At 38.1% G+C, this 61,817-nt stretch overlaps 3 protein-coding genes, 2 long non-coding RNA genes, 1 other non-coding gene and 2 pseudogenes across 6 annotated transcripts; 2 read left to right on the top strand and 6 right to left on the bottom strand.

Moving 5' to 3' along the window:
* Positions 1-18,141: 18,141 nt before the first annotated feature.
* LOC131177436 (pentatricopeptide repeat-containing protein DOT4, chloroplastic-like) lies at positions 18,142-21,467 on the top strand (annotated as a pseudogene).
* Positions 21,468-22,930: 1,463 nt separating this feature from the next.
* LOC131177434 (receptor-like protein 51) lies at positions 22,931-24,816 on the bottom strand (annotated as a pseudogene).
* A 1,221-nt stretch (positions 24,817-26,037) lies between these two features.
* Positions 26,038-32,964, bottom strand: LOC131177433 (cellulose synthase A catalytic subunit 8 [UDP-forming]-like). Its single transcript, XM_058142393.1, has 13 exons — positions 32,425-32,964; positions 31,749-31,825; positions 31,498-31,549; positions 31,258-31,402; positions 30,374-30,640; positions 29,600-29,945; positions 29,368-29,505; positions 28,900-29,025; positions 28,605-28,817; positions 27,899-28,151; positions 27,624-27,823; positions 27,164-27,517; positions 26,038-26,966 (listed from the first exon to the last, which is right to left on the bottom strand). The coding sequence occupies exons 1-13, from the start codon at positions 32,600-32,602 to the stop codon at positions 26,379-26,381; spliced, it is 2,937 nt and encodes a 978-aa protein (XP_057998376.1). The 5' UTR covers positions 32,603-32,964; the 3' UTR covers positions 26,038-26,378.
* A 1,402-nt stretch (positions 32,965-34,366) lies between these two features.
* LOC131177435 (uncharacterized) lies at positions 34,367-40,977 on the bottom strand. The gene is made up of 10 exons (XM_058142394.1): positions 40,461-40,977; positions 40,182-40,278; positions 39,691-39,770; positions 39,345-39,389; positions 38,886-38,945; positions 36,452-36,508; positions 36,231-36,273; positions 35,541-35,618; positions 34,907-35,370; positions 34,367-34,804 (listed from the first exon to the last, which is right to left on the bottom strand). Exons 1-10 carry the CDS (start codon positions 40,554-40,556, stop codon positions 34,715-34,717), a joined length of 1,110 nt encoding a protein of 369 aa, XP_057998377.1. The 5' UTR covers positions 40,557-40,977; the 3' UTR covers positions 34,367-34,714.
* A 199-nt stretch (positions 40,978-41,176) lies between these two features.
* On the top strand, positions 41,177-42,088 carry LOC110649684 (uncharacterized). The gene is made up of 2 exons (XR_002493814.2): positions 41,177-41,321; positions 41,460-42,088. It is a non-coding gene; the product is annotated as an uncharacterized LOC110649684 (long non-coding RNA).
* A 3,319-nt stretch (positions 42,089-45,407) lies between these two features.
* On the bottom strand, positions 45,408-45,489 carry TRNAS-GCU (transfer RNA serine (anticodon GCU)). Its single transcript has one exon. It is a non-coding gene; the product is annotated as a tRNA-Ser (tRNA).
* Positions 45,490-48,331: 2,842 nt separating this feature from the next.
* LOC110649668 (uncharacterized) lies at positions 48,332-49,353 on the bottom strand. Its single transcript, XM_021804341.2, has one exon. The coding sequence runs from the start codon at positions 49,291-49,293 to the stop codon at positions 48,550-48,552; it is 744 nt and encodes a 247-aa protein (XP_021660033.2). The 5' UTR covers positions 49,294-49,353; the 3' UTR covers positions 48,332-48,549.
* A 9,536-nt stretch (positions 49,354-58,889) lies between these two features.
* Positions 58,890-60,072, bottom strand: LOC131177437 (uncharacterized). Its single transcript, XR_009146916.1, has 3 exons — positions 59,985-60,072; positions 59,479-59,537; positions 58,890-58,914 (listed from the first exon to the last, which is right to left on the bottom strand). It is a non-coding gene; the product is annotated as an uncharacterized LOC131177437 (long non-coding RNA).
* Between the last annotated feature and the right edge of the window lie 1,745 nt (positions 60,073-61,817).

The following is a 61,817-nucleotide window of genomic DNA, read 5'->3' as shown; positions in this document are numbered from 1 at the left end:
TACACCTTTAAATTCACCAAGTTCATGCATACACATCCTCAAACCCTAGTTGACTAAAATTTAGGTTTGGTCCTTCAACAATTTATTTCATTGTATTTTTCCACAATTTCTAGTGTAATTCAACTACTTAATTATGAATTTAAACATAATATTAAAACTAACCACTAACCTCTTTTGTTGAATTTCTCCTTTTCAAATCTTCTTTCTTTCCTCCTCTTTTTGTTGTCAAGATGCTTGTCAAAGTCCAAGAACAAGACTTACTTAAAGGAGTTAGGAGTTTATAAAATAAAATCAAGCTTTTGAAAGCTTGAAATGGGTGTTAATGGTGGAAAGGAAATGAGAGAAATGAGGAGAAAGAGTGAGAATGAAGTAATCAAAAAATTTTTTTTCTTTTCTTTTATCTATTTTGCTTATGGAAGACCCTTAAATCCAAATTAATTAATTCAATTTATTAATTCTTTTATGACATCACCTTTAACTTTTCTAACTTCTTTCCTTTTCTTTTTTTCTATTTATTTTCTATTAGTTCTTTAATTCTATTGTCGATTCCAAAATTTTCTTTTCTCCGATTTTATTTGTGATTATGTCGTGAGTCGACTCTCGGGTCAATTGACCAAATTGCCCCTCGCAGTTCATCGGTTTGCAAATAATCCAATATTTCTTCCGCTCCACGACCTAATTATTTGACCGACTTAACAGTTCTTTTTCGTGATTTTCTCTTTTCCACTTGTGTTCATAAGGGTCCTAAGGACATGACGTCACTTTTACGTTCGAAATTTGAGTTTAAAATGACTTCTCAGTCGTTCCCGAGGAGGTCACTCATCGTTGTGACTCTCGGCTCGTTTAACATCTTATGTTATGTTTTTCTTATTTATAGTTAACTAATTAAACATTACTAATTATTTGTGTTTATGGCTTCTCAAATTGTCTTATGTGTGGCCCTAATCCCATTATTTGTCCTGACACAGGTCACGACGATGAAATATACCAGCTATACCAATAGGGTGTTATAATTCTCCAACTCTTAAAATAAATTTAGTCTCTAAATTTTACAGTATCAATCTACGAGCATTTGTGGATGTTGTATCCTCATGTCCTCCTATCGTTCACTATTAGCTTGTTGGCATGTATTATGGTTCCACAGCACTTTTACCAATGTTATCTGTTTATTCCTTAGGTTCTTCACCTCATAAGACAGAATCTTTATGGGTTCTTTTTGATTTGTGAGGTGTGGATTTACTTCTATTTCTTCTACTGGTAGTACATGAGATGGGTCTGATCGGTACCTCCTCAACATAGACACATGGAAGACATTATGTATCTTCTCCAACTCTGGAGGTAGTGCCAACCGATATGCCAAAGGACCCACTCTTTCCAGAACCTCATATGGCCCGATAAAACGAGGACTCAGTTTCCCCTTTCTACCGAATCTCATAATTCTCTTCCAAGGAGAAACCTTGAGGAAAACTTTCTCACCAACTGCATACTCAATATCCCTTCTTTTCAGATCAATGTAGGACTTCTGACGGTCTGATGCAGTATTAAGTCGATCTCGGATCACCCTGATTTTCTCTTCATTCTGTTGAACAATTTCGGGTCCAATCATTTTCTTTCACCCACATCATCCCAACACAAGGTTCTACATTTCTGCCATACAAAGCTTCATATGGAGGCATCCCAATGCTTGATTGATAGCTGTTGTTATAAGCAAACTCAATCAAAGGCAAGTGTGTATCCCAACTACCCTCAAACTCAATCACACAAGCCCGTAGCATGTCCTCCAAGATCTGAATTACCCTCTCAGACTGGCCATCTGTCTGTGGGTGGAATGCGATCTTGAAGTTTAATCTAGTTCCTAGGGCTCTCTCAAGACTACCCGAATCTAGAAGTGAACCTAGGATCTCTGCGACCACGATGGATACTAGCACTCCATGTAGTCTCACAATCTCATCAATGTACAACCTAGCCAATCTTTCTAAAATGTAGTCCATCCGAATCGCGAGAAAATGAGTAGATTTAGTCGATCTGTCAACAATGACCCAAAGCGCATCATGACTCTTACGTGTCCTCGGAAGTCCCATCACAAAATCCATCGTTATTCTCTCCCATTTCCACTGCATGCGGTAGTGGATGTAACAACCAGTGGGTACTTGATGCTCTGCCTTTACTTGGCGACAAGTTAGGCATTTGGACACAAACTCGCCATCTCTCTTCATACCCATCCACCAAGAATGCTCCTTTAGCCCCTATACATTTTTGTGCCACTGGGTGCATGGCAAAGGAGACTCATGTGCTTCCTTCAAAATGATACGCCTCAAATCAACATCATTAGGAACACACATTCGCCTCAGTGTAGCGATGACAATCATCTCTAATTGAGAATTCTAGTTTCTTGCCTGCTGGACTTCTTCCATCGACCCGATACTTGATCATTCTGCAGCCATTCTAATCGATCAACCAACACCGGTTGTACATGCCATGCAATTCTGTTTGCCCATCATCATTAATCTCTAAAGCGGCATGTAATGATCTCAACTCATGTACCAAAGACAAAGGAGTAACTTGTAGATTTGCCATAGTCTTACGACTTAAGGCGTCGCCACAACATTAGCTTTCCTGGTGATAGTCTATCGGACAATCATAGTCTTTATCAACTCTAACCATCTCCTCTGTCTCAAATTCAACTCTTTCGGTGCCCAAATACTTCAAACTCTTATGATCATGTAGATATAACAATTCTCCCAATACAAATAATGACTCAAGATCATAAGAGCAAACACAATAGCTGCAAGCTCCAAGTCATGTGTTGGATAATTCCTCTCATGCGGTTTTAGTGGCGTGATGCATAGGCAATGACATTTCGATCTTGCATCAACACCTGACCTAACCCATTGTGAGAAGCATCACTATAAATCTGTATATTCTTTACCCGGTAGGTAAAGTTAGAATCGAGCTTTCAAACATCTCTTCAATTCATCAAAACTCTGCTGTAATTTATCCTTCAACTTAAATTTTACATCATTTCTAAGTAGATTGTTAAATGGATATGCAAAAATGGAGAATCCCTTCACAAATCGACGGTAGTATCCAGCTAAACCCAGAAAACTGCGAATCTACGTGACATTTCGGTGGCCTCCAATTAAGGCGACTTCAATCTTACTTGGATCTACCTTAATGCCCTCTTACGATACTACATGCCCCAAGAAAGATATTTCTTTCAGCCAAAATTCACACTTGACAATTTGGCATATAGTCGCTTTCTCAAAGTCTCAGATAATCCGCAGATGTCTATCATGCTCTTCTGCATTCCTCGAATAGACCAATATATCATCTATGAATACCACAACAAAGCGATCGAGGTATGGTCTAAAAATAGTGTTCATCGGATCCATAAAAGCAATGAGCATTAGTTAACCGAATGGCATGACCAAGAACTCATAATGGCCATAGCGGGTTACTCAAGGCGATTTAGAAATACTTTGCTCTTGTACTTTGGTGATAATAACTGATCTCGAGTCAATTTTGGAGAACATTTGCACCCCTCAACCGATCAAACAAGTCATCAATGCGGGTAATGGATATCTATTCTTTATTGTCACCTTATTCAATGCGATAATCAATGCATAACCGAGAGTTCCATCCTTCTTCTTTACAAACAATACCGCGCTCCCAAGGTGACACACTAAAGGCGGATAAAGCCCTTGTCAAGCAACTCTTGCAGCGCACTTTCAACTCTTTCAATGCGGGTGCCATTCTATATGGCGTTATGGAGATTGGGTCCACACCGCATAACATCAATTTCAAACTGCACCTCTCTTTCTGGAGGTAATCCTGGCAATTCATCAGGAAATACATCCGGAAAGTCACATACCGTAGGGATGTCCCTTAGTGCTGGACTCCCCACCTGGGTGTCTATCACATGTGCCAAGTATGCTTCACACCCCTTTTTAATCATCCTTCTGGCTAGTGCAACCGAAATGATGTTTGATGGCAGTAAATGCCTCTCCCCGTGTATTACCACATCACCATACAAAGGGAGACCAAAAGTGACTGTCTTCAGTCTACAGTCAATCGGGGTTTACAAAGGCTTGATCCAGGATTCTCTGCAAGGCTTGTCGGTGGACTTCCGAGCTCAGGATCAGTGATAATAGTGAAACTCGGGCAGGTGTCTTCCTCAACTGCTCCACTACATCATACTCACTCTGTTTCATTATTTGGAGCAGCAGTTCTTCCTCTTCTTTATGCTCAGCAGGCTCTACTTCCCCTGCCTTCTCAACCGCATCTTCTGCATTCTTTGATGACTCTCCCATCTTTACTTTCCCTTTTCTTTTTTCTTTTTCTTCGTTCACGTAACACCTCCCACTTCGAGTTATGAACTCGACTTCTTGCTCATGCGAGGAGGATTTTGTGGTAGCGACAGGTTGAGGATTATTCTGGGGAGTAGCACTGGTGGTAGGTCCGGCATAAGTCATCTGAAAGTGTTCATGAGGGGTGAAACATGGCTTAGGAGGTGTCGGGGGTGAAGCAAGGCTAGGAGCCGGTGTACTGCTTAACGCTCCTTGGGTGAAGACTTGGAAATTGTAGTTCCAAGGTATGGCATGGGTGTTAGTAATAGGGAGCTGAGATGGGGCTCGGATAACCATTACTGGTGGCAAGGCTACTAGGGGTGAAAAGGTGATTCTGGGTTTGGAGATAGAAGCATTCTGGCTGTATCTAGTGGTGTTCACTCCCTCCTCCATCTTCGACCTTGTCTGGCATCTCAGAACCTTGAGAGACAACAAGTTCAGGACCTCTTGTTTGAATCCCTCACAATCCATGACTCATGATCGGTTGCCTCCATGATAAGGACACCCGTACATTCTTTTACTCCCGTTACCTGAGGGCAAAGGTAGCCTTCCCTCATTGCCACAGCAAAAATTTCTTTAAAGTAAGCAACCAGCTTGTCTACTTCCGGTGTTGATCCTTCTCTATCAGACTCTATCATATTTACACCACCGCCCGCATTATGGTTAGGCAGTGGGTTTGAGGTAACATTGGGGAGGAACCATTTCCCTCGATTTTGACCACCGTTTCGGATTAAAGGGTGCACTCTCCCCCTGAGTGCACCGTAGTTGTCAGTTGAATGCCCTTGTGCCCCTCCATGGTACTCACAACGGGCAGTGGCATCATACCACCTAGGGTATGGCGGTTGGATCGGGTCTAGAGGCTGAGTGCGATTTGGTTTATCTGAAGCGAGGTATCGGTATATTTCACTGAGTGGGAGGGGAAGAGGTGGATCAGGGTTTCTTAGGGGTCTTGGGTTGTTTTGTGGTGGTCTTGGTTGAGCAGGAGGAGGAGGTGGTATTGGTTGGTAATTTGTAGGTGAAGGGTATTGTGGGCGTGGGTGTGGATAATTAGGAAAGGAGGTGGGATGTTGGCATTGTTTGGCCATGAGGGGAGGATATGGCCGATAATTGTTTTGAGGAATGGGAATAATTGTTTTGTGGTGTGGAATGCACATCACCATCCTTCTTCTTGCCAAAGCTGGCAGTCTTTTTCGCAGGGTTCTCAGCCAACTCCTGCAACCGTCCCATTCTTAGATTGGCCTCAATTCTTTCGCTGGCCTGTATGATGTCAGAGAAGCTGTTGGAAGTGTTCCCAATCATCAAGTTGAAGTAGGGAGCCTTCAAAATCTCGATAAATAGAGAGCATAGCTCATTATCGGTCACCGGGGCATGTACTTCTGCCGCCTTTTCTCTCCATCTCTGGGCATACTCCTTGAAGCTTTCCCTATCTTTCTGCACCAAATTTTGAAGATCCCTCCTTGTGGGGGCCACATCGATTAAATTTGTCTTTGCTTCAAAAGGCCTCGGCTAAATCCTTCTAGGGCGTGATGCACTCTGTCTAGCTGACGCACCACCTCGAGTGCTCTCGGAGAGGCTCTCATGAAAGAAGTGGATTAACGATCTGTCATCATCATGTCATAGAGGACATCTTGGCAATATAGGTGGCCAAATGAATTCTGTGGTCCGAATTCCCAGTATACTTGTCAAAATCGGGGACCTTGAATTTGGGCGGCACCACCACATCCGGTACTAATCTTAGTGATGCCACGTCAACTGAGCCATACATATTCAGGCCCTCTATAGCTCTCAATCTCTCTTCCAGAGCGGACAGCTTCTCATTTTCTTTCATCTTACTTTCTCCTCCTATTGTGTGAGGTACTCCCCCGACTGGGAAATGAGGGGCAGAATGAATTGGAGGGTTCGGGACCGAAAGGGATGGTTCGGCATTCGGGATGGTTGGGTAATAAGAGAAAGGAGGTTCATTATTTAGTGGAACCGGATTGACAGTGACCGTCGGATCCTGGATTGATGGCTGGAAAGTGAAAGAGGTTGAAGCGTAGTGAGAATCAACGGTTGTAGGAGGTGGGGAGGTAATGGTAGGTTAAGGTGCAAGTGGCTTATTTTGGGACATCTCCCTCATCAGCTTCATAAGTTCTGAAACCTGGTCTTTTAGTTCAGACACTTGCCCCTGTAGGTTCTGTACTTGTTCCTGGTCTTCCATTAGTTTTCTTGTTCGAGATCTTGTTAAGTACACTCGCTGGGGTTGAATCGCGTGCTTGGTCAGACTTGCCTTGTTGAAGCAATCTTTGTTGTTTTTCTGTAGGGAGGTAAAAAAAGAAATTTTTAGTGAATTTTGATCAAAATTAAATAGGGTCCTGATGTGGACGAAGGATACGGTAGCATTTGAGAGCCAGAAATGAAATCTGTTGAAGGATAACTGCATCACTTTTATCATGGCATCGTTCAATAGTCTGACTGTGAATGACAGGGTTGAATGCGTATTTATGATACCTGTCCATATGGCGCATTCAATTTTTCATATAACCCTAGCGAGGGAGTTCCTACGGGAGTCATATTATTCATTCACAAATTTGCTAAACAGTGGCCCAAAAATCATTTCATTAACTGAATAATTTGTACATCGTATTCCTTACATTGGCCTAGGCTCAGGGAGGTTCTTTATAATGAGATGACATTTTCTGAGATACTCATATAACCTTTCTTCTTGTTTGACAGGATCGAAAACTTTCAGAGCATATTCGGATTCGGGTAGGAGTTCTTGCTTTCCCTGTGCTATTGTTCTTTCCAGCTGGTCCACATTCTCTTTCAGTCCTTGATAGAGAGCAGCTTGTTTTTCTTTCTCCTTCCTTTCCTTGGCACACTCTTTCAAGATATCGTTGATGAGTAGCGCCTGTTCTTTTAATTCGAGCTTCTTCTTTTTGTTTTCCTGTTTATACTCTTCAACGAGTACCTCTTGGTATTTCATCTTTTCCTGAAGCTCACTATTCTGTGCTTCTACCTCTTTCATTACAGCGTGGAGAGAGTTTTTTTCCTTTTCCCACCATATCCCTTGCTCTTCGAACCCCATCCTTTCTGCCCTTGCCTCTTCCTTGAGTCTTCTCACTTTTCTTTTAAGTTTCTGCTGTTGGTCCTCCAACTGCTTTATTTGCTCTTGCAGTTGTGAGTTTTCGGTATTTGCCTTTTGTAATGAGTCATCCATCGTTGCCGGCTTCTTCTAATAGGTCATCTCGGCGGGTCTGTCTTGAATTCTGATTGAGTGTTCTCGGTCCCTGTTAGCCTTCCATTCAAGATAATCTCGTGTGGCACTTGGACCTTTAGGCGACCTTTCCATCAGAGAGATGTTTTCCCAGGATCTGCGAGCCATTTTCAACCCTTCCTCTTCTTTGAGCTCATGGTAGAAATGACCTTGGTGGTATTCTTTCTTGTCGATTAGTGCGTGTCGAGCCAAACTGCCTCATTACCAACGCCGGAGTGTAACTTGTGTACCCGGTTACTCCGATTAAGGATACCGATTGATTACCTCCCGTACCTATCAAAACGGGTTGGCCTGACGTCCACAGCTTCCTCCAACAGTATTCATGGCTATTGAAACTCAAAATCCGTTCCCGCCACTGCTGTTCATTCTTCGGACTGATTACTAACCGGGTCATCTTCTCGATGGGAGGCTGGTCAAGGTACCAGGTCAATCCTTTGGTCTCCACAGGACACATGTGGCTGATAATCCAGAGGTATAACAATTGAGAACAACACTTGGTCTCCACAGGACACATGGACCCTTTACCCTGTTGTCTGCAGTAGGTAAGGGTTAATAAGGTCTCCGCAAGAATTGCCGGTATCGGATTGACCTCCTGCCTTTCTACCGCCCAGAATACTTCCACCGTGCTGCAGGTTATGATTCCTAATGGTCCCGGGAACAAAATCAAGCCGTAGATTCCCAATGCGAGTGCTACTGAAGCTTGATCCCACTGTTTCTCTTGGAGGAATTGATCTAACCGCTTCTCGAGGTAGGTCCAATACCATCCATGCGTGTTCCCTTTGACAGTTTCTTTTGACTTTGCTTCCTCCGAAGGAATACCCAACAAATGTGTTAATCGTTTCCAGGTCTGCCTATGCTCAAGGTGTAGGTAGATCCGATTCTGTGTTGAGTAAGGAATCCCTAATAATGCCTGATATTTTTCCATGGTGGGAACCGTATCAATATCATTGAAAGAGAATACCCCGTACTTTGGATTCCAAACTGACAGCATGGCCTTTAATGCCGGGATTTGGACCTTGACTCACATTAGGGTTGCAATTTTCCCGTATTTCCTTTCAAATCGTGCCTTGACCTGATCGGGAAACGACCTCCATCCATTAGACAGACACTCGAGGTCATTTCATTCGACCTCAATTTTATTCAGATCCCATGAGGGTAGTAAGCTAGCATGTGCCTTGGAAACATTATTTTGCGAGGGTACTGGAGAATGAGTTGATTCAGACCAAAGTTTAGCATTCTGAACTTCTTCTGCCGACTGACTCGAGGATGCCATGATAAAAATGATGCCTTATCTTTTTCACAGACTCTTGGTTTGCTGATGCCTGCGGAAAAACTCGTTAGCAAGATAAATTTGGGTAATTTTGAATCATACTGTTGGCAGGGTGACACATACACATTTATCAAAGTAGGAAAATGTGTAGGTGTTTCAGTAGAATTCAAGATTACCCTCACAAAAACGAACAAAAGGAGATTAAAGCAGAACAGGGTAAGAGTAAGTATGCCCCTTTTGTCCTAACATAGGGAGACTCCTGATATCGGATGAGTGCTACCTAATTGGACAGTTCTATCTTATAAGGTAGCTTACTACGGCTTTCAGCTATTGTGATAGTTTAGCTCAAGGTCTAACTTTCTAAAAGCCACAGGTTCCCAAATTGCCCCTACTGTAACAGTAGAGCCCCGTTCTATAACCATGATATTATCGGGAAAATTCCACGAGTATCACAGTGGATAGAACGAGTTTCAATCTGAGCAGAAGCCTTCACGGATACTAACGGGGTAAAACCCACGGGTACCGCTACATGACCCCCTCCTACTTTCCTAATAGGGTAAGAAAGCCCGGGTATAGGACCGAAGTGTGTGAGGACATCGTGTGAGTGTTCAGTGTGTGAAGGGACACCTTTACCTCTTCCCAATTCAGGGGGATTTTATTCTTTCGATTTTTCCTTTTTCCTTTTTTTTCGAAATGAAGAGCACTGTAGGGGATAAAATAAGTAAAACAAGCAAAACAAGCGGAATAGTCAGTAGGAATAAACAAAAATTAACACGTAAAGTATCGCCAGGTGAGCCCACCTAACTATAATTTGATTGGAAAATTAAATCTACTTTTAGACCTCTAGACCGGGGTTAAAATTTCCCCAGCGGAGTCGCCAAGCTGTCATGAGGATTTTTGCGATGCTTTGAAACGAACCCTCACCGAAGTGGGAAAGAGTAAGGAGTCGCCACTTTAATTTTGAGGGAAACTAAAGAAAACCATTTGTGAAGATAAATTGAAATAAAACCACTTCAAAACAGAGATTCTAGGTTCGGGGTCCGTAGACGGGTGGGGAAGGTGTTAGGCACCCCACCTCGTCCCTTAATAAGGGTAAGTAGATTTAACTTTGTATTAGTTAGGAGGGCTTAAATGGACATGTTAATCCTTTTGTCAAAAGGAGATTTTAATTTTTCACTAAATTCGGATCACCCAGATACATAAGTAAATGAGACAACCTTAGTGAATTGACGTCGCATATCATTTTTGGTTTTGGGTTTGTTTTGCATGTAGGTTAAAATTAGGTGTGAGAATCGGATAAGAACTCTCCTCCGATTTCTCTTAAATTCTGAGGGGAGATCGGATAAGAATCCTCCTCCGGTCTCTTTTGGGGTATTTAAAATTTAGGATTGAGGATCGGATAAGAACTTTCATCCGATCTCTTTTAAGTATTCATTAAAATTTTAGCTCAGGGATCGAATAAGAACTCTCCTCCGACCTCCTTTTTAGTTTGAGAACCGGATAAGAACTCTCCTCCGATCTCCTTTGAGTATTTATTTTAAATTTTAGATTGAGAACCGGATAAGAATTTTCCTCCAATTTCTATTTAATGTTTATTAAAATTTTGAGTTGAGACCGGATAAGAACTCTCCTTCGATCTCTATTTAATGTTTATTAAAATTTTGAGTTGAGACCGGATAAGAACTCTCCTCCGATCTCTATTTAATATTTATTAAAATTTTGAGTTGAGACCGGATAAGAACTCTCCTCCGATCTCTTCGAAATTTGATCGCAGCTGTATATCTTAAAAGCCTAAGTTTAAGAGTTCCGGTATTTAAAGGTGCCAAAGGTCGAAATAAGACTTCTTTTAACTCGTTGGCGTTTTGTGACTAAATAAGGGGCGTCATGCGGGATTTTGCTGATCTCCCCTAAGGTCACTTTATCAGTATCCTATCTGTACCCTTTTTCTTACCTGAGTTTTGATTTTCATTCCGCCTTATGGCATTATGCCGGATCGCCTTCTACGTCAGCCTAGTGATTCAATTTTGCTATTTCCCTGACGTGTTATTTAAACCTTCTTTTTTCAAAGACATTTTAAACACAGTTACCTACATTTTGTCTAAATTTGTTTCTCGTAACTCGGGACTAGATGACTTACGTTCAGAAATAATAAAGATTAACGGAAGTGTGGGTTAACCAGCACGGGAGTAAACTTAGAACATATCTTTTCTTTGTTTTTTTTTTAGCATGACATAAACTTAAAGAAAACAACAGGCATAAGAAAGAGAACAAAGGAAATACGTGAAACGAGAGCTAGACTTAATAAAATGGCGATATTAACACTGACCTGTAGGGAGTCGAGTCTATTGAACTAACTACAGAATCGCAGAAAGTGGCAAGATTGCAGGTTGGCAGCCGGAGGACTGTGGTTTGCCTCGAAATGAAGTATTCTTTGTTAAAATGTAAACAGGTCAAAATAACCAAGCTTGAGTGGAGTAGAGCTTAGATAATATGAATGGAAATAGAGGATAACAGAGACAGAAAGTGGGAGTGCCACAGGATAATGAATGAACTGAAAATGAAAAGTTTCAATACTCCAGAATCCCTTTTGCAAGAAAACACTTCAGAAAACTAGTTTCAAAAGTTTTTTTCTACGAAAACTCAAAATAGCAGAGTAACAAACTGAATTAAGTTTCAGAGTTATTCCACTATAGTCATCGCCTCTTGCCTATATTTTCCGTCCCTTGAGCAGTTTTTCATGCGGTATTTATAGGAATCAGTGCTCCCCATGAAGGGTCGGGATTTATTTTGAGGAGATGGAGGGTCGGATTTTGAAGGACATGATCGGATGCTTGAGAATTAAAGAGAAACAAAATGAGCAGTGAGATTATTCTTCGTAATATTCGTCCTTTTCTTCTTTCAATCTGACGGTCTCAAATCCTCTTGTCTGGAGCAATCTGAGGGCTAAGAGTAAAAGACGCTGGTTTTGTCGTCTTCTCTCTTGATCCAAGGGTTCCGGGTTCGTCCTTACAAGTGAGATCAACGGTGGAGATTGGGATGTACAGGACTGTCATGACATACCCTGGCACCTGTCAGCATTGTGGGCGATTCTTAGGCGTGCGGTGGAGATCTCGTCTGCCACGCTTTAACTACCTCGGCTCTGATTCTGACGACGGTTATTTGGGATTTGTCTTATTCTTTTTGTCTTCCGATCCCTCCCCCTTTTCGATCTTCTTGACATGTTCCTATTCCGATCTCTCATGCTGATCTCCCATCTTCCGATCTCTATTCTTCAGATCCCTTAATCAGCCCTGGTCCGGTCGAAGCATTAATTCCTCTCGATTCCCGAAGCGTCCGCTTCGTTTTCTGCTTAGCAATAAATGCCCGATTTTCCCCTATATATACCCCTGACAGAAGGAACCCCCCTCATTCGATTTTCCTTTCTTGCTTTTTCTTTCTTGTTTTAACTGTTCCGGCAGTAATTCCGGCTACGACTGTGGCTTTTGATCCTCTTCCGATGGACTTCTTTACCCACCGACTGAAAATTTACGATCCCGGTGATCGAATAATCGTGAAAACCTTAACTGATGATGGTGAGAGAACTGAATCGATTGACCGATCTGGGTTGCGGACTTCGATCGTGCCGATCTCGAGTCGCTCAACTGGAATAATCAGCGAACCGATTTCGGCTGAGCAGATTGCTAATGTTCGGCCGATCCCTGGCGATCGCTCTTCCGAGCTTATTCGGCTCCTCACCACATTGGGTGTTCCGACAGCGGTTTCCCTCCACATTGGGTGTTCCGACAGCGGGTTAAGCTCCGATCGGCGACACCCTGTGGATCAGTCACAATGTTGGCTATTGACATAGGCTTCTTTAGATAGGATGTTCCGATCTTTGAAGAGGCCTTTTGATGTAATCAGATGTAATCCGATCTTGAGATCGCCCAAATGATGTAATCTGATTTTTGGAAATGTACTCCGATCTCTTGAGATCGCCCAAATGATGTAATCCGATCTTTTGGAAATAAAGATTTTATTTTGTCAATTATTATCTTATTAATTATTTTCCGAGCTCTAATATGATTATCCGATCTGTAATTCGAAACACCTGGATCTACCGCTCTATAATTAACCGATCTCTTTATGGAATCTTGGGAATATTCGTGAGACGTGTCGAGCAGTGCGAAGTCTCGCTAACCGATCTGTTGCACGGAACCTCGTGAGCATTAAATGCTCGGACGAGTATAAATAGGGGTGGGGTTAGCCATTTGCTCTGTATGTCATTTTCAATCTCGCTCACAACCTCAAAGTTCTCTCGTTTAATCAAGTTCTTCCGACGCCGATCGGACTCTGTAAGGGCTTTGATCTTCTTTTAGTTTAAGTTCTTTATTTCCTTTGAAAATGAGCGGTGCAGGGTCGAGAGCGGCGAGCCCTCCTTCCATTCATTCTCATGGTCGTCGACGAAGAAGAGGTGGTCGGGCCAGCGCACAACCGTAACCTCCTAGGGTTTCCGTTCGGCTCGAGGCGGTCGCACCATCAAGGCATGCACCTCCTTCGGGAGGGAGAATCTTCCTATGGACGGTGTCGTCGATCTTGCAAGAAACCGATCTGCGATCGTTTAGCAAGGAGTACAACATAGAGCCCGATTCATATGAACTTATCCGGTGCCACGGCGATCACCGAGCCGATCACTCCTTTGAAGAGAATGACATGGTGATGGTATACGAGGAACAGTTAAAGGCCGGTCTTCGGTTCCCTCCGACGACTTCTTCAAGGAGGTCCTAAAATTCCACCGAGTGTGCATCGCCCAAATTCACCCTAACTCGTGGCGGATCTTGGTAGCCTTCGAGGCCCGTGTCGAGCTAAGGGAATCGGACCTACGGCTAAGGTGTTCGCCGAATCGCAGAGCTAACTTCGTAGAAAGACGACGAGCATTGGTTCTTTCAGTGAAGCCTTATTACGGGCTCTTCACCGATCGCCTCCTCCCTTAAGAATTGGAAGAACCGCTTCTTCATTACGAGGAGCAAAAATCCGTCTGCTTGAGGACTTTCCTCAGTGGTGGCACGGGGCCCTTGATTCCGGCGCATTACCCCGAACAAAGAGGAAAGCCTAATAGTCGGAGTGAAGAATCAAGCCGCCACTCAAAAGTACTCCTGTTTAGATGCGGTGATCGCCGTTTGCATCATTGGGCGATGGAGTTGATCACGGTAGCGCGGGCTTCACTCTGATCTTGGCATCGGTATTTTCTATTTCTCAGATCTTTGGACCTTATCGATCTCACTGACCTCTTGTTTGTGTAGGTATGGCGGGCGGTGAAGGTTCGAAGCGGAAGAAGGAGAGAGAGATTTCGGAAAATAAAGGAGATGAAGCGTTCGGCCCTACTTCAAACTCCCGGCCATGAACCAGGGGAGACGCAAGGAGGCCCGTCCCGACCTTCGGGGCCGCCGATCACTGAAGCTGTCCGATCTCCTCCTCAACAGGAAGAGCCGCCTCCACCTCCTTCAGCTGTTCCAAGCACGGAAGGGGGTCGTTCTCGACCTTCTTCGAAGCCCTCTTCTCGTGGCGCTCAAGTGCTGATCGCTTCTCTGGAGAACAATCGGACTGTTCGGGAGAACCCTGATTTTGCCAAAGTCTTGGGGTCTTCTATCTGCCTTCGGGAGGATCAGGACAGACTGTCTCCGGACAACCTTGACGATATCCTGACTCGATCCATGAGCCTGAATGTGGAGTGTCTGGTGAACCAGCACATAGTTCGGGAAAAGGCTCATCGCCTGGGTAAGGAGATCGAGAAGAAGAATCAGGAAGTGGCTTCTCTCCGATCCCAACTCCTATCCACTCAGGATTACATATCTCAAGTTGAGGGGCAGGCAAAGTTCTATGAAGACAAGCTGGCCGAACAGTCTCATGTTCCGCCGAAAGGGATTGTGCTCGGGAAGTCCAGCGCCTGGCCAACGAAGCTTCTCAGGTCGCTCAACTTATCGAGGAGCTTAAGGCGAAAGACGAAGAAATGGTGACAGGAATAGCAGGTGCTTATGTGAATGCTCACCAGGACCTCTTAGCCGAACTCCAGAAGCGTTACCCAGAGGAGGACTTCTCTTGGATGGTTGACCTGGCTCCCGGGGGCGAGGGTGAGGATAGTGAGGAGGAGGGAGAGGGTGAGCGAAATGTAGATCAGGCTAGGGGTGATCCCCCAGCCGAATAACTTGTACAAATTCTGAAATGAAATGAAATGAAATGACTCTTTTGTTCAATGAATGGTTGTGATCGGAAAATTTCTAAACACTTGATTGTCTGAGTATATTGAAATAACTGAAAAAGATTATTAACCTAAGTGCGAGAGATCGGAAAACATAATGAGCATGAGATCGATAGGGAATCAACATTAATCGGGACTTGATTAAAATTGGAAATTTGACTTGAACACTTAAGATCGAAATCCTCATTAAACCGGACCAAAACCTTAACTCTATTATTCCTAAACTTTTAAAAGGGAGGTCGACCATGAATACCGCAAATAGGCTCTAGTGTTAATTCAATCTCGTCTGACAAGAGAGATCGGGAATATAATTAACTGGTTAGGATATTTGACAATTGGCTTGAGAGATCGGTGAGCGACATAGCAAGACTTTAGATGATACGAGGGCTTAGCATTGATTCAATTTTCTGTGAAGAGAGATCGGTAATATGGCAAAGAGAGGTCGGAAATGTAGTTGGCTGGCAAAGGAAAATTTAGTGCTAGGGATCGGTTTCAATGTTTATTGATTCTGGGGATCGGCCAAAATATGGTGTCGACAAACTTGTCCGGGATGGTTTGCCACTTCTACTTCCATTAGAGTTCGTGTTTGAAACCTTAACTGAAGCACATCCTTTTGTAAGGCAAAAGCTAAAGGCCTATCTGCAATCTCAGCCACATTTAACATGCTGCATAAAAAATTGAGCTCTCAGTTGAAGTTCACAACATTTCATACAAAGCATCCTCACGTCAATATATTGACATCCAACCTTCATGACAAGTATATGAAAGGTTTTATATAGAGTTAAATTTAAATTAAATTTATTTACTTTGCCAAGTTTGAATATATTTAATTGTCTATAACTACTGATTTCAGGGGATAAATAGGCCTTTAATCCTCCAGTATGATAGCTACTTCATTTTTTATAGTTTATTCACTCATAAAAGGGAACCAGTGAGTCACTCTCCATTTCCTTCCAAGGTCAGACAAATTCTGAAAATTTACTAGTACCCATTACCCAATGAACGATAAAAAGTTGGGAAATGCCATTATTATTGGCCTGGCCTTTATCCATCAATAATCATTTTGACGATCATTAAGGATCAAATCATACATAATCATTAATAATGAAGCTAAAATTTTGACACTGCATCACTTATAAAGTTCAGCAACTGACTCTTCTAAGCAATTTCATGAATAGTTCAATACGGCAATCAAAATCTGATGCAACAATTGTAAATAAACTGTGGATCTGTGGTTTGGTGGTGAAGATTCGTAGGTTCACTGAAACACTTCAGTTTCATTGCATGCCCCACATATATGACTATAGAGATGGATATATGATGAAAACGAGAGATTCTAATTTTCAAAATCAGAGAAGTTATATCGTCTTTAGATGCTTAAGATACAAAACAAAAGCAGTCAGCAGATCTTTCTCTACAAAGAATCAACTACTTGATCACGCAGTAACACCTTTACAGTTTCCATTTAAAATTCATGGAGATCAAATTCTAGGAGGGCTGCGAGATATATACCTTATATAGCGTAAATGGGTTGGAATTTCCCACCTTGAGCTGCCTGCTTGCTGAAAGAAAAACAGGAAGGTTGAAGACTGGCTGAGAATTGGAAAACAACTGCATTCATATTTTCAAGGAAATCTTTTAGATTAGATGGAATATGCAATTGTTAGAATTACATATCAGTTTTATTAAACTCGGGTCAAATCAACTTATTAGATCATTAAATTAAACTCTAAATCAAACTTAATTTATAGTTGAATCAGATAAAAATTTAATTCATTTTAACCATGTTGAACGAGTTGATCAAATCAATGAACTAATATAACTCAAACAATTCAATCAGTTTATAGGATCAAAATTTCTTTTCGTATTGCTAAAGAGAATTAAACTATAAACCCCATAAAAAATTTTTAAAGTTAGCTAGCTTGTTAATCTAAAAACATATGTATCTTTTATTTTATGATAAGATAATAAATATTTAATAAATATCGAAAGTCTTATTTTAAATTATTAAAATTTAATTAATTATATTTATTTATATTAATTTTTAATTATTATATATATTTAATTTATTATTAGTGATTAACCGATTGACAGCCCCTTTCACCCAATTCTTTGAAATTTAGGGGGTGTTTGGTTTACCTGTTAGTGGTGATACCGATAGACATCCAAACAGTAAATTGTAGTGTTTAACTTAAAAATAGAGGTGATAATGAGCAAATCATGTAATAGTCATCATTTGCGGTTTGTATCACTTCTATTTTTAGAATTTTTCTCATCACCGATAAATGATTTTATTTTTTATTTTGATCATATTATCCTTTTTTATTTAACTTGAAAATTAATATATTAATATTTTTATTTTTTTATTTATAATTTTAATTAACGTATTTCAACTTTGTTAAAATATTTTTTATTAATAACATAAAATATAAAATATTTATTTATATCCCAAAACTTAAAATTAATTATAAATTTTTCTATTAACAATAATAATTATTTTATTATTTTATCTATATTTTAAAAATTATTTAATTATCTTAAAAGAATAATTATTTTTTTATTTTAATACTAAAATAAATTATATAATATAAAATATTAATAATTATATATTTATTTAATAATATAATATATTAATTTAATAATTATATATTTAATTTAATAATAAAATAAATAATATAATATAATAAATTTATAATTTTATATTTATTTAAATAATAAAATAAATTATATAATATATACCTTTATTAGTTATTTCATATATTAACAGCAACAACTAAATATAATTTTATCAAACACTTAATATAAAATAGCTATCATCAGCTATCAATTATCAGCTTATTAGTCATTTTACATATTAATAGTAATAATTAAATATAATTTTATCAAACACTTAATATAAAATAATTATCATAAGCTATCAATTAACTGCAACAGTTATCAGCTAATAGCTATAAGTTGCATTCAGGTAATTCAAATAGGCCCTTGATAACACGGTTACGGTAACCCTTTATATGAGATATTGTTAGCGCATGTGAGCCACATGGCCAGTTTATGTACGTAAGCACACGACTTCTTTTTCTCTTTTAAAAAATGAATTCTCCTCGACAGCTGCAATTTCCATTCGTTAGTTGATCTTTTTAAAAGCTTGTTTTCCCGCATTTTTTTTTTCTCTATTCAATGTTGATTTCCATGGCCAAAACCGCACCACCAAAGATCTCTGTTTCTCCACAGAACAAAAATCACAGAGACAGCTCTATCAAATCTCGAAATGCCTTCTTTTTTGGTAAACCATATCCAAAGTCCACTCTTTTTTCATCCCATTTACACAGTTCTTATACCACATTGTCCATCTCTTCCTCGGTTATTGAGGCAGAAGAATACAAAATCTCTGATTGCAACAGAAAAATCTGTGAATTATGTGAAGTGGGTAATCTTAGAAAAGCCATAGAATTGCTTCACATGTCTCCAAAAACCAAAATTGAATCAAGTACTTACTGTTCAGTATTGCAGCTTTGTGCTGACACTAACTCTTTACAAGATGGCAAACAAGTTCATTCGATTATTTGCTCTAATGGGGTTTCAATCGATGGGGTTTTGGGAACAAAACTTGTATTTATGTACGTAAGTTGTGGGGATATAAGAGAAGGGAGATTAATTTTTGATAAGATTGCAAATCGGAAAGTTTTTCTTTGGAATCTAATGTTAACTGGGTATGCATGGATCGGTGATTTTGAGGAAAGTGTACATATATTCAGGAAGATGTTGGATTTGGGGGTTGAAGTGAACTCTCATACGTTTTCCAGCATTTTGAAGTGTTTTGCAGCATTAGGAAGTCGTAAGGAAGGTGAATGGGCTCACGGGTATTTGTTGAAATTGGGTTATGGCTCCCATAATATTGTTGTTAATTCTCTAATATCTTTTTACTTCAACATTAGGAAAGTTGAGAGTGCACGTAAGTTGTTCGATGAATTGAGTGACCGAGATATTATCTCATGGAATTCTATGGTAAGTGGTTATGTGGCAAATGATCTTCCAGAGGAAGGACTGCTGGTTTTCAAAGAGCTGCTATATTTGGGAGTTAACTTGGATTTGTCTACAGTGATCAGTGTCCTTGCAGCTTGTGTAAATTGTGACAATGTTCTGTTGGGTAGAGCAGTTCATGCTTTAGCAATAAAGGCCTGTTTTGATAGGAGAATAACCTTTGCTAATACTTTACTGGACATGTATTCTAAATGTGGTGACTTGCATGATGCAATTCTAGTTTTTGAGAAGATGGGTGAAAGAAGTGTTGTATCTTGGACTTCCTTGATTGCAGGTTATGCTCGAGAAGGTTTGTCTGAAGGGGCTATTAGATTGTTCCAAAAAATGAAAAGTGAAGGTGTTAGACCAGATATTTTTACCATTTCTACAATTCTTCATGCTTGTGCTTGTAATGGGTCACTGGAAGATGGCAAGGATGTGCATAATTACATCAAGGGAAATGATATCCAATCAAATCTTTTTGTATGTAATTCTCTCATGGATATGTATGCAAAATGTGGAAGCATGGAAGAAGCTAACTCAGTGTTTCTGAAGATGCCTATGAAAGACATTATCTCATGGAATACTATGATTGGAGGGTATTCAAAAAATGGTCATCCCAATGAAGCTCTTGGTCTGTTTGTTGCAATGTTACAAGAATTAAAACCTGATGGTAGAACAATCGCTTGTATTCTTCCAGCTTGTGCTAGCCTAGCTGCTCTAGATAGAGGTAGAGAGATCCATGGCTTCATATTGAGAAATGATTGTTTTTCTGATCAACATGTTGCCAATGCACTTGTTGACTTGTATGTGAAGTGCGGGGCATTAGCTCTTGCACGGTTACTATTTGATATGATTCTCACTAAGGATCTGATCTCATGGACAGTGATGATTGCTGGGTATGGAATGCATGGATTTGGGAAAGAAGCTATTGCTGCCTTCAATGAGATGAGGCAAGCAGGGATTGAGCCTGATGAAGTTTCCTTTATTTCTATACTGTATGCTTGCAGCCATTCTGGGTTACTAAATGAAGGATGGATATTATTTAACATTATGCAACATGAATGCAGTATTGCTCCAAAATTGGAGCACTATGCTTGTATAGTGGATCTTCTTGCCCGCACTGGGAAACTATCAATGGCATATCAATTCATAAAATCAATGCCAATTGAACCCGATGCCACAATATGGGGTGCTTTGCTCTGTGGGTGCAGGATTCACCATGATGTTAAATTAGCAGAAAAAGTAGCAGAACATGTCTTTGAACTAGAACCTGAGAACACAGGATACTACGTACTTTTAGCAAATATCTATTCTGAGGCTGAAAAGTGGGAATAAGTGAAAAACTAAGAGAGAGGATTGGTGGGCGGGGTTTAAAGAAAAATCCTGGCTGCAGTTGGATAGAGGTCAAGGGCAAAGTTCATATATTTGTTTCTGGAGACGGTTCACACCTACAATCCCAGAAGATCAAGTCTTTATTGAATGAGTTAAGATCAAAGATGAAGGAGGAAGGTTACTTTCCTAAAATGGAATATTCACTGATTAATGCAGATGACCTGGAGAAGGAAATGACTCTTTGTGGGCATAGTGAAAAATTGGCCATGGCTTTTGGAATATTGAACTTACCACCCGGCAAAACGATACGGGTAACCAAAAATTTAAGAGTCTGTGGGGACTGTCATGAAATGGCCAAGTTCATGTCTAAGATAACGAGGAGGAGATCGTAATGAGAGATTCTAATCGTTTTCATCATTTTAAGGATGGTACTTGTTCTTGCAGAGGTTTCTGGTAAATCATGCGATGTTAGGAGTTTGAATGTAATAGAGCTTATCATAGCTATTTGGAGGTTGAGTCCTATTTATTGGTCAGAAAATTATTGTGAATACTGGTCAAGACAAGCATTTTGCAGATTAGGAATTCAAGTCAGGGTCCCTGTTGTATACCTAGGTCAAACTGATTATCAGTTCAAATTATGTATTCCAAACTACTGAGAAACGGAAAGCTACCCTTTTCTCATTTGTGAACGAGGGAGAGATCATGAATGGAGATCACAAAAATGGCATTGTTGTATTGTGTTTCATCGCTGTTGGATTATTACTTGTTTGTATTATAAGAGGCATTCTTCACCAACCCACCCACCAACCACCACCGCCGCCGCACCCACCCACCACCAACACCCACGCACACCCCCAACCCCCCACCACCCCCCGCCCAACAACAACCTTCCCCCGCTATTCTTTTTTTTCAATCTTTTAGCCATTGCCCTCTTACGGTGTTTGCCTCAAATTCTTTATTGTTCTTGAAAGGGTTAATGATTAAAAGGGAATCTCCAAGATAGAATGAATTGGTTTTCATGGAAAGGCAGGGCGTAAATGGTCAGAAAAAGAGGTTAGTTTTACATTCTTTTCAAGATGGCACATGGGAATAATTCCATGGCCAGCAGTCCAAATCTTTAACTGAATTGAAAATGCATATAACAGATTGAAACTATTATGATAATAATGACCTTTTCTCCCTTTCCACAAGAATTTGGAATTCTAATTCTATGCAGGTGCAATTAGCCATCTAATGCCTATTGATGAAGTTTAATTTAATTATACTGAAATTATTTTCAGGATTTTAAATTTTTAAATTCGAGTTTCAGAAAAGTTAAATACCAAAAAAGTAAATAAAACCGTCTAAATAGTTGAGAAAGTTTAAAAGACGACCCTTGTAAGTGTCACAATGTGTTATATTTCCATGACTGATTTAACCATGAAATGCTAGTTAGAAATCATGTGAATGTAATTCTAAAACTGTCCACTTAGAAAATTGTGGAAGTGAAGCATGATAAGATGATAATAGCTGTAGGATTAATATTATGCCCTTACTTAGCATCTGCAATTTTGTATTTGCTTTGCTTTCTATGATAAATCCTTTCTCACATCTTAGAAGCTTAATTCCCAGGCTGTGTTGTTCTTTGATCTGTGGGTGTGGGCAGGATGATTGAAATTGCCATGGTAGGGAATAAATCCAACATGGCATTCAGCGAAAAAGGAGATGGCAATCAATATCTTCACTCTGTTAACCATATATTTTAGGCCTCTTTTTCCCTTTCATGATCATGGTTCCAATGGCAAAAAAGTGTACAACTTTTATAATGTCTTTCTGCCTGACCTGTGTCAAGTACGGTATACCTCAACCATTCACATGAATATTTTACTTTGCCCACTAATTGTTCATTGCACCATTTTTTTTTTTTATAACTATTTAGCCTAATTGATTCTTGTTCAATAAAAAAACGGTGCACCAGATTGATTAGGATTCACCTACCATCATTGGAGAGGATGATGCTATAGAAACTTGTCTGCAAACTGCAACGGGCAAACTCTCATTCAGCCCCAACTTATTACGATTGATTGTTCTTTCTACATTAATTTTTCATCAACTGTCACCTACTAGACTCCTGTCCCCTTCTTTATCTGAGCCCATGGCTTCCTAAATAATTATTGAGGAATAATGTCACCTGAAACAAACGCCAATTCCGCAGACTGTGGGGATGGGATGGAGGCATATATTTAGCATTGACATGCAAATAATTTTTTTAGCCACAACAGGCAAAAGACATCTCATGGAGAAACCAATGCTGGAGATTGAGATGGAATCATGGAAATAAGATTTTATTTGAAAAAAAAAAAGGCATTGGCCAAAGAAAAGCAACAATCCTTTTGCCAGTGTACAAAATGTTAAGTAATAGGAAGAATGTGGGTATGACTTTAAAATACTTCAGCAAATAGTAAACCAAACAAAACCAAATGGCACAATTCAGGACCAAACATAGGCTGGAATTTATAAAAATGAGATCAACTAATGTTTTTAGCTCAACAAAAGTACATAATTCGTGATACAACATAAATATCAACCTGCTTTCCCTATGTAACATTCAATTATCCACCACGAGGTGGTCAAATTCACGAAAGAAAATAATAGCAAGAAGCAACCATTGCTGTTCTCTTCATCCAAATTACTAAAGCAGAAGAAAAAAAAAAAATAAAGCTGCAAAAGATAACACACCAAAACAATAATTCCTCCCTCTCCTTTTTTTTTCCCCCTTTTTTGGTACACTTCTGCTCTACAGCCGCTCTTCTCCATAATCAATTGTATAATAAATTAAACAATAAAAATGATTTCTAATTAGCAAATTTTCTCTAATCTCTACTCTTGAGGAAGAAATTTTACCTTCCAATCAACCACACCTTTTTGAGAGAAGAATAAGGAAAACGATGAGGAAGACTATTGAAGATAGCCCAATTGCCACACCAAGAACAACCTTATTAGGCCCATGATGCTTCCCTCCCTTGTTGCTAGAATCATCCTCTGAACTATCACCATAATCTGATGAATCACTTTCACTATCACCTCCTGATGAATCTTTAGCTGGTGGCGGTGACATTGGCAGTCCATGTTTATCGCAAGGAGCAATCCCAAGCTTCAATTTTGATGACAAAATTGTATGGTTATAACACAAATTGCTATTCGCACCAACCTTGAACACATCCAACCTCTTCAAAAAGGTAACGTTGAAAGGCAAAACACCATGGAACTCATTGTTTGCAAGATTCAAGTACCTCAAATGCTTCATTTCTGAAAAAAATCTTGGTATTGTCCCATTTAACTGGTTTGAACTCAGATCAACATGTACTAAACCTGGAATTGCTGACATAGAATCTGGGATCGACCCAGATAACGAATTAGACCCCAAAGAAACATTCTTCAATGAAATCAAGTCACCGAAATTAGTGGGTATTTCACCAGTAAGAGCATTGGAGGAAAGATTAAGCATTTCAAGTTTTTCCAGAATTGAAATAGAACTGGGTATTCTTCCTTTGAGCTTATTACCCGACAAATCCACATGGGTAAGATTGAAATGCAGATGTTTTGGTATGGAGCCCGTGACATTAGCATTGGAGATAGTAAGATACTTAAGCTTGCGCATATTACCAAGAATCACATAAAGACCACTAGTATTGACAGGTACATTACTTACAGTGAGATCGGTGAGATTGACAAAGTGAGAAAGCCAGACACCAGTGAGGCGTTTAAGAGAGTGAATGCAAGTGAAGGAGTGAAGAGAGAGGCAAGATCTGAAGGGAAGCGAATGGGTGTGATGGGACAGTTGGTGAAAGTGAGAGATTGCAGAGTGGAAAGGGATTTTAAGGCAGTGTAGGAGAAAGAAACGTCAGAGTAGCAGTTGGAGAGGTGGAGAGAGATGAGGTGGCGGAAGGGAGAGGCAGAATCACAGATGGTGGAGTTGTGAGGAGAGGGCTGTATGCAAGGGTCCTTGGAAGTGGGGATGTCTAGAGATTGGAGGGCTCTGAGTTGTTTAGGGTCTAAGGTGGAGTGGGTCGAAGGAGAGGGCGTGGTGGGGGCGGAGCTCGGAGAAGGAGTGGTGGAACTTGGAGTGGAGAGGAGATAGGAGAGGAGCGGTGGAACGCGGAGTGGGAGGAGATAGGGGAGGGAGTGGGTGAGACAACAGTGGTGGTTGTGGTTTTGTTGGCGGCTTCAGCGGAGGTGGAAAGGAGAAGGAGGAGGAAGAAGAGGAGGGAGAGAGAGAAGAAAAATGGTGGCTTCGGTGGTGGTGGTGGGGGTAACATTGCGGAGAGAAAAGCGAACTTAGGGGAGTTTGAGCCGGCGAGGTATGCGAGTGTCGTCCGTTGTTGTTTGCAAGGGGCAGTGTACAAGATTAGATTTGCAGGGTGCATACTGCATAGTTAGAGTACTTTCATGCCCTTGGGTCTGTCATCATTTTGCAACAATGCAATTAAACATTGCGTTGTGCCAAGACAAATGCTGGGACTAAAATTGTAAATAGTGGATAATCACATGGGTATCATGGTCAGTAAGTATACAAAAATAACCATCTTTTAAACAGGATTCAGTTTGGAAAAGGAAGATTGTCAAACCAAGTGTCCGTTACAAGAGTCAAGCAGTCAACATGCAAAGGCCCAGCTTACTCTGGTCATAATGAGTAATAAAAGAATAAGCGAAGGGCAATTAAGCATTATCAATTTGAAGATAGCTCATGGGCTGGAGCTGGGTGGTCTCCAGCTCTTTCCTTCATTTTTTTTTCTTTTATTTTTATTTCTTTATGAGACGACACTTGTATATGCACTATACTTTTCTTGTGAAAATATTGATTTACTAGGGCAACAAAACTTTCTTAATTCTTCCTTTTCTTTTCAATGATCAAACTCCATTACTTGTCTCCAGATCCCTAATACAAGAATTGATTTCACCACTCATGATTATACATAGCATATGCATGAAACTTTCATAGCAAGCATGTGCTTTTTTCTTGATTTTAATAGTGAGCAACAGGTTTTGAGGATTCTTTTTGGTTTCCTTGCTCTTACGTTTCTCTCAGCATTTATTGCCGCAAAGGAAACGAAAAAAGTGTGTAAGAATAACTTTCGCGAGTGCAAAGAAACCATTGAATCCTCGAAGGAATAAAAAAGAATTAGAGAAATTGTAGAAAAGTTGAGACCCTAAAAATTTTTCTTTCAGAAGATGAATACAAACCCCCACCAAGTAAAAAGAACAGGATTATGCAAGTAGTAGGCAAAAACTTTCCATGTATTCAGGATAAAATGGTCATATTGAGTGACCGTTGGAGACCAAAGAAGCGGTATCTAGCGGCTAGCTACATCTTTTATTGTCCTTAAAACAATTATGGCCCCTTGGTCCTTGTCAGAAAGTAATACTAAGAAAGTGATATGTTAACCAAAAGGAAGGAACTAATTATTGAGGTTAGACTTAGTATGATGTGGAACCCATTACATTGTGACAGAAGCAGAATAAACTACTTTCTTTTTTTAACAGAAGTCAAGTTTAACACGCTGAATAAACTTTCTGTATAACAAGCTTGAGGAAGTTGATTCAGAGTATACTAGATAATTCACAATATTAACTAATAAGAGTACACTATCCAAATTGATAGTACATAAAACATGAGAATGTCAATTCATTCTTCTGTTTTGTTTTTCTAAATTCTTGAAAAGTAACTCATCTCTACATGTGTATTTTTTTTTCCATTTAATATTGCTCACTTGTTACTTAAACCTCATGACAAAAGCCAAAAAAAAATGAATACAAACCGTTCAAAACTTGCTAGAAAATTATATTGCAGTGCGGTTCAGTAGAGAACTGACCGCATATTCACAATCATATCCCAGCTCCCAATGGTCTAAAGCCAGCAAATTTCTTGATGGAAACTCAGCAATCTATGGAAATGCAGGTTTGAGCAATGGCTGAGCTATCTACATTGCTAACGAATGGATTAATCTTAACCCAAACGAGTGAGAAGACAGAGGCCAAAAGCACTGACCAGAGAACAACAATGGTTGGTGTTCTGTTTTGGCGGCCCATGAGACCTTTGAGGAATGGATAGAGATGGAGAATCACCCAGAAGGCAAAAAACACCTTGCCAAAGAGAGGTCCCCATGCTTCATATCCTTTGTTGAGTGCATCTGAGAATCCAGCAACAACACCAACCATATTGAGAATGATAAGGGTTGTTGGAGGGATCAAAAGTGTTGTCCACTTGACCATGTAGAGTTCTCCAAATTCTGTATCATCTGCTGCTTTTGCAGTGACAGTGAAGTTGGTATCAATGCCAGCCAACATTTTCAATAACCCTTGGAACACGGCAAAAAGATGGGCTGAAACACCTCCAATCACCCAGAACTGCTCATTACGCCACAAATCTTCGATGCTAACACCACTCCATCGTAGCTCAAGCACAGCTGTTACAATAATGGAGATGAAGAGGCCAAGAAAGAGCATGCTTGCCAGGTTTGAGAGCTAGATCAGTAATAAGATATGTGATCCCAAGTTAGCGCTTTAAACAAATAATTTCTGAAAATTATTTTGGCTGATGAGATTTGTAAGACAGATATTTTATCATAAGCAGAAAATTATTAACTAAGTTCTATCTAGTGATGTCACGCATAACTATGATCTGAATTGAAAAATGAAGAAAAGAAAGCCATAGAAAATACCGTTGGTATGATGAATTTTCCTGTGAGAAGACAAATTGCAGGGAGTGTACAATAGGCAATGAGAGGGAGAGATGTAAAAGGATAAACGATGGTGTTAATGTATGCTAGCCTTTGAAGCCATTTAAGACGGCCTCCTCCAAACCCATACCAGAGGGGACAGTGTCTGCTCAAGAAAATTTCCACAGACCCAAGGGCCCACCGAAGAACCTGGTGCAGACGATCAGACAGATTTATGGGTGCAGACCCTTTGAAGCATGGCCTTAAAGGCATGCAGTAAATTGATCTCCATCCTCGGCAGTGCATCTTAAAGCCAGTTAAGATATCCTCAGTAATTGACCCATATATCCAACCAATCTGAGTAGACACATACAGAGTTTGATATCTTCAATAAATTACCCATTTCCTCATTGTGTAGTAGAATTTCAAGAATAAAACTAAAATATTGTATTGGAATTTTCACCTCTTTTCCCCATTCAGTCTTCTCTTCATAGCCGCAGCTAATAACATGTATTGCTTCTTTGATGAGTATCGAAGGGTTAACAGATTCAGGTACTCCTCCATTTGGCATTAGTGTAGACTCGATGAAGACAGATGATAAGCCAAAAGTTTTCTCGAAGCTCATCTGGGAGATCAGCATTGATCTCTCATACTCATCATAATCTGCAGAAGTTTAAACCGTCTTGAAAAACTCTATTATCATCTAAATACAAATGTCTTATGAAAAATAAAACTTACTGCCAATCTCTGTAAGATTGAAGATGGCAGCATTCAGGTCCTCTCGTTTTGCATCTCGATAAACCTCAGCCGGATCTTTTGCAGGCTTCTTCTTAGAAAGGCAGCAACAAGAGAAGCATGACGAGGATGGGGAACTCTTGGGTAAGCTAGGCATAGAAGGAGGCCCATAGCCATAAAGTGCTTGCCTATTGAAAACACAACCTGTTCCCACATATACTGGTCCTTGAATGCCATCAAGTCCTTTCATGTTAACCTGAAAAAGAATAGGAAGAAATTTAAAAACTAAAAAATGCTATAATCCATTCATGTATACATGGACCAAGATAATTTGGATTATATTTATAGTTTTACGTTTATAAAGTGTTGCCTAACTCCTTTTTTGCATTTCTAAACTTTTAGACCTGTAAAATCCAAATTTTTATCGACAAGTTCAATTTGGGAAGTATTGCATCTATCTGAACTTTGATATGAGTAGAATCCAAATAAGTATCAACATCCAGTATTGTGTCATCTAGGATCTAGAAGAAGTTCCTGAAAACAAACATGTTCACATGATATGAAGACTATACTTTATCATCCATATTCTGAACTACTTTGTTCAAGTTAATGTAAACATGAAATGTTTGAGCTTCAGAAATATAAATCTCTCTATGTTGCATGACCAAGTATTGAAATTAAAGGAGAGATTAAACTGGCTTAATCTTACATCAAAGAAAACCACATTTCTGTTGGCATATCGATCACTCTTATCTATGCCATCAAATCTCTGAGGGAACTGCACGAAGCATACATCTCGACCAACTTGTGGGTCCATGAGGATGCACATTGCCTCTCTAACTGCCTTGCTATTGTTAACATAGTGGTCACAATCGAGATTGAGGATGTAAGGAGCATTTGTGAGAACTGCTGACACTCTTACCTATATTAAGCATTCATTCTTGTATTAATACACCATTTAATTCTTTTGGACACACTGCTGATCTTAAACTATCTACACTCACCAATGCATTTTCAGCACCGGCCTTTTTGTGGTGCTGGTAGCCAGGTCTCTTCTCTCTGGAGACATAAACCAGTCGGGGAAGTTCATTTCCCTCCACATCACAAGCTCCAGTGTTTCCAAGGAAGACCTATAAAATGCCTTATGAGTAAATTGAGTCTTCATAAAATATTTAGTGCTCTCTCAGGCATTTTTTTATAAATATATTTTATCATTTATGGGCAGTTGGCTAATGAATAATAAAGTTATCTAATGAAATCAATCCCCAGAAAAGGAAAGAAATAATCATGCCATGCTTTTTTTTTCAGCTCGTCCTAGCTCCTTGTAGAAGCAAGAGATATTAAAGATGCCATGTGCATCTTATGCCTTTTAAAGGTTAAAATAGCCTAATTGATTAATTGATGCAATGTAAAGATACTCTTTTTAACGAGTCAAAAGGTTTAGTAATACATAATACTGCATAAAAATTAACCTGAATCATGCCAGGGTGATCACGTGGGTTATTTCCAGGCCAAGGTGTTCCATCCTGCATAGTCCACCCTTCCTCAGGCATTTTCTGAGCCTTTGCTACTAAGGCATTAATTCGAACTTTGTATTCTTCATAATCTCTCTGAAACCAAATAAAAGCATTGATGAAATGGCCTCTACTTTATAATACAAAATTTAATCCCTACATCAAAATGGCACAAGTCTTAGGTGCTCACTTTCATTGCTCTACGTTCCTTCACAAAAGAAGGCTGCACCTTATCTTTCAAGTAATCAATCTTCTGTGAGAAGTAAAACTCAGGAGCCCTTGGTTCAATTGAGAATTTTTTACAGAATGGAACCCACTTCCTCGCAAAGTCAGCTGTCTCTACTAAGGATTCAAATGTAAGCATGGAAGCACCATCATCAGATACATAGCAGGAGACTTTATCCATGGGGTAGTCCAAAGCAAGAATGGAAAGAACTGTATTGGCAGTGATTAATGGAGGTTCTTTCAATGGATCAACTGTACTCACAAAGAAGTCCACCGCAGCAAGTTGATTAGGCTCACCCTCCCTTTCATACCTAGCACAACATAGCGTGAAACCATAAAATTACTATTACAAATATGTATGTGGTCGTATTCTTTATATTTGGGTCATTTGTAACTCTTCCATAGTGATTTGTACCATTCATGCATAAAATATCTCATTATTTCACATTCTCTTTTACGCTATAATGTCTAGGAAACTCAGCCTACTTCTTTAGAAAGGAAAATGTTGGATAAAGGTCAAAAGCTTTTATTTTATTAGAGCCAAAAGTTGTCTGCCAATGTCTGTAAACCAGGTTTGGCAAAAATATCTTCCATTACCCCCACAAAAGAATGGGGCTTTCACATATCATAAGGAATATACTAAAACTAGTGATTTCTGATATCGTAGTGAGCTTGGATAAAATATATTCTCCAACTTTAAATTTTTCAAGTAGAATGTTGAAAGTTTTGCAATGTGTACCTTGCAGAGAGCCTGTCAATGTATGTTTCCCTATTGACAGGACACCACTTTGGGAACTGATCCAACACCCAGGAAAATGCAAACCAAATCTCACATATGACAGAAGTAATCCAAAGACCAAAAGCACTATCTACAGGATTTGTTATTCTGTAATGGAAGAAAAGCCCAAGAATGATCAACCGCATAATTATCACAGTTCGGTATGGTGTGAGTTTGTTCCGTGGAAGTGGAAAGACAATTGAAAGTGGCTCCGCAGCATCCGCAGACCTAAACAAGACATCCTTATATATGTAACATCATCGTTCATAAAAGGACATGGCAAGTGAAATTGAATCATCAAATAAAGACATTTGAACCCATCAAGATTCACAAATATATGGAGCTGTTCAAATTTTCTATGGAAATTCAATGGACTAATAACTGCTCTGTGTGTACAACTCTCCTAAAAAATCTCCACGTGTGGTGACAAAATGAAAGAAATTCAAAATTAAATGAGCATATATATCTAAAACATGCAGGAAAGTGATTTTTCCCCCTTTTGCTTTTCTTAGATGATGTTGTTGGGATATCAGAATCGATCTAGTAAAAATTTGACGCATCGAGAATCATCAAGTCTTCAATGCTTTGGTAATGAGTTCATCACTTTTGATTTACACATTAATCTAGTTAAATGTCCAACAAAACATCAACGTTCAGCCATTGAGAAAGTGACTGACAATACTTTCAACAAGATTAAAGTGAAATTTGTCCTTGAATAATCCTCTTGATATTGGTTAAAAATATTCACTGTGTTTCTTTCTATACACTCTATCAAATCATCTAAGGTTGTGTTTGGTCGGAATTTGAAATATGATGATTTGGATTTGGCTTTTCTTTGTACTTACAGTTTCTCCTCCATCTGCTGCTCAGTTGGAATTTCAGCTGGCTCCTTTTCAGGCTTAGGAGCATTTTTTTTCTTCTTGTTCTTTTTATCTTTCCAACTCTCCACTCGATTTTTCCAAATTGGATTCCCCGATTCATCATTCAATTCTTCATGAAAACAGCAGAGGAGATGATCAACGACAAGTTTCTAAGGGCTGAAATAAGCAATAAACAATATTTAAAAGAAAATCAGTATCACTTACCACTATCCACTGTAGACACACTACTGATATGTCTTGCATGAATACCTACATCCTGTGCAAGCCAAGTAGCGTTAGATACAACTGTTTGATACTTTGATTCCCAATATTCAGAACTTCATACCCAAACAGGTAGAATGTTCGATTAATATGTCAGGACAAAAATGGAAAGAATTTCATCATATTTTTTAGAACTTATTTATGTTCATCCCAAAGTTGATTATGCAACAGAATTTTGTTTTCAATAATCGTACCTGAGAATTGTTGAGGTGAGATGCCATTGTGGATTGATTACCCGGTGCCTTTGCTTCACCATCATCCAGCAAGTTCTCTGGAAATATCAGTCATGAAATCAGCATGATATATTATGGAGGATCACAAGATTGAAACAGAATAAACATCTGATAGGAAGACACTGATCAATCAAGATCCAAGATTTTTAAATTCTTTCCAAGATTAACTTATTGCAGCTTATTGGCCGTGATTCAATTCCCCAATAAAAAAGAAAATGATTGAAATGTTCAAGGAAAAAAGGCCGGAATTTCCTTCTCTGTCACATCCAATACAAAACAGTATATACATCAGGGTATCCAAAGAAAATTGACAAGTGAAAGGTGCAGTTATGATGTTCACTATGTGTTTGAGATTCCACTGAACACTAATGAATCAAGAACAGTATTATCTTGTGAAACTTGATTTAGATCAATTGTTCAATTATAAAATTTTCATTTTTTGCAATATGAATATGAGAATGTGTCAATCCAACCCTATATATATATATATAATGACTTAAAATTGCAACTCTAACAATTAGATAACACAGAGAGCTAGCCGGGAAAAAAAGAATGGGGGAAAACCATAATTAAACTAGAGACTAAAAATGCAAAAATCTGAATCTTAGCAAAAGAAAAAGTGCAAGATAAGTTGTACCATTATAGGGGGAGCCACACCGCAAGCAAACTTTCCGACCTTCCTTGATCTCGTGCTCGAAACAAGACTTGCACATGGGAAAGTTACACTCATGGCAAGCCACAAAAAGCTCACCATTTGCATTTTGCCCCACCTGTTCACCGCAGGTGTGGCATACTGGAACCCCAGAATCCATCATCTTGCTGATCAGTTACACCTGTCCTCAGGAACCCAAAATCCTTTCAAGGGATATCTCCCAACTCTCAATCTTCCCCTGTCTTGGCCTTGGCCTTGTTTTTTATATGACTCTAAACAAAGCTAGGGTATTTTGGTATCTTAGAGAAGGTGTTGCTGGCATTTTTGTAATGGTGAAAGAGAGGTGAGACTGGTGGTTGGTGGGGTAAGGACGTTGGGGTGTTGGTGTCGTCTGTTTTGCAGAGAGAGATGAGAAGCAATGTCATTTTTTTTTCTTTCTGCGATGTAACTGTCTACGGAAAAAGATTTGAAATTTTTGCGGGAAGTTGAAGGAAGGCTTCGGTTGGGCGGGCCACATCTTCAACTGACAATCTTTGAAATCAAGTCCTCTCTTCAGAAATCCATATATACGCATATCGGCATATGGGTCTAGGGTCTGAGGGCTGGAGCTGGCAAAATGAACCCAAAACTCAAAACTGTATGACCCAAATAATCCAGGGTCGCCCATGCCTCAGATTGCCAGCAATAATCATATTCGGATGAGCTTGTCAGAGCAACTCTTTGTGGTTAGGTGCAGCCACCAGAGAGTGAAATAGGGTTACTTATTTTGGGAAATTCTGAAATATTTTTTTCCTGTTGCTGTCCTGCTGTATAGCGATCCATGCACCCTGTGGGTTCCATTTGTTTTACAGGACTATAATTTAGTAGCTATACCATTTTGCAACTCTAATCAGACTAAGTCTGCACATAGCAAAACTACATTTTAGAAAAGAAAGGGAAAAAAAAATATATCATCCGTTTGTTACATCTGCGCGGTGCATTACCGACTTCTTTCAGATAAGATGGGGAATTGCTAGACCAGGTAGAGAACCTAGTCATCCAGGAAATTATAATTAGATGAGCTCAGGCACAGAGCTTTGGAAAATAAATGAAATATATAAAAATTATGTAATGAAAAAATGACTCACTAAAACACTATAATTATAACGAGTCACTATACCTGGCAGGATTCTTTACATTATAAGATTAACGAATAGAGACTCTTGTTGAAATTTAAAATTTCAGGTGCTAGGCATGGGAAAGTATGTTTGGCCATGAATGCAATTTTTCAATTCTCCTTACCCAAATAGCAATTCATCAATCATGGAAAATTGAAACACAAATAAAACAGCCCAACTAGAAAGAAGCTTACTGCCAACTTTTAGCCCATGAGTTGTGTGTTAAAGTTTATATCTTCATGCTAAAATGAAGTAAGAGCTTCCATACAAAACAAAATCGAACCGAACTAAAATTTTAATAAGACTCTAATTCAAAGTTCGATATTTTGAATCCAATTTGAATTTTTAATACTTCTGTGGGCTTCGATTTCTTAAATAATTTTATGAAAATTGTTATCATGAAAAGTCATACACAAATAAAATTTTAATTGCTAGTATCATATAATATATAATATAAATTTTACTTATTTTTTAATTATATAATTTTAATTATATATTTAATGATTAAAAAGTTACTTATGTTGAATTGTTCATAATTAAAATTATATAGAAAATATAAAAATGAAAAACATAATATTCAATTGTACATAATTCATTAAAAGTGTACATATATATATAATCTGTTTTTCAATTTAGCTCCAAATCAGTAATCAATGCAGTACAATTCCTACTCAGTTTTTAGTGAAAAATCAAACCAAAACCAAATCAATAGTTCAATGTAATTCCAATCAATATAATTCTTCGATTCAGTTCGAGAATCTAAAAAACCGTGCATACCCCCTCTTTCTCATGTCATGTCATGATCAACATGAGAGGTTTTACATTCAAGAAAGGTATTGCAGCAAATAAAACTATCCAACCAGTGAGATGATACGTAATAGATACCAATTAATCCTAACTTGTATTAGTTTAAAACTCCAAGCGCTCATTGGGTGCGCACTGGTGTGCCCCGAAATGGGAACCTCTTTACCTTAGTAAGTGATACTATGAAAGTTGCCTCTGGAGAAACAAGCCCCCTCTTCAGAAGGGACGCAACACAAGGGCGTACAGGAAATGATCTTCTGCACCAGAAATGGCCCTCCCGGCTTAATGGGAATTGATTATTTTGAAATTCTAATCTATGAAACAGAATAGACCTTTACTACTTTGGTAGTATCACAGACAACAAGATTTTCTGATTCAGTCGGAGTGGTACATAGCCAATTTACCTGCCAAAAAGGATATTAGATGAAAACGTTAGAACAAGTAAATTAAAAAATAAAAAAGGTAAAAACCAAGATTTCACAGAGAAGAGACTATTAAAAACTCACCTTTTTGCTCAAATTGATGTTATGATGCAGAATATTGTCATTGCTAACACTTTGCCCAACATCAAGATATCTGGAGCATTCCCATACCTTCACTGACTTGTCATTTCCACCTGTAATTATAAACTTCCCCCTCTCTCCAAACAGTGAGAATGCCACACAGGACACAGCAGCAACATGGCCACCCAAAGTGTAATCCAAATGCAACCTCTTTCCTTCTGTGCCTGGAGTTGTAATACTGCCTTTAGACGTTGATTGAGATCCTTTGTGAGCTTTGGTGGTACATTTTGACCTAGTAGCAGCAAGCTCTGATTCAATGTTGATCACATCAAGGGCCCCATCACCCCTACCAACAATGCATACATTGCCTGACTTGTCTAACATATCAGCATCTGGAACTGCTATTGCATGAACAAACGCAGGATTGAAACACTGTGCCATGCTGCTTCCCTTCATTTCAGGCACACCTGCAGTGAAGAAGAGATAACAATCATATCTAGCAGGTGAATAGATCAATATGCACTTAAGTGCCACCTACAGGAAGGGCAACAACATTTATACTGGTCACTGTTCAACATGTGTGAGATAAACACTAAACAGATAAGATACAGATAAACAGAACAAGAGATATACACACCAAAATCTACAATTTTGATTGGGCGCCCTTTGGAAAAGTCCCACATGACAAGCTTTGAGTCGAGTCCTCCAGTAATCACTGCCAAAGTTGTACTAGTGGTCAATAAACCCTGGAACAAGAAAGCTTCTAATAGAAGCAAGAATAATCACCATTAACAAAGCTAATAAAGGATTCAAAATTCCATGTAGTAGCATCATTCTCATGCACTTCCATCACACACCAGGCCAATAGACTAGAGGTTCATACTTTGTATGGTCTTAACAAAAAATGGGCACCTACTCTAAATTCTCCAGAAATTTGAAATAGCTTGTCCTTGGGAATACCACCTCTTCTCCCAGTCTATTTTCCTTCACTGGTTGGTCTTTGACTCCATCATATAACAGACCAATTTGGCAGGTCAGTTAACTTGTTACATATTTCTATAGGTGTTATGTTGAAGAAATGAAGCACGAAAATCACTGTTCAAGTAGATGAATGTTTAGTGTAATATTCTACATGCTAAAGTACCCCAAATTAATAGCCGTCAAATCACTTCATTACTCTGATCACTGATGCTATATGTGAACATATGCATGGTTGTGCTTATGGATGTGAGCAAGAACACATGCAGTATATGCATCTTAGAATAAAGAGGGTGGGGAGAGGGATGGAGATCTTCAAACCAAAAGAAATAAGAGCTCAAAGAAATACCTCCCCAAGGTCTCCAAGGAATGAACTGAACACTGCTACAAATCTAAAGCACGGTTAAGTGTCACTAAAGGTTGCAGAATTTAACAGGGAATTAGCCAGAAGCTTTGGCACACTATGGAAATAAGACATAGCTTAAAGCTTTTGAGAAACCAAGCACGCACTTCATACTCATGCATACATTTAAAGTCAATTCAAAACTTAGTGTCAAATAATAAGGATACGCTTGTATGACCAGCTCTCAGTGTTTTATAAAGGCAATGCTGATGTATGTCAATAATCTGCCACGAATATTACATTACCAGCTGTTAATCTTCCAAAATGCAAACTAATCAGAAGCAGGAGAAAAAAAAATTATTAGATGACTGCTCTAGAGAGAGAGAGAGAGAGAGATGAAAAAACTAACGAAGAAAGAGGCACATATATAAGGCATAGAAAAAGCTCCAAAAGTTCGCAGATCTGAAGGGACAGGATAAAGAAATGAAAAGTTACTGCTTTCCTTCATTTGGAGTATTTGTAATATGATATTCTTATATTTCTCTGCTACAAAATTTACCCAAAATATGGCAGTTAACCTATGCAAAAACAAAATATCTCTTCAAATCTTAAATGCATCCTGATTTTATGGAAAGATGTATCAAAAAAATGGTCATAGCATGATCACAATTCCCACTTTCCCAAGTAATGATGAAAATCAAGCAAGCCATTTTGCCATACTCAACCCAACTCAACTCAAATAAGCCTTTATCCCAAAAATTTGGGGTCGGCTATATGGATTCGCTTTCTCCACTCTAAACGATTTTGGGTTAAATCCTCAGAAATGTGTAATGCTTCTAGGTCATGTTGTACAAGTCAATTTAGGTCTATCCCTTTTTTTCTTTCTATCCTCTAACCTAATGTGCTCTACTTGTCTAACTGGAACCTCCGTATTTCTACGCTTCACATGACTAAACCACCTCAATCTCCCTTCTCTCAACTTATCTTCAATTGGCATCACTCCTACCTTTTCTCTAATACTCTCATTACGGATTTTATTTAGTCTAGTATGACCACTCATTCACCTTAACATTCTTATCTCCGCAACTCTTATTTTAGACACATATGACTCTTTCAGTGCCCAACACTCACTACCATATAACATAGCCGATCGTATGGCTATACGGTAAAATTTTTCTTTCAACTTATTGAGAATCTTGCGATCACATAAAACTCCCGTGACACTTCTCCACTTCAACCATCCGGCTTTAATCCTATGACTAACATCTACCTCACATCCCCCATCTACTTGAAGGACTGAGCCTAGATATTTAAAGTGATTACTTTGGGACAGTACAACTCCATTTAAACTAACTCCTTCCCTATTACCAGTTTGGCCTTCACTGAACTTGCAATGCATGTATTCTGTCTTCGTTCTACTTAACTTAAAACCCTTTGACTCTAGAGCACTTCTCCAAAGCTCTAGCTTTCTATTGACTCCTTCTCGTGTCTCATCTATCAGAACAATATCATCCGCAAACATCATGCACCAAGGAATACTCTCTTGTATATGTTTTGTCAATTCATCTAAAACAAATGTAAAAAGGTAAGGGCTTATGGCTGATCCTTGATGTAATCCAATTGAGATCGGAAAATCTCTTGTGTCCCCTCCCACCGTGCGCACAATAGTAGTTGCTCCTTCATACATATCTTTCAACACTTGTATGTACCTAATAGATACCCTCTTTTGTTCTAACACATTCCATAAGACATCTCTTGGAACACTATCATAAGCTTTCTGCAAATCAATAAAAACCATGTGCAGATCTTTCTTCACATCTCTATATTTCTCCATCAAGCTTCTAATGAGAAAAATCGCTTCCATAGTTGAATGACCGGGCATAAAACTAAATTGATTGAGAGAGATAAAAGTATCATGAAGCAGTCGATGCTCCAGAACTCTCTCCCACAACTTCATAGTATGGCTCATGAGTTTAATTCCCCTATAGTTTGAGCAACTAGACATTTCATGTCTCTTTTTTTTAAAAATAGGTACTAAGATACTTCTCCTTCATTCATCTGACATTTTCTTTGAGTTTAGAATTTTATTAAATAATTTAGTTAACCATGCCACTCCCATATCTCCCAAACACTTCCACACTTCCACACCCTAGTTCAAATTACATGTTAAAACTCATCCTAATGGAGTAGGGACACTTCATTTAAGAAGTTGGCATGAATGTGATAAACCATTTTAACGGATTTTTTCCCCTAGGAGTCTGACAACCTATTATTTGTTTAGAAAAGGAGAAGAAGAGGGTGCATCATCCTAACTGCTAGGTTGTAGGTAAAAAGGGCAAGTATTCCTGGAATCATCCTTACTCTTCAATCTTGCATCTCATAAAGTTCATTTCTCCAAAGGTTATTTCTAATTGAAATATCCCATGATTTAGGAGAACGGACATTCTGTCTTTGTTTGTGAATCTACAGGAACCCAACATCACACATGCTGATGCACTTTCTGCTGCTTTTGAAAAGAATCCCACACGCACCACCTTCATTTTGCAATTTTACATCAGTTCAATCTAGTTTTTACAAAGAAAAACAGAGCACAAACATGTCTAGCACAGGCTTGTTCCACAATAGAAAATCAGGAGTAATGAATTGAGAAACATATCGTACCTTGACATCACCACTATCATCTGCAGAAGCAAGAAATGTTGACTTTGAGTTGCAAGCAACCTGCAGAAATATGAAGCTTTTCACTTGTTAAAAAAGGTTGACTACATGTCTAAAATCTATAAAATCTCATGATTAAATTTCAAATACTTTTAAGGTAACTGGAAGGAGAAAGTTATTTTTTGGCTTAGAGAATTAGTAACCACAGAGAGAGAGAGAGAGAGAGAGAGAGAGAGAGAGAGAGACAACTGCACCATTCAAACAAGAACGATAACAATCTAATACTCTTGTAGAACCAAAAAAAAAAAAAAAAAAATCCTAATACTCTTGAATGCAACAACTTGGTAAAAATGGGTAATATGCACAAAAAACACTAATCAAATGAGATAAAGTCAAATCTGGCCAAAATGGTAAAAGTAAGCATAACTTAAAGAGCTGATATTATATGACAATAATAGTCACCTGATTTATTTCCTCCTTATTGTAATTGTAACTTTGCAACAGCCTCTGTGAAGTAGCCTTCGAATACAAAATGCATGAAATATAATCACCAAGATTGCAATTACTGATATTGCAAAAAAAATAAATAAATAAAATGCTACAGTGAAAGGAACAAGAAAAAAAGGAAAAAAAAAAAGGAAAAGAGGAATAAACAGTCAAATTTGTGATTTACTATAACTTGTACTATTTCATTTTTGCAGTGAAATTAAAATAGAACAATGGAGCTTTTAAAATAACTTGCAATTGCAAGAGCTTAACATTCAATATTTAAAGATAAGGAATCATATCAAGCCAATGGTTTAACAACGTATCGCTTAATGGTTACCATATTCACATCAAAACACTTGACTTCGCTTCCTGATGAAATGTAAATAATGTCTTCATTTCCTGAAAAATTCAATAATCATTTGACAAAGAAGGAAGGAGACAAAAATTCACTTTTCAAAATGCACCAAGAATAAATTGTCAAGGTAGACAACACTTATAGAAATATTCCCATTCAAGTTTGAACTGTAACCAAACACCCCCTATAGCCCTTTTTTTCTAAATTATAGCCTTCTACTTCTAGGACTTCATACACGCAACTAAAAGATTCTTCAAAATATGCAAATTCCTTTTCTTTTTTGATTTGTAGAAACGGAAAAGGAAGCAAGTGCTCAAACTCCAGCCTAACCGATGGCACTGTGGGGCAGGTATGCAACCACCAGTGGCTATACCCATATATACTATCTAAACAGATTGCATTTATGTCATTCATATTTATACAAATGCAAGTTAACCAAACGAATGAGAGCTCACCTGGCATGAAACACAATGAAGAAATAGGTTCCTGGCCAACCTCCAAAACAAGTTGTGCTTCTTTGCATCGCATATCAAACCAGCAAACGCAACCATCCTAATTCTCGCAAGAAAGAGAAGAAAAGGAAATTAAGAACCAAAAAGATCGAAAGAGTCAAAATTTACTCATATTCATAGTCATAACTCCCCAAAACTCAAAATAACCAATTCTAAAACTGGGAAATCAAAATTAAACTTTCAGGGCAGGACAAGAGGCAAGTGAGGCACAAATAAAAGTACCTCGCCGGCGGTGGCAACGATGCCAGGACGGAGACGTGAGGCGGTACAGCAAGTTGCGGTGGCTTTGTGACCTCTCAAGCGTCTCGGCTCCGACATGGCTGCTTCTTTTTACCCTTTTCCCTCGTTCAATCAATGGTTTGGTTGCCCGTCTCGCTCTTGCCTCCTCGGGTTGTGCCTTTTTTCTTTGTTGCCACCTGCCAAGTGCTGCCGCGAGCTGTGCAACTGGGCTCATAGCGGACTGGGTTGGGCCGACTTTGGGCTTGAACCCGGTTAGCAAATTTGTTGCCATAGAATTTCTTGAGTCCTTCCACATGAATTGTTGAATTTTTGGTTAGACAGGTGCCCTATAAATACTCTTCCACGCAGATTGAGGGGCAACCGAAGATGATTGACCAGCACATAATGTAAATCAGCGTCAGCTTTAAGCAAGTGATAAGCTGATTTAGCTGTAAGTTTTCCCTCTTTTATTGGATTCTAGATGAGTTTATAGGAGCATCCTTATCTTCTATTGAAATCTAGGATTCTGTCTGGATGAGTGAGAGAAAGATAAGTAATTGAAAGATATGAAAATATATATATATATTTTTTATTTTTTTTGAGAAGAAGTAAATTAACAAAGAAATAAAAATAGATAATGTATAATCTTTACGTTTACGAAGATACCATGAAAGAATAGTAAATTTGAATAATTTTAAATAATATAAAAGATTTGAGGAGTAAAGGAAGATAAAGAATCTTCCTCTTTTGTAATGCTTAGTTATTCTTTCCTTCCTTCCTAGTATTGGTTGCGTTTGCCCCTTTCGAACAAGGGTGGCTCCTCCATCGTCCGCCCAGTTGTGGATTGCTCTCGCCTACCTCAAGGTGGGTTGTAAATAGGATTTTGTTCTTGATTTTCAATGGATCTGCACTTCAATTGAGAGGGAGTCTATGTTAAAATCTGTTTTTTTTGCTTTTAAGTTTTTTTTTTTTCCACACTTGCATTAGATATAATGGTTGCAGGTTCATGGGAAGGCTATAATTATTGTTGAACTCCATTACAAAATAGGGATGAGAGGCTTTTGATGGGCAACTCATTGGGCTCCAAATGAGGCAGATATCATAAAAGGCTCGATTGGGACACCAAAGACACCCACCAGTACCGTCCTTAACCGAATTTTGCGATGTCATATGGCTTGCTTACTTTGATTGGCCTGAGTTCTTGTGTTTTGTGGGTGATGGATCTAGCCAAACTCTGTTATTTTCAGCTTTATGTGGCTAAGGTTCTGCAATGTTGTTGTCTTGGGGACCTCTACAACTTGACTCAACTTTTGGGGTGTTTGTTTGGGAAAGTAGTAGTTATTTTTGCTGTGTTGTGTGTCATTTGATTTGGCTTAACGGAATTTGATCGCCGATGATGGTTTTGAGCAGTCCCTTGCAGCATGCATCTCTTGTTGCTAGTAGTTTGATTATTGGGTCGATCTAGGATTCTTAGCTAGTGCGCTGGTTTCTTTTTTTGGATTGGTAGCTATGTGTAAGATTCCTTTTCTTTTAGACTTTGGTTGTATTTTTAAGGGGTTTGGACCTTCTTTGATTCTTCATGTACTAGGCCTCAAGGATTTTAATGTAATATATGATTGTCTTTAACTATATATATATATATATATATATATATATATATATATATCCTTATTTATCCTTACTCACCATCAATTCATCATTTAAACCCTCTTACCTTTTATTTATTCCTCTTTCACCACCATTCAAACAAAGCCTAAAGCTTTATTTGGATAGGATGAAAGAAGGTTTAATAAAATTAGGCATGGTTAGGGAAGAGCAGTTTTCGGTTTAAACTGAAAAATCAAACCGAACCGATTCAATTCGATTCAATCGATTTGGTTTTAAAATTCAATCGGTTCAGTTCGATTTATAATTTTGATAATTTCGGTTAATCGGTTCGGTTATTTTCATAAAAAAAACCGAACCGAATCGAAATTATTAATATATATAGGAAATCAAAGTAATCGAATCAAATTGAATTTAACCAAATCGAACCAAATCAAAATCAAAGAAAAGCAAACCGAATCTTAAGATTTTTGAGTTTTGATTTCTATTTTTTTTTTGTTTTTATGTTTTATTATTTAGATTTAATGTTAAAAATATGAAATTTTATAAATTTTGGTTTGATTGGTTAAAATCGAACCAAACTGATATTTATCGTTTCGATTCGATTTGATTTTCTCTTATTAATCAGTTTGATTCAGTTTTTAAAATTTTTAATTTTCGATTTTAGGTTTATCAGTTTGGTTCGGTTCAATTTGAAACTGAACTGACCTTTTGCACACCCCTAGGCATGGTATAATAAGGTAATGTAATAGTTTATTTTATATTTGGGAGGAAGATAAAGTAAAATATGGTGAATGAAGGTTTAACAACATTATTTGTTTAGGGAGAAAATATTAGAAAGTAAGATTAAATATAAATATTACAAATATATATTTTTTAATAAAATGATTAAAAACATAAAAATAAGGAAGGAGTAATTTGAAGTTTTTAGAAATTAAAGAAGGATAATACAACTCAACTCAACTAAGCCTTTATCCCAAAAATTTGGTGTCAGCTATATGAATTCGCTTTCTCCACTCTGAACGATTTTGGGTTAAATCCACAATGTGCTCTACTTGTCTAACTGGAGTCTCCGTATGTCTTCGCTTCACATGACCAAACCACCTCAATCTCCCTTCTCTCAACTTATCTTCAATTGGCATCACCCATACCTTTTTTCTAATATTCTCATTACGGACTTTATCTAGTCTAGGAATATAAACACCTTAACCTCTCTTAATCCACCAAATCAATGAGTTAAAAAATGAAAGGATTTGGGGTTGAAATAATCACAAAAAAAAAAAATCCTTCGTACATACTCTCATACTAAACAATGTAAAAATCTCCTGAGACCTTACATTGCTTTACCTCGAAACCCCTTCATCCAAACAATCTATAAGTGTTGCTTAAGATTCCTAACACCCCAACTCATTTTGTTATCATCCAGAAGGTCTGTAATAACTCTATTAACAAGACGTTTTTTAATTTGATAAGCTAGAAAATGTCGTTTTGCTGTGGTAGTTAACCGATCAAAGGAGAAAGTCAAAAGAAGAAATGACAAGACAATGCATGTGAACTGAATTTGGCAATACCCGGCAAAAAGGCCTTGCGTTTGATTTTGCACTGTCGTATCTTTTGAACTTTTTCCATTTAGCGAGAAGAAGAAGAAGAAGAAGAAGAAGAAGGGAATAGAGGAGAGAGAGGCCTTTGCAATTTGCATGGGTTTGCTGCCTTGACTTGGTTTCACGGGCTTGTAGGAAAAGAAACTCCTTCCGAGGAAAAGTTATGACCGGAACCTGGCACCAACTTATAACCCCCAAATATGAAGGACCAAAAATGGACTACAAAAATTGAGCCTGCCTAGCTTGCTTGTGTTTTGCACTCCCCAACGTTTGCATTAATATTAATTGTACATTTAATTGATTAATGTCGATTTTTATTTTTTTTATAAAAAATTTTCAACTTATTAATTACTTGTAAATTTTTTATTAAGTGATTGATTTAGTTATTTGAAAAATACGATGAAAATAATTTATAATCTATAAATAGATTACAATAGTATATTATCATATAGATTATATATTTATTAATGATCAGAATAATTACACAACAAATTAAAATATATTCATTCTCAAATTTTATATTATTTAATTTATTTCAATTAATATTAAAGTTATAAATTTCCTTTCAATTTATCATATGCACAGCCTTAATTATAATCAAAATAACACAATTTTCTACATTTAAACTTCGTTTATTATATAAAATAATTTATTTATAAAAAATATTTTTATTGTTTGAGTGTAATATTAAATTAATAATATATATTTTATGTAATGCATGTATAAATATTTTTATATTATAATAAAATTATTAAAATTTAAAAAATTACTTTCCATTTTAAGAAGATAAAGTGATTTTTTTTAAGAAGCACCTTATTTCTCTAGCCCATTTCTTAAGAGTCCCAAACAGAAAATGTAAAAAATATTTTCAATAAGAATAAATTATACAAAACAAATGGAGCCTTTGTTGGATGATTAATGAAATACAAGCCTTTAATTAAGACAAAACAACACAAATTTTGGGGAAAGTGATACTTAAAAATTAAATTCAAAAGACTAAAATCTATAAAATGTCATTTCTGAATCGTCTTAACTCATCTTAAGCCTAATTAATTTTTCTCTATTCACTTGAATATGTTTTATTATTTTTTTATTAAAAAATTAACTTATTGTTAAATATTTAAGTTTTTAAATATTATAAATTTACAAACATTATATTTATATTATCAAAATTACATCTAAAACTTAAATTTCTATCATATAATCCAACTTGACCTCAATCTTTTATGAGATATGGATAGAAGGACTGATTTTACGCTCGACTCGATGCATTATCATTCTTAATTAGAGAAGAGAAAATCAAAGTTGATAAACAAATAGTTTAGTATTATCTTAGTAAGAGATGCATGAAGTTTGGTGTGCTTTCGAAAATTTAAAATGAAAAAATTCAATTTAGTTAAATTATATTTAATAATTTTTAACCTAGAAATGTTTTAAATTAATTAAATTTATTTTTAAGTGAAAATTTATTTGAAAAGTTATATAATTTTCAAAAATGCAATTTATTTAATAAACTTTTTATATTAGAATATTTTAATTTAAATTATATTTATTTTTTATAAAAAAATAAAATAGAAATGGAAGCATATTCATTTCACATTTTAATTATTTTACAATAAGATAATTTAAATTATTTTATTTTAAAATTTTGTCAACTTCATAACAAAGTCATTGAAATTAATTGAATTCTTGGGGAAAAAAAATTCAAACGTGGTCGTTTTCTTGGTGAGAACAAAACAAGAATCGTGGCCTGTGAGATTCGAACTCACGCGGGGAAACCCCACTTACTTAGCAGGCAAGCGCCTTAACCACTCGGCCAAAGCCACGGCGTTGAGTCCATGAAATATTAAATTAATAAAATATTATAATTTTTTTTTTTTGTTGAAAAGTGAATTTACTTATTTATTTAATTTTTTTTTAAGGTCTCAAATCATTTACCATATCTACATTAAACTCTTGAACCTTGAACCAACTAATATTTTTATTATCTGACAGTGCAGGCCACAGCATGAGCGCCCAGGACTTGAGATGCTCCTTCATGGACATTCCATCACTTAATGGTGACATCTTCTTCACTTAAATGTTGTTGTTGACTTCCAAACATGCCTGATGCTTCATTATTGAGCTCCCTATGGCATGTCTTGTCGATGCCCAAGTCAAGTTCTCCCAGTACGTTTCTCTTGTTTACTTCTTTCTCCTCCTACTTCTCTCCTCTCTTTGTTCCCATTGCAAGTTCCGCTTCTTCATTGGTTATCTGCTGCACTTGCTGTGCTCTCGGTGGTTCAATTAGACCTCGCCACGGGCTGGTTTGGGGTCGAAACCATCGGTTCGGCTCAATTCAGGTTTGAAAATAATTTTAATTTGAAATGTTTCAATTCTAGAATGATTTTGGTTTGACCTTTGTATTCTCAAACTATAATAAATTTTTAGAAATTATTTATAAACTAAATAATTTAGTTTATAATGTAAAAAATTAAAAAGACTCAAACATAAACTTAATATAAATTTTAGAAAAAAAAATTTTTTTGAAACAAGGATTTCGATTCAGAATTATGAGTTCAAACTAGTCAATTCCATACTCAATTCAAAGAGAGAAGACCCTTAACGGGCCTCCAAATTCCAGTTTAGAATCGATTTAAAGTCCTAAATTAGGGATAACAACATGTCAAATTTTTAAAGTACTCGATTGAATTGAACCCTAATAGGATGAGTTTGGGTATTTTATAATCGGGTTTATGATTAGTTTGGGTTTGAAAAATAATACTTAAACCCCTTTACATGTTGGGCATCAATTATTTGAACATATTTATATAAATGCTTAATTAAATATAAAATTTATTTTTTTATAATAATATTTATAAAATTTTATATTTTTTATTTTATAAAAAATGAATTTAAATATTTTACAAAATTATTAAAATTTTAAAATATAAATTATTAATCAAAATAATTTTATATACAAAATATTAATTAACATATATAAAATTAAACAAATTTCAATTTTTTTTGAGTAATAATAATTGTGTTTAGAATAATTAATAGGTAAAAATAAATTTTAATCGAATTTAAAAAAAATTTAAATTTTAATAATATTAATCAAATTCAAGTAAAATAATTTTCGTGAATATTCTATATATTATTATCCTTATCCTAAACCATAGATCATGGACGATTTCGAGTTTGACCTGGACTGATCTTTGTCCAGTTCAAAAGATGAATTGGCCCTTGTCCGGGGTCAAGGTTCAATATCTGCAACAATTCACGGCACTTTGGGGCATCTGGGGGAGCTAAACTCTGGATTTAGCAACTCATTTGGCTGGAGTCTAGATAACTGGCTTGGAGGGTTCTGTTTATTTTTGAGTTTCTTTGGTGCATATTGGCTGAGTTATAAATTTAAATTAATTAATATTTTTATTATATATCAAAAGAAAGCAGCTGGTATTATAAAATTAAAATATAAATAAAAAAGAAAAGAAATTGAAAAGCAGCCAAATTTTGAAAGGAAATATTCTGTTTTGATGCTTTTATCATTCTGGTCCTTTGATCGAGTCTCTGAAATTGAGGAAAATTCTATAGAGTTGTTTTATATTATATATATAAAAAAAAGGGACAGCTTAGAGTTCATTTAATGGCGATATTGAAGGGATATTTATTCCATCACGCCTCTATCTTAATAATTTGTTTTTGGAATAGGTGGTGCATCGGTTGACGTGGCACGCAATCATTGAGGAAAAGAAATAATAAATTAATTATAGTAAATAATGACTTTATTATTTATCCAACCCGTTGTTAAAAATGGCTAAAAAAAATTTAAATTTTTTTATAATTATATTCTAATTTTTTAATAATACAACAGTGCAATTATACTTTATTATTAATTACACCGTTAAAAATTAAAAAAAAATTCACTTCAACTATTAATATCATTTAATAATTACATCTTATAATTTGCAAGATTAATATAAGTAGATATGGAGCTATTAATACCAGTTAATAATTATACCCTGAAAATTACATTAATTAGGAGATTAATATAATTGGAATGATAATTTTGTTAATTTTTAATAGTGTGGTTAATTGCTTGATATAATTATATTATTGTTAATAATTCAGGATATAATTATAAAAAAAAAGTAAAATATATTATAAAATAAGTAAAGTTTGAGATTTTTTTTTTTGGTATTATCTCGCCGGTACACAAAATGGTATCTATATATTGCTCAATGCTTATCCATAGAGATTTGAGAGAAATCACAAATGGGCGCCGTAAAATGATCGAACAGCCGGGTTTCACTCTATGGGCCCCAGCAACCATTTACATTGTGATTCACATGCATTTTTGGTTACGGGCCCAAGCTACACGAGGCATCAAAACACCACCAAGATAATGAATGATCTGCGTCCTTCTTTAGAGGGCATTAATCTATCACCTGCATTATTCCCTCCTCCTGCAGGACCTGATCACTGAAACCATCCAAGACCAGTTGAACAGGTGTAAAATCTTCCTGCTAAAGTACAAATAAATATATTTTTTTTCCCTAACATCAGAGCAACCAGCAATTGCTTTGTAGACCAAATCCCAATGATTGTTCTCTCCCTTTTTATTTTATTTTATTTTATCCTATTTCACTCTTCAAACTAGTTCTTGAGATATTTCTGGAGAGACGGTTATTCCAAAACTCGTAGGATATTTCACAACTATATGTGCAGAAAAACATATCAACTCGAAAACAAGTGAAATGAGATGCAACCTACTTTTATTTACAATTACAAGCTGTAGGATTGCTGAAGAAAATAACAACCAAAATCATATCACAACATTTGCCTAAACAAAAAAAAAATCTGATTAAATAACAAAACTGTGAACCCTGAATCTGAAATCTCTGTTATCTAACAGTAGATGCAACAGTTTGAGCCCACCATTTAAGATTATCTTTCATGTCCATCTCATTGCTCGAAGCAGGAAATCTCCAATTCATAAGTGGATCCTCTTTCTTTCTCCTATCCAAATTATTCCATGCTTCAGAAAGATAAGGCCTCGAAACTGTAGCCTTATCAACATCACTCTCTTCTTCTCCATCTTTCTTTCCCAATCTTTGCAACCCTGGAATTATTGAAACCAAACTTGAATCCTTGTCTTCCTCAGAAAAAACAAAACCCAAATCCATAAACCCTTTTAGCTCTTCAAATTCCAATTCTGACAAACTCTTGCTCAAAGTTTTCATCCCTCTTCTCCTGCTTCTCGCCTTCTTTTTAGGTGAATCTTGAACATATACTCTCCGTTTCTGTATCGATATCGAATTTTCTCCCTCTTCTTCTGCGATTTCTTTGCCTGAAAGGACGGTATGGAGTTTCGGCGTGAGGAGGACTGAGTCCGGAGAGAGAGATAGACCAGAGCCGACGCTTGCTTTGGGCAGCAACAACTGATCACTCATACACCTTGAAATGATTGTTGGGACCCTGGAAAGCTCTGGTTTTGGTGATTCTTCCTCATTTTGGTGATCTGGGTTGGCATCAACACCTGATGATTTTGACAAACGTGATTGTTTCTTAAAGAATTCCATCTCAAACCAGCATGAATCAAAGAGCTCAATAAATTCTTTCGCTTCCATCAATGGCGTGGCGGCCATACAACAGGCGAGAGGTCAATGAGAATCTGCAATTTGTGTGCAAGATGTGGCCTAAGCCCTTGCAGACTTTATAAAGACCGGACATGTACCCAAAATTGCCCTTCAGGTTATCAAGAAATTACCCAAAAGATTCAAATAATTGCAACACGTTTAATTATTACGGTCTTGCATTAACAGACAAACTTGTTTACTAATATTATTTTCCCAGCGAGTTGCTTTTGGTCTTAATTTTACTTTTATTTTCCGTGTTAGCTTCTTTTCCCGGAAAAGTAAAGTGATTGGAACGTGTTTAACACGAAGATGACGTGGCTTTTACACGAAGCAATATAAAATTATTGCTCTTTGGTGGGACACCGAAATTATTAGCAGATGAAACCATCAGATGTGGGCGATACTGTTGATGGATTGGAAGCCACCCATCATCTTGCATCACATCTCCATCTTGTTAGATGTGATTAAATATGCATCATATATTGTTTAAAAGAGATTTATTTAATTAAATTAATTATATTAAATCCCTTTTTAACAAGTATTAATTATTTTTTGCTTCTAAATTAGATTTGATGATGAAGCCATGAAAAAAAATATTTGTAATTAGAATTTCCTTTTTCTAAACTTATTTTTCAAAGATTTTGAGTGCAATTAATCACTACCCTTTCTATGGGTTATCAAGATATACCACTTTAGACATAATGTCACTAAACAAGTGCTGCAATCCATTGATTTGAAATTAGACCAACAAATTAACTGAAAGCTACTTGAGCATTTGTTGATCTCATATAAATTGTCTTCTTTTCTTGCTAATTTTGATAAATTTAAAACAATAATATAATTTGTTTTTTACAATTTTTTAATTGCATAAAATAATTAAAAAAAAAAATCAGTCATTCATAAAATTATCTATCTTAGTCATAATGGAATTCAAATAGAAGTTTATAATATAATATGTTAATAAGTTGCATATGATTAATAAGTTAGATAATATCAAGGTTAGGTAAAAATAAAAAATGGCCTGCAGCCTCTGCCCTGTAGTGTGAAAGACCAGAGTAGATAATTACAAAGAAGAAAATGAAAATCAATAATTAATGTTTAATTGAAATTATAAAATGACAGGTGGCATGAATATTCAATCTCAAAACCCAGTTGTATTGCCATGTCAACAAGAGAGAAGTACGACTTTTTTTATTATTTGAATTTGCAAGGGTATTATCGTAATTGAGTCTGGTTTTCAGGAATATTCTAACTCTCAGGAATCAATGATGCTTGTCCTTCGTCTGGGTAAGTGGCTAACTAAGATTATTGAAAGATTTTTTTTTTGAAAAAAAAAAAAAAGGGAAAAGACCAAATTCCACGTGCGTGTTGCCACACGAGGTGAGGTCATGCCTAACGTTCCGTGCCAAAATTTATAAATTCATTCATAATATTTAAAAAAATGTAATAATTTATTTTTTAATAATAAATTAATTATTTAATATAAAGTAATCAATTTTTACCACTAAATTAGATAAAATAATCTATAATAATCCTAAAAATAAATGGTTAGCTCAGGTGAATTGGAGGAAATTTTTTATTTGAATTATAGGCAATGGTTGAACAAGCATTTTTATTGTGAGAGAGTTGAAAGCAAATATTAATATTGTCACGACCCAACCTATGGGCCGGACCAAGACTAGGACACAGTAGTTAAAGCCGAGGCGTAGTAGTAACTGCTCATTAACCCAACTCTAAGGCCCATTTGGGCCCAATTTCAAGAAAACAAGCGGACAGTCGCCATAAAATGGTCTTTCCATCGGGGTGTTTTTGACTCACCCGAACTGTAAACACAATAAATACTCAATTGGGGAGCTAAGCTCACCCTCCACATACTCATCAACATATAATATATGGGAGCTCAGCTCCCTCATCCAATCCATCAACATGCATAACATATTTAAGTTTACAGGTCCAACATGATAAAAATATTACGTACCAAATTCAAATAAATATCGCTAACACATGCGGAAATTCTAGGAGTAATTAAAATTACACAATATTGATAAACAACTGCGAGGTAGAAAAGCGAGTTAACCTGAACAAAATATCCTCCTGGCTGTAAAAATTTTTGAACAGGAGTGAGCGTTCGACTCAGAGAGTAAAATATCAATTTTTAACCATAATCTCTATAACTATCTAAAACTAATGCACCCTGTAGAGTGAAATGCAACATCCACATTATTTTCACATCATAACATCAAAAAGGTAATTTAGAGCACTCACGCACCCTGTAACATCATTCATAATATATGGGAGCTGATCCCCTATACAGCTCTCTTAAATCCAACCTGGTGCCAGCGAAGAACTCAGCTCGGACTTCCACTTAAATACCAAATCGGGGTCCTGAAGAACTCAAGCCGTGTCTACCCAAGGACCTGGTCCCATGAAGAACTCAAGCCGTGTCTACCCGTCCTATCCATAGTCCACACCACATCACACGCACGCCAACGCACGCACACTGCTCCAAATTACCACAACAACATTCATGGCACATTAACAGTTATCAATGCAACATAATTCGTGCCTAGAGTTTAACTACATAAATATATGCATATAAGTGATGCATGGGCATGCTGAACATATAATAATATCAAAATTACAGTTAAAATTAATATTTTACTCACAAACTTGACGACAAATTACTGTGGCGGCGGAGGAAGAAGGCTGTCCCGGCTCACCTGACAATTACATTACATCTATTTAATAAATTTGACTCAATACGAACAAAGAAAAATATCAAATCGTCCTAAGTCGTGCAGAAAATCGTGAGTCTCCCTATACCTAGGACCTACCCGACTGCAAAAGGGCTAAAAACGCACTTCTATATTCAAAATCCATATATCAATAGTTCAATCATATCACACAGCCCCTCCTGCCCATCAAATCGATCATCAATCACAATACGCAAAATTTCAATTTAGTCCTTATTATTGATCATTTTTGCAAAAGCCCAAACAAGCTCTAAAAATTATAAAACTTTGCCCCGGTCCTTAGCAATATTACTAAGCTATTGCAAAAGAATCGTAATTTTCTAAGTTACCACGAATATTTTATGGATTTTTAATCCTATTTAAGCACTAGAAAATTACGTAAAAACAAGGTTTGGGTTTACCTTTGCCGATTCCGACTTGAACGCAGCGCTGGGGCGTTTGACAATGGGGCTAGCCAAAACCTCGCCCAATTCGAGACTTTTCCGAATGCATGCGGCGAAATTTGCGGTCAAGCCAATCGAATTTCGCGAATCGAGGATACCTACCCGAAGCCCATAACACGGGGTTAGTACATAAATTTTCAGAATTTTTAAGCTCATTTAGAGCTCGAAAATAAACTGCAAAGTTACGTGGGACCAACCGAAAAACGGTCTCGGAAAAATTCGAAATTTATGTCGTTGCGGCTCTCGACGAATGGAGCGTCTTGGTGGCCTCGGTTTTCGTGGGACTCACGGTTTTGAGAAATCTAGCCCAAAAGTCGAAATGGGCTAAAATCTTCCGAGCTAAAATCGGACAATTCGCTCGATGGATTTGGCGTTCTTGGTGTCTATGGAAAGCTCTCGAGTAGATGGTTTTGGACACAAGACCGGTCCAATCGGTGACCGGATCGGCGGATTTGGCCGAGGAAGGCTGAGCGGCGCGCAGCAGGGACTTTCACATGGGCTTCCGCCTGCTCAGGCGGCCAGTGGACGGAGGCGGCGCCGGCGAGGGGAGGACGCAGGGGAGGCGGCTGGCCGGCGGCAGGGGAGGGGAGGAGAGAGAAAAGAGAGAGAGAAGGGGAGAGGGCGTCGCGCGCGGGAGGAAGAGGAAGAAAAAGAGAAGAGACCGGTCCGATTCGACCGGTCCGATCCGGCCTGGTTCGATTCGGCCGGTTCAATTAAATACAAAATTTTGAATTTTTACTCGCCTTCCGAACCGAAACGAGGTCCAAAAATTCCGAAAAAATTCCCGAAAACTCAGAAAAATACGTAGACTCCAAATATATTTTTAGTTTTGCCACGTGGTCTTTAAATTAATTTTTAAAAATCATCAAAGTTTATATTTTCGAAAAATCGAACCCGATTTTTAAAATCCGAAAAATCTCAAAAAAATTCCTAAAATTCAAATAAAATTAAAATACCAAAAATACTCATAAATAATAAAATTTGGGGTGTTACATTCTTCCCCCCTTACAGAAAATTCGTCCTCGAATTTTTACACAAGGCAGAATAAAGTACATGATTATACATTGAACAAGTAAGGGTACTTGCTACGCATGTCCCGCTCTGACTCCCAGGTGCACTCTTCCACTGACTGACTCCTCCACAAAACCTTAACCATAGGGATCTGTTTGGATCTTAGCTGTCTTACTTGGTAGTCCACTATGGCTACAGGTTGCTCCTCAAATGTCAAATTCTCCTTTAGCTCTATCACATCCGGCTGCAGTACATGAGAAGGATCGGGAATGTATTTCCTGAGCATGGAGATGTGAAACACGGGATGAACGTGAGAAAGGTTGGGTGGTAGCTCCAACCGGTAGGCAACTGCTCCAACTCTATCAGTAACCTCAAAAGGTCCAATATACCGAGGTGCCAACTTGCCCTTCTTTCCAAATCTCATGACTCCCTTCATTGGAGAAACCTTCAGGAATACATAGTCGCCCACTGCAAACTCCACATCTCTCCGTCGGGTGCATAACTTTTCATCTCTTGAAAAGTCCTCGATCGTTCCACGATTAAAGGAACTACCTCTGAAGTGTACTGCACTAGGTCTACATCATGCACCTTCGCTTCCCCCATTTCTGTCCAACACAGAGGAGACCTACACTTTCTTCCATATAGTGCCTCATAGGGTGCCATCCCTATGCTGGAATGGTAACTGTTGTTGTAGGCAAATTCCACCAAAGCTAGCTGCTCATCCCATTGACCTCCAAAATCCAAGACACTCATGCGAAGCATGTCTTCCAGTGTTTGGATTGTCCTTTCAATTTGTCCGTCATGCGAGGGTGGAAAGGCACATCTTGAAGTTCAATTGTGTGCCAAGTGCCTCCTGCAACTTTCTCCAAAACCGAGAAGTGAACTGGGGCCCTCTGTCAGATATTATGGAAGCCGGAACTCCATGCAATCTGACTATTTCTCGAATGTAGAGCCGGGCATACTGTGCCACAGAGTATGTAGTCTTCACAGGTAAGAAGTGAGCTGATTTGGTCAAGCGGTCTACAATTACCCATATCGAATCATATCCTCGCGTGGTACGAGGCAACCCAGTCACAAAATCCATAGTGATCATTTCCCACTTCCATTCTGGGATAGGGAGCTCTTGCAGCTTCACGACGGTCTCGTGTTCAAACTTCACCTTCCGACAAGTCAAGCACTTGGACACAAAGTGCGATGTCTCTCTTCATGCCATTCCACCAATAGCTATCTTTCACATCATGGTACATCTTGGTGGAACCTAGATGGACACTGTAAAGTGTGTAGTGTGCCTCTTGCATGATTTCATTTATGAGATTGTCCACATCGGGCACACATATCCTAGAACCTTGCACTAGGGCACCATCATTGGCAAACCCAAACTCACCACCTTCACCTTCTTTGTACTCTTTCTATGATCTTCATCAATTGTTGGTCTCTGTGCTGGGAAACTCTAACTCTATCGCTCAAGTCTGGCCTCACTGAAAAGTGAGCCAACAATACCACCTCATCTTAAAGATCTAGGATTAAACCTTGATCCATCAACTCATGTACCTCTGAATCAATGGTCTCTTCTCTCTTTGAAATGTGCGCCATCGCCGGAAGATTTTGCTCAAGGCATCTGCCACAACATTGGCCTTCCCAGGGTGGTACTGGATGGTGCAATCATAGTCTTTCAGAAGCTCCATCCATCTCCTCTGTCTCAAGTTTAAGTCCCTCTGTTGGAAGATGTACTTTAAACTCTTGTGGTCGGTGTATATCTCGCACACTTCGCCATACAGGTAGTGTCTCCAGATTTTCAGTGCAAAGATTACAGCCGCCATTTCCAAATCATGGGTGGGGTAGTTCTGCTCATGCCTTTTAAGCTGCCTTAAAGCATAAGCCACTACCTTTCCATTATACATCAAGACACACCCTAGGCCAACTCAGGAGGCGTCACAATACACGGTGAATCATTCAACACTCACAGGAAGTGTCAACACAGGGGCAGTGGTTAGACACTCCTTGAGCTTCTGGAAACTCTCCTCACATCATCCTGTCCAAATGAATGGAACATTCTTCCTGGTCAACTTAGTTAAGGGAGCCGCTATCCTGGAGAAATCTTGTACAAAACGCCTATAGTAGCCAGCTAAACCCAGAAAACTTCGCACCTCAGTGACTGTTGTAGGCCTAAGCCAATCAGTTACAGCTTCAATTTTCTTGGGATCCACTTGAATACCGTCTCTAGAAACCACGTGTCCCAAGAATGAGATGCTTTCTAGCCAAAATTCACATTTTGAAAATTTGGCGTATACCGTGCTCCCCTCAAGGTCCGCAACACCATCCTCAAGTGCCACACGTGTTCTTCCTCGGTCGAGTATACGAATGTCATCTATGAATACGATGACAAAGCGGTCCAAAAATGGCTTGAACACCTGTTCATCAAGTCCATGAAGGTCTTTGGTGCATTAGTGAGTCCAAAAGACATCACCAAGAACTCATAATGACCATATCTTGTCTCGAAGCTGTTTTGGACACGTCCTCATTCCCGATTCTCAATTGATGGTAGCTTTGATCGTAGGTCTATCTTGGAAAAGAATCTAGCTCCTTGAGTGATCAAACAAATCATCGATCAGGAAGTGGATACTTGTTCTTCACAGTCACCTGTTCGGTATGCGTAGTCGATACACAACCTCAATGACCCATCCTTCTTTCTTACAAATAGAGCAGGAGCACCCGGGGTGAAGTGCTCGGACGTATGAAACCCTTGTCCAAAAGCTCCTGTAGTTGCTCCTTGACTCTTTCAATTCTGTGGTGCCATCACGTAAGGTGGCATGGATATGGGGTTTGTACCGGAATAACATCAATGCGAACTCTATTCCCTTTCTCGTGGCAACCACGAAGCTCTTCGGGGAAGACATCCATAAATTCTCCGACAACAGAACATTTTCCATGCGACACCTTCTACGGATGTATCTCTCACTAATGCCAAATACCCTTGGCATCCACGCCTCAACATTTTCTAGCACTAATTGCGACACCAAATTATATGGAGCCACGCTCTGTCACCATCAAAGCTAAATTCTTCCACACGGTATGTGGAAATACACCTTTGTTCCTGCGGTCTAAGGTGGCATAATGAGTTGCCAACCAATCCATCCCGGATTACATGAAATCCATTCGGTAGAGGAACCAAGTCTGCTGGGAGGATCTTTCCATCCACTACCATTGGGCTACCCGGAAAAACCATATCTACATCTATGTTGTCACTAAGTGGGGTAGCTATTGACAAAGGGCACTCTAAAGTTGTGGGGTTTCTACCCAACCTCATGGCAAACACAGGGGAGACAAATGAGTGCGTAGCACCCGGATCTATCAAAACACGAGCCTCATAAGAAGACTGGAAGAATACACGCCACAAGCGCATTGGAAGCTGAGCATCTGGTGGGTCGGGGTGAAAACCCGAGCTTGACCCCTACCCCGAGTGGCGAGAATCACGTCATCGACTTCTACCTCCCGACCGCCTCCAAATCCACGTCCCCCTTGTCCTCGGCCTGTTGCCATTTGGTGATCACTGCCATGTTGGAAGCACCCGGATACAATTGTCGAGGAACATTTGCAACAGAACCCTATGACCCCATCTGTGGCTCGCTGAACACGGGGCAATCCCTAGCAAAGTGACCTGGTTGGCCACACCTGAAGCATACTCCTGACCCCATCAAACAAGGTCCTGAATGTCCTCTTTCACACTGTGCACACGGTGCCAAAGAGGATCCTGAACGAGCAGAATCGCCTTGCCTGAACTATTACCACCGCTGGATCCGTACCAGTGATTCAGACCCTCGATTTGTGTCTAAAACCACTCCTCTTATTTCTGCTTCTTCCTCTGTAAGTAGTTTGGCCACCACTATCCATAGTACCCATGTGGGGAACACCTGAAGAACCCTCTGCTCTGTTTTTCTTTGCTCTTCCGCTGTCATCCACAGCATAGGTAACCTTAATCTGTCTGGCTCGATCCACCACCACATCAAAAGACTGATCAGACATCATGGCCAGATTCGCATACCTCCTGTCAAGCCCCTTTAGGAATCTTTTCACCTTCATCTTTTCTGTAGCTCTGCTGCGAGGGCATATCTGCTCAATTCGAGAAGTGCAGCATATTCATCTACAGAACTGCCATTCTGTCTTAAGGCCTCAAAGGCCCACTGCTTCTGATCTCTGAAGCTTTCTGGCACAAACCGATTGATAAAAAGTTCCACAAACTGAGCCCATGTCAAACCCTCCATCCGGGGTAACACGTAGTCATTCATCCATTGCCTAGGCATGGGCCCCATGACGTGCTGCATACACTCTATCAATCTTCTATCGATCCAAGCTGTAATTACGTTTCTGCACTGCGAGAATCCAAAAACCGATATCGTCGTCGACACATCATAAGTACGGGCACCAACTTCTTGAAGTTTATGATCCGCTTGTAAGATTCCTCTCTTAGTGCGGTGGATGCTGCTGCTGTGGAGGATGGACCATATACTGAGCCATCATGTCGATGGTTCTCTGCAGACCAGCTAGAGTAGCTGCCATGGGGTCCATGGGACCCTGTGCCATAAAGGACTGTTCCTGTACTGGGGTTGGCTGCTCCTCTACTTGAGCAGCTCTAGGCCTCCTACCCCGCCTCCTGGCGGCGCCTCATCTGTCTGGAAACACCTCGTCGGGCACATGCAGTTACAGTGCGATGGCGGCTCTCACCTTCTACGCATTTTCTGAAATTCGACATTAGCCCACAAAATTCAAAGCGCACATTATACACTCTATAGACTCATATTTATACATAACATATGGAGCGGTAACTAGAAGCAAAGATGACAATGCAAGGCGAATGTGGACCCTATATTTCGCATGTGACTCCTAGTAGACTCTTCCCAACACTTTAGACAACATTCCCTAAGAATCTGGAGCCTAAGCTCTGATACCACATTTGTCACGACCCAACCTATGGGCCGGACTGGTACTAGGACCTGGGCCAGTCTAAAGCCCCCGAGGCCCGTAATAAGCCTAACTATTCATTAACCCAACTCTAAGGCCCATTTGGACCAAATTTCAAGAAATCAACCGGACAGAGTCCGGCCATAAAATGGACTTTCCAACGGGGAGTTTTCGACTCACCCGACACAGAAACACAATAAATACTCAATTGGGGAGCTCAGCTCACCCTCCACATACTCATCAACATAAAATAAATGGGAGCTCAGCTCCCTCATCCAATCCATCAACATGCATAACATATTTAAGTTTACAGGTCCAACATGATAAAAATATTACAGACCAAATTCAAATAAATACTGCTAACACATGCGAAAATTCTAGGAGTAATTAAAATTACACAATATTGATAAACAACCTGCGAGGTAGAAAAGCGAGTTAACCTGAACAAAATATCCTCCTGTGGCCTGTAAAAATTTTTGAACAGGAGTGAGCGTTCGACTCAGAGAGTAAAATATCAATTTTTAACCATAATCTCTATAACTATCTAAAACTAATGCACCCTGTAGAGTGAAATGCAACATCCACATCATTTTCACATCATAACATCAAAAAGGTAATTTGGAGCACTCACGCACTGTAACATCATTCATAATATATGGAGTGATCCTATCTGACTCTCTTAAATCCAACTTTGGTGCCGTGAAGAACTCATTTCGGACTTCCACTTAAATACCAAATCGGGGTCCCAGTGAAGAACTCAAGCCGTGTCTACCCGAAGGCCAGGGTCCCGAAGAACTCAAGCCGTGTCTACCCGTCTATCCATAGTCCACACCACATCACACGCATGCGCCAACGCACGCACACCGCTCCAAATTACCACAACAACATTCATGGCACATTATGATTATCAATGCAACATAATTCGTGCCTAGAGTTTAACTACATAAATATATGCATATAAGTGATGCATGGGCATGCTGAACATATAATAATATCGAAATTACAGTTAAAATTAATATTTTACTCACAAACTTGACGACAAATTACTGTGGTGGCTGGGCGGAGGAAGAAGGCTGTCCCGGCTCACCTGACAATTACATTACATCTATTTAATAAATTTGACTCAATACGAACAAAGAAAAATATCAAGTACGTCCTAAGTCGTGCCGAAAATCCAGTGAGTCTCCCATATACCTAGGACCTACCCGACCTGCAAAAGGGCTAAAAACGCACTTCTATATTCACAATCCATATATCAACAGTTCAATCATATCACACAGCCCCTCCTGGGCCCATCAAATCAGTCATCAATCACAATACGCAAAATTTCAATTTAGTCCTTATTATTGATCATTTTTGCAAAAACTGCCCAAACAAGCTCTAAAAATTATAAAACTTTGCCCCGCAGTCCTTAGCAATATTACTAAGCTATTGCAAAAAGAATCGTAATTTTCTAAGCTACCACGAATATTTTATGGATTTTTAATCCTATTTAAGCACTAGAAAATTACGTAAAAACAAGGTTCGGGTTTACCTTTGCCGATTCCGACTTCGGGAACGCGCTCGGGACGTCTGACAATGGGGGGCTAGCCAAAACCTCGGCCCAATTCGGAGACTTTTCCCAGAAACGGTGCATGCGGCGAAATTTGCGAACGGTCAATTGTCGAATTTCCGCGAATCGAGGATACCTACACGAAGCCCATAACACGGGGGTTAGTACATAAATTTTTCAGAATTTTCTAAGCTCATTTAGTGCTCGAAAATACACTGCAAAGTTCCGTGGGACCCACCGAAAAACGGTGTCGGAAAAATTCGAAATTTATGTCGTTGCGAAGCTCTCGACGAATGGAGCGTGCTGGTGGCCTCGGTTTTCTCGTGGGATTCACGGTTTTCGAGAAATCTAGCCCAAAAGTCGAAATGGGCTAAAATCTTCCCGAGCTAAAATCGGACAATTCGCTCGATGGATTTCGGCGTTCTTGGTGTCTATGGAAAGCTCTCGCCGAGTAGATGGTTTTGGACACAAGACCCGGTCCAATCGGTGACCGGATCGGCCGGATTTGGCCGAGGAAGCAGCCTTGGCGCATCGAGGGACTTTCGCGGCGTTTCCGTGGTTAGGCGTGGTCGGGACTGGAGGCCAGGCGCGAGGAGGACGCGAGGGAGGCGGTGGCCGTGAGGGGAGGAGGAGAGAGAAAGAGAGAGAGAAGGGGAGAGGCGTCGCGCGAGGAAGAGGAAGAAAAGAGAAGAGACCGGTCCGATTCGACCGGTTCGATCCGGTCCGGATTCGATTCGGCGGTTCGATTAATACAAAATTTTGAATTTTTACTCGCCTCGGGACCAAAGCGAGGTCCAAAAATTTCGAAAAAATTCGAAAACTCGAGAAAATACGTAGACTCCAAATATATTTTTAGTTTTACCACGTGGTCTTTAAATTAATTTTTAAAAATCATCAAAGTTTATATTTTCGGAAAATCGAACCCGATTTTTAAAATCTGAAAAATCTCAAAAAAATTCCTAAAATTCAAATAAAATTAAAATACAAAAAATACTCATAAATAATAAAATTTGGGGTGTTACAAATATTATGAAAATTATTAGTAATTTAATGTAGATATTAATTTAATTAACAAAATTATTTGGAGAATTCTCACAATATGTATTATTGTGCAAAATATAATTTTTTTAATATATAAGGCTTTGTTTATTTCACATAAAATATTTTGTTAGAAAATATTTTCTAAATTTTTTAACATTTAAAGCACTAAAAAAAATTGATAAATTGAAATATTTTCTTAAATAAAGGAAAACTATTTTTTTTTAAGGAAAATAACTTTTATTTTTTAAAAGAGAAAGTTATTTTATATTTTTTAAATTTTGATAATTTTATTAAAATATAAAAATTTTTATACTTATATAAAATAAATACATATTATTAATTTAATATTACAACTAAATAATATAAAATATTTTTTAAAAATATTTTTCATAAATAAATTATTTTCTATGAAGCTAACTGAGCTTAATTATAAAGTTAAAAATTTTAAATTTTAATTATAAATTGCAATTTGTGTTTTGGGCCCATAAATTTTATTTTATAATTTATTAAATTAAATTAATTTTACTAAATTAACCTATTTAAATATTGTCATATGTGAAATAAGTGGCTAATTAAAATATGCTATGTGACTTATAAAAAAGGATAAATTAACTAATAAAATCAAAACACTTGTTAAATTGTAATTGAGGCATCTACTCCCACGATTGATTTTTTTCAGAAGATCATCATCATCAAGAAAAAAAAAAAGTCTCAACCTGCTGAAACTTCGTCAAAGCTCTATATAACTTTCACCAAGTATGGGGAGTACTAGAA

This window comes from Hevea brasiliensis, unplaced genomic scaffold (genome assembly GCF_030052815.1).
Source record: "Hevea brasiliensis isolate MT/VB/25A 57/8 unplaced genomic scaffold, ASM3005281v1 Scaf479, whole genome shotgun sequence".
Taxonomy (NCBI): Eukaryota; Viridiplantae; Streptophyta; class Magnoliopsida; order Malpighiales; family Euphorbiaceae; genus Hevea; species Hevea brasiliensis.
This window is presented reverse-complemented; position numbering and strand designations above follow the sequence as displayed.

Bases quoted from the DNA above. Each gene is read 5' to 3' on its own strand.
- LOC131177435 (XM_058142394.1), bottom strand. From the start codon at position 40,556: ATGTCGGAGCCGAGACGCTTGAGAGGTCACAAAGCCACCGCAACTTGC. The intron at 38,946-39,344 runs GTGACTATTATT...ATATTTCTGCAG, and splicing joins ATAAGGAGGAAATAAATCAG to GTTGCTTGCAACTCAAAGTC. The intron at 35,371-35,540 runs GTGTGTATATCT...TCTTCACTGCAG, and splicing joins AATCAAAATTGTAGATTTTG to GTGTGCCTGAAATGAAGGGA.
- LOC131177433 (XM_058142393.1), bottom strand. From the start codon at position 32,602: ATGATGGATTCTGGGGTTCCAGTATGCCACACCTGCGGTGAACAGGTG. The intron at 31,826-32,424 runs GTACAACTTATC...TGATATTTCCAG, and splicing joins GTGTGGCTCCCCCTATAATG to AGAACTTGCTGGATGATGGT. The intron at 29,506-29,599 runs GTGAGCACCTAA...ATTTGGTTTCAG, and splicing joins AGGAACGTAGAGCAATGAAA to AGAGATTATGAAGAATACAA.
- LOC110649668 (XM_021804341.2), bottom strand. From the start codon at position 49,293: ATGGCCGCCACGCCATTGATGGAAGCGAAAGAATTTATTGAGCTCTTT.